This window comes from Lissotriton vulgaris, chromosome 9 (assembly GCF_964263255.1).
Source record: "Lissotriton vulgaris chromosome 9, aLisVul1.2, whole genome shotgun sequence".
Classification (NCBI taxonomy): domain Eukaryota; kingdom Metazoa; phylum Chordata; class Amphibia; order Caudata; family Salamandridae; genus Lissotriton; species Lissotriton vulgaris.
The window spans coordinates 1,003,563,833-1,003,635,921 of record NC_141697.1 but is presented as its reverse complement, the minus strand read 5'-3'; positions in this window follow the sequence as shown (position 1 = coordinate 1,003,635,921).

The following is a 72,089-nucleotide window of genomic DNA, read 5'->3' as shown; positions in this document are numbered from 1 at the left end:
AACTATTATGTGACCCTGCTCTGAACCTCAGAATAGTTACACATATGCCACAAAGGTCCTGAATTACAGCTAAGGGAGACAAGCAGGAGCCAGGCTGGAAGTTAAAATCCATTAATCAGCCCCTAATTCATTATTGTCAGTTGGGGAAGGGCAGGTGTTGTAACTAATTTTGCAACAATGAAAGCACTTAGCAAGTGCAAAAGATCACTAATCAGGGCGCACTAAGGAAGCAGGTGCCAGCTAAAAAAATATTCTGTGACACATTAATCAGCCCCAAATTAATTCAGGTCACTTGAGGCAGGGAAGGTGTGCTTTGGTTTGCTGAAAATAATGTACACTGGACAACCAGAGGGTGTGGTGATGAAACAGAGGGTGGCATGGGTGGGCCAGAGGGTGGCATGAGTAGTCAGAGAGTGGCAGTGGTGACAGAGAGTGGCAGTGATGACGAAGAGTGTCCCAAACAGGCTGGACACGTAGAAACAACAAGTTCGCAAAACTTGCGACCCGACAGGTAAGTTCGCAAATTGCGAAATTGTAAAAACCCTCGCGAACTGGCAGAAACACGGGCGAACACAAAAAAAAAAAAATCCGCAAATTCGCGGGAATTCGCGGATTTTGCGGATTGCGAATCCGCAAATCCGCAAAATTCGCGAACGCGAGATCCGCAAAATTCGCTCATGCTTAGCACTAGTGTGCCCGATCAAAAAAACGAGCCTGATCTACATTTGGGGCATATATACTACACAACACGATGTCCCTACCGTACAGCGTCCCTTCTACCTCTACATATCTGCCCTCTGGATCCAACACATGCTTTGTGGTCTGGAAAGGGAAACCAACTCTCAACCAAATAAGCACTCCCCTGGCAAACGCCGAGTATGATGTGCTGAACACCTGTCCCCTCCACCTACGCTGCAGCGCCTGACCCTCTGCTTTAGTAAGATGTGTCTCCTGCAATAGGGCTATGTGGACTCCCCTCCTCACCAGATACGCATGAACCTTGTGAACACCGCTGTGCCGGCTACGTCGCTCCCCAAGCCGACCTCAAGTCCTCCGGTCCGCTGTGTCACAGGCCTGCTCTACAGGGATTGGGCTGACCCCCGGGTGCCATCTTGGGACCAGGATCGCCCCTTAGCCCTCCAGACCTTCCGGGCTTCAAAAGCTCCGCTCGCCGGTCCCACAGTCTCAGCCGCGGGTGTGTCAGAGCTTACTGCGCAGTGCCCGAAGTCCCAATACATGAGCCCGCTGGTGCATTCAGTTGGTCCCCTGGCCCGGCGCGTCCTCAGCTGGCAGCCCCCTTCGCCATCTTGCAGGCTCTCCCCACGCCGCTCCAGCAGCACAACCCACGCCTGGGTCGCACAGGAGCCTCCTGTCGCTTCGGTGTCAGTCAGGTTCGTTCACCCCGCTGTTCCAATCCTCACTGCTCGAGTTTTGCAGACTTTCCTCGGTTTTATCAGGATATTGTAGGGGATTGGGCACAGAGCTACCAGCTCGCGCCGCCTCTCCCCTCGGCGCTCAAGCCATGCCCCCCACATTTTCACTAACATAACAATCCATACATTATAACTGGAAGAAGGGGCTATATCCAAAACAATAGGATAGAAAAGCCAAATGATCCTTGACTCATGTCATCAGCTAGAGCAAGATCTTCTGGCTCACATAAGGAATCTCACATCAATAACACCTATAGACAAAAACATGGCAGCACTACATTTTGGAGACAAATGATCATTCCAAACCACTGTTTCAGTAGCATGTGGAATGTCACCACAAAGTTTTAGTGATGTGCCACAAGACTTATGTCAGACAATTATGTGACACATCAACAGCTACATATACTGTACACACAATGAGAATTTTGTCAATATGAAGGGAGAATTGCATGATTTGGCTCCGCTACCACATGTGTTTTGAGCAAATGATGGCACACTTCTTGCTTTAGTGCCAACACATGACAGAGAATAAATCCAATGTAATCTTCAAATCTTTCATTTTATCTTGGTGCAAGTTGCCTTGTTGGCAGATTTGTACACTCAAAGTCTGTGTCTGTCTTTCCCAGGATCAAGCCATGTTCACTTTGAAGCATACAAGTACCCCAGCACTCAAAAGTGATACCCTTTTTTTATGTATAGCCTTTATAAGCAAAATTTATCCAATTATATCATTGTATCACTGGCGACAAACAAAGATGGATTTATGCAAAAGATGTTCTTTTTAAGTTATACAGACAATATAAAAGAATGACAATTTTTGAACAAGACCATAAAGACCCCTTTTCCTAAAAGAGCATAGTAATGGGGAAACTATTTATAGAGAGCATTCAAAGCTATACAGTCTTGATCCAGATGCGCAACAGCCGACACGTGTTTCGTCACATCCAGTGACTTCCTCAAGGCTGTGAAAACAATAACATGGTTTCATATATACTGTTCATGTTCGTATATGGAATAACCCCATTTTTAGAGGAACACTTCCACCATAGAGCTTACAAAAACTCTTTACATAGAAAAGTGTGCAAATCAGGAACAAGAAAGTGTACTCCAAAATCAAGAAAATGTGTTCCAGAAAGTGAACCGACATGTGCCAACCAATAATAAGTATGGGAGTAAAATCTGTTCCACTAGCGAAATTTGCAAATTTTCGGCAATTTTGCGATCCGCAAATCTAGCAAAATTGCCGAAAATTTAGCGAATTCGCGAACGGGCAGATTTTTCTTTGGACCCCAGGAAGCACAGTTAAGGCATGTGCTCAAGTTGAAGCTAACTTTGTAACCATTTTAGAATGGCGTCGGCAAGCTGCCAGAGTGCTTGCTGGCGCCATTCTAAATTGGTTACAAAGTTAGCTTCAACTCGGGCACCTGCCTTAACTCTGTAAGTGCTTTCTGTGGACCAAAAATTAAACCTCAACAGGAAGCACTTACAGATATAAATAAAGCAGCTGCCCGAGTTGAAGCTCAAATTCAGTAACGTTTTAATCAGCCCAAAACATTAGTGAGCACGGTCGAGGCTGGGCAAGTGTGCTTTAACCCCATGTCTGCCGTCGAAAATTAGCTGTAATACCCGAGGGAGGTCTTTGCATCTCTGAGTTTTTCGAGCGCAATCCCCGTTCCTTTGACCAGGAGGCTGCTTTCTCCTCACCTGCTGCCCTGCTCGCTCTCTGACCCTTTATACACGAGGCATGGTGACACGCATAGAAGCCCCGCACCACACACTAGCGGTATCAAACGTCTTCCCGCCCTTTCCCAACTATGATGGACAGCTCACTCAAGGGACCTCTGAGCCTTTTGGCACTGTGGCAAAGTTACAGGCACACATGGTCAGTGGAGACAAATCTTCTGGCCCTACGCAGCTGCAGTGTAGGAAAAGCACTATCATTTACCCAATGAGGGTGCACTTACTGGATTTGCCAGTAGTACTCCAGTTGAGTAGAGGTATTGCACAAAACGGTGGCATCTTCTTGGATAACTATGCAGGGCAGGGTTCATTCCGGCACGAGGATCCTGTCACAAAAATTAAACCTCAACAGGAAGCACTTACAGATATAAATAAAGCAGGTGCCCGAGTTAAAGCTCAAATTCAGTAATGTTTTAATCAGCCCAAAAGCATTAGTGAGCACGGTCAAGGCTGGGCAAGTGTGCTTTAACCCCATATCTGCAGTCGAAAATTAGCTGTAATACCCGAGGGAGGTCTTTGCATCCCTGAGTTTCTCGAGCGCAATCCCCGTTCCTGTGACCAGGAGGCTGCATTCTCCTCACCTGCTGCCCTGCTCGCTCTCTGACCCTTTATACACAAGAGACATGTGAACAAGCATAGAAGCCCCGCACCACACACTAGCGGTATCAAACGTCTTCCAGCCCTTTCCAAACTATGATGGACAGCTCACTCATGGGACCTCTGCTCCTTTTGTCGCTGTGGCAAAGTTACAGGCACACATGGTCAGTGGAGACAAATCTTCTGGCCCCACGCAGCTGCAATGTAGGAAAAGCACTATAATTTACCCAACGAGGTAGCACTTCCTGGATTAGCCAGTAGTACTCCAGTTGAGTAGAGGTATTGCACAAAACGGTGGCATCTACGTGGATAACTATGCAGGGCAGGATTCATTCTGGCAGAAGGCTCCGGTCACAAAAATTAAACCTCAACAGGAAGCACTTACAGATATAAATAAAGCAGGTGCCCGAGTTGAAGCTCAAATTCAGTAACGTTTTAATCAGCTCAAAAGCATTAGTGAGCACGGTCAAGGCTGGCCAAGTGTGCTTTAACCCCATATCTGCCGTCGAAAATTAGCTGTAATACCACAGGGAGGTCTTTGCATCCCTGAGTTTCTCAAGCGCAATCCCGGTTCCTGTGACCAGGAGGCTGCTTTCTCCTCACCTGCTGCCCTGCCCGCTCTCTGACCCTTTATAACCAAGAGGCATGTTGACATGCATAGAAGCCCAGCTCCACACACTAGCGGTATCATGTCTTCCCGCCCTTTCCCAACTATGAAGGACAGCTCACTCAAGGGACCTCGGCCCCTTTTGGCACACATGGTCAGTGGAGACAAATCTTCTGGCCCTTTACGCAGCTGCAGTGTAGGAAAAGCACTATACATTTACCCAACGAGGTAGCACTTACTGATTAGCCAGTAGAAAGTACTCCAGTTGAGTAGGTGGAAATCGCAAAAAAATCCGCAATTTCGTGGGAAAATCCGCGAATTTGCGGACTTTTTGCGATTTCGCGCAAATTTGCCGTCCGCAGATCCGCAAAATTCGCCCATACTTAACCAATATCAGAGTATGAAAGAAAGAAAGAGAAGAACAAAGACCCACCACCTGACTGCAACAAATCCAATGTGAACATTCCATGACAACCAATGTGATCTAAGTCACTAGTGAATGGAATTTTGAGTCACTAACCTTTCCAAAAAACGTTCCAGTGACAAACAAATTCTATTACTCAAAGTGATTAGCCGGACATGGCCACGGTACGACCGGTATTCTGGGAAATATAATCACAGCACACAATAGTTTTTATAAAAATCATGTGTGTCTACATTTATAATGTCATTATTTCACAATGGTGTCATATATATATACTCACTTCCTAGTTATAAAGGCAACATCAGTCTATCTCACAGGTTAGAATACCGGAAATCCACCTAACAAGTAGTCCTTAAAAGTTTATACCATGGATCCCTAGTGGGCAAAAAAAGAAGAGTGCAGTTTCGGTCAACCATCCCATCCCATATCCATGCATGTGGTGAAGATCCTTCCCCACAGACTTACTGGATATATTCTGTCAGGTTTTACGCCTATAGTATGTTTTCCAAAGCCCAAAGGACAAGTTCCAAAATATACTTTTCCCCTCTTAATATCTTGTAGTTCCTTAATCAGAGGTGCAGGTAACCCTACAGAATTTAGAAATATAAGGCAACATTACAAATACATGTCTAATATGACACTTTAGGCAATCCTCCCCAGTCCTGAATTAGACTTACTTTGGAGTCTCTTGTAGGAACCGCTAATATGTTTAAATTCAGACCGGGCTGTGACAGGCCCCTGTGGACAGAAATATGAAAAACAAGAATGCTGTGTGAAAATAAGGCCAGCCTCCTAAACATTGTAAGAGGATAAGCTGCAAAATATATGTACCCCGCTAATAACAAGTCGACTAAGGTGTATCTGTATTTCATGGTACCCATATCTCCCTTTTTGAGCTAAGGCAAAACCGCTTTTTGTCAAAGCCCCCGTGGGGCGGCAAACAGTGAAGATGGCCTCCCGTAAATGGATATATCAATCCGGCTCATATTCAGTCTATAAACATTTAACGTGTAACTAGTCCGCAATGCGATGATATAAACACGGTCGCATGTAGAGAATAAGCGCTGCTAAATTGTCCGTGCAACTCACTGCGTAACAAGTGCTAAAATCCAGAGGCGTGGGCTTTCAAGTTCGCGTCCGATAGGAAACGGTATGTAATTAGCTAGGCGCTACATCGGGAAAGCAGAAGTGATACCAGACGTCGACAAAGGGTGTTTGTTAGTCCCCCTCACCATTTCACTTTTCCCATGCAGTGTATCTAGGCTGTTGCAGTGGCCATATTTGAAGGGAGTTTTTCGACTCAAAATATAATTGAAGAAGCAACTAAAAATGAAAATCATCTAAATATTCCAGCGTCGTCATGTGCTTTGTGAGGTGGATTACCATTGTTAATAATCAATTCTATTTATACCACACAAAGCAGACATGTTTTGTATCTAACATATGAACGATTTTGGGATTGAGTAATGTTCGGTATATAAAATTACTACAATTCAGTGAGAATCGTTGTCAGATGGTTAGTGCAATGATAGCACATTGTATAACCTTCTTCCATAGGAGCCAGTACAAAAAGTGTGACATGGAAGACCATAAAAAACACCCAATGATTGAGCAGTCATTTAGAAGGACAGATTGTGCCAGAGTCAAAGTAGCTTCACCAATTCATAAGAAATAAAATAGATAGAGGGATCATGTGACAATCTATGGTCCATGTGTCATACTTCCCACCAAACATTTTTGGACCATAGTTTCAAGTAACTTCTATGAATCTCTTCAGTATAATTTTCTTTTTTCCTTAAATGAGGTAAAAAAGATATTACATTTCACGTTATTTCCTAGCGTTACAGTTACATTCCATTGGTCAGATGTCAGTACCAACATGGATTACAAATATAGTTTCCTTAAGTGTTTTAACAAGCTGATGGCAGACCTTTCATAATTTTATTTACACTTGAGAATACACATTAGATTCAGCAATTATATAGGAGTTCATAAGTTCCATTTTGATAGAAATACATGCAGTTCATTATCAAAATTGAGTTCCATCTCCACGCCCCACAATTTAATGATCCACTGTGTCTCCGCTCTTCTCAATGTAAGTGTTCTGTCTCCCCCTCTCAGGCCACTTAGTGTGTGTGCGATGCCATGAAACCTGATTTTTCTCATATCATTCAGAGTATGACTCTGGTTGAAATGGACCGGAAAGGGGTAACTGCAGTTATTATTGTGTACTGCCCTTACATGTTCCTGTATCCTCTCTCTTAGGGTCCGTCTAGTACTCCCCACATAAATAAGTCCATAACAACAGATGATACAGTAAACCACATGGTTGGTGTTGCAGTTCATAAATTGTTTAATGCGGTCTCTAATGACAGTATTGTACTGAAAATCAAAGGTCTTGTTTGCTGCGAACTGACAGATACTACACAATTGGTACACTTGAAGAAGCCCAATGGCTTAGACAGTAATCAAGTGCCCCCTTGTTTCTCAGGGGGCAGATAACTGGGACACAGAAGTTCTCTGAACATTGTGCCCCCTTTGTGTGACGCTGTGGGTTTATTGGCAATGTATTTCTATACTGATTTGTATAGCTTTAGGATGTGTCAATGTTTCTGCAAGATGTTGTTAATTTGGTGACTATGGGCAATATGTATGAAAGTTACATTTTGCGATTCTCAAATAGCGATTTTTAGAGAATCGCTATTTAAGAATCGCAAAATGCTATGTATGTAGGATTTGCAAATCATTTTGCGAATCCTACATATTCCTTAATTGCGAATCGCAAATTGCAATTCGCAATTAAGGAATACCTCCCCATTCATTCCTATGGGCCTATAGGCCCATAGGAATGAATGGGAAGACATTCTCAATTTGCGATTCTCAATTAGAGAATCGCAAATTGAGAATGCAATTTCAAGGGTGCCAGGGTGTCAAAAGGACACCCTGTTGCACCCCTGAAATGTGCATGAGTACCCATGTGGCACACATACGTGTCCTAAGGGCATGTATGTGTGCCACATGGCACTTTGAAAAATGCAAAAAAGTGCATTTTTCACAGAAATCGCAAATTACCACCAACTTGAAGTTGGTGGTACTTTGCGATTCCTTATGGCCAAATTGCACTTTTTCTGAGCCTCATACATTGCATTTAAGGAATCGCATTTTGCAATTCCTTAAATGCAATCGGAAAATAGGGAATCGCAAATTTACGATTTCTTATTTTGGAAGGTTGTTTTGCTTACATACATACCACTTAGCTATGTTGCGATCGCAAATGCCAAAATTCAGCGAATTTTGGCGTTTGCGCTCGCAAAATTGCCTTCATACATATGGCCCTATGTGTGTTAAAGTCCGTCACCAAAGCAATCTTGCGGTCCTTGTTTTTTAGCCTGCCTTTCTTTCCTGATTTTAGAAGGAAAGATCTTGTTTTCTTCTGTATTTTGTTTCTGGTACAATCCAATGTCACTTGTGAGTATCCTCTCCTCTGGAATCTTTCCTCCAATATTTGGAGTTCCATGTGGAAAACTGAGTCTTAACTGCAGTTCCTTTTGAGTCTCGTCATCTCCCCCAAAGGAATTGAATTTATTTTAGACTTTGGGTGAGCACTGCTTGCATGCAACACAGATTTGCAAGCTGTGGGCTTCCTAAATAGTTTGGATACGATCTTGTTTTCTTTTATGTACAGAACTACATCCAAAAATTCTATTTCCAGTTTACTGATCTTGTGTGTTAATCTTAAATTATATGTGTTGTTATTTAGATGTTCCAATAACTCTTGGAAACATGGGTCACTACCCGACCAGATAATAAAAATGTCATCGATGTAGCAACCCTAATACATTATATGTTCCGTAAGTTTGGTATTTGACATTTTCCACAGGTGTTGCTGTTCGAAAAAACCCATATACAGATTAGCATAGGAGGGCGAGACATTTGAACCCATAGCTACTCCTATGGCTTGTCTGTACCAAGTGTCTATTGGCCGGGCCAGTGGGAAAATGCTTGGTTTGTGTGTCTTAGGTAAGATATACAGACAGGGTGATCTAGGTGTTGGATTGTAAAGATACTTGAATTCAATCTCTGTAATTTGGCCCTGTTCTCTCCAACCTGTGAGCCTAGTGTGTACCAAAGACGAGATTTCCTATAGGGGGTTACCCTGTAGTCTAATGTAGGACTGTTCCCCGGTTAGTTGTCTCTCAATTTCTTTAATATAGTCAATATTTCGCATAATTACTATATTCCCCCCCTTATCTGCCTCCTTAAATAAATGTTCACTTTGTACTCCAAAACAGCACCAGATGCCTGCAAATTTCCCAATTCTGAAATGTCCTAATGAAGAGGATATGGTGAAGGATCCTAAAACACAAACCAAATAATTACCAATCAAACATAGCATAATTGACACATTACTAAGTTAACTTTTGGAGGACAGTTTCACAAAACAATCACAGATGAAAATGTAGACAAACACAGAAGTTAATGTGTCAAAACTTTGTTCAACAAACACATTTGACCTGAACTTCCCTAAAACGGTCCTTCCTAACAAACAACCACCACAAACTTCTCGCATCATCACATTAATAGTTGGTGTAACAGTGAAAGTCAGGACATGTAAAGATATACTTACAATCCTGAGGAGAGGTTGTCAATGTCATCTCCTTCCTCTTCACCACTATCATCTTTATTTGGCATTTCGGGATCCTCACTGGGTGGCGCTTCATGGTCTCTATCCTCTGCGATGTAAGGGATATTCTGTTGCAGGGCGATGTTGTCGAGCATGCAGCTGCCACAGGGATTTGGCACACCTTATCAGGTGAGATGGGGAGGGCTCTGCCAGTTTTTTCCACGCAACAAAATCTGGCCTTAGGAACCAGAAAGTCTGTTTCACTGGCCGCCATGTCCTTCAATGGGCCTCATTAAAGTGGACTTCCCGTGGCATTGTTCGATTCCTCAGTGGTGCCAACAACCATGGTTGGCTGGAATTAGCTGAGTCTCCTAGATGGAAGACAATAAAAGTGGCAAATAATGTGACACAATTTCAAATTATACAACTAGAAATTCCCAAAACAACAATATTAAAGTTTGTATTGACCAACAAGCCAGGCCATCGCAGGTCCAAGTTGTGACATTTAAAGGGGTATGTAGCTGTTCTGTATGACAAAGAAATCATAGGCAGAGTCAAGGAAACATGCACAAATGCTTGGGATGTACAAATACGCCAAGCAGCCACTAGCACGTTGATTGTATGGAAGTGTTTCCGATTCCAGTAGATCTGTTCTCTTGTGTGTGAAGGGCCCAAGGCAATATGTGTCCCATGAATTGCTCCAACCACATGTGGTAAATGACCAAAAACGTAAAAGTCCCCTTTCTCATTGGCTAAATCCTGCTGCCATGGAAACTGGATGTAGCTGTTGATGTGCCTCATCACTGAAGATAGAATTTTTTTGTGGCACACCACTGAAAGTTGGCTGTGACATTCTACCAGATACTGCCACAGTGCAATGACAGGATACTGTGGCCACAAAAGGAAGAAATGCAATGAGTTTGACAATTGGTGTAATAGATGTGGGATTTCTGTTGTGAGGCAGAAGATCTGACTACAGCTGATGACATAATCCAGTATAACTTGCCTATTCAATCTAAACTCCTTGATGATATCTCTTTCTTCCATGGTGGCATGGTCTGGAAATAGGCCGGCACACCTGAGGTTGTTGCTCTTCAGTCTGCATTGGCAAACATGTTTAACATTTTCCACAGTAACATGTTAGATAATTAACAAATAAGGCATGTAGTTCTACAAAATATACATGTTCCTAATACATATTTGAATGAAACATTGGCTTTTAGTCCTTTATTCCTTACAAATTACATGTATAGCCTTAAATATTGGAAAATTAGAAAAACGTGTAAATAATACACAATGTTTTATTTAATTTTTTTATTTTTCCTCTAAAAATACCATCAACTGAAGTGTGAACGACATCATGGTAATATTGCATTTCAGCACAGTAACGCACTACATGTAAATTTTTTATTTTAAAAGAATGAGTGTATATCCAAGCTTGATCATGTACACAAACTAGCCCCTATTTTGAGTGGTGGTGACACACACAACAGTCACAAACACACTATTTTGATCTTTTAAAATGGCAGATGCCTGACCACACCAATAGGACATTTGGGGCCAGATGTACGACCATTCACTTTTGCAAGTCACAAATTGATTTGTGACTCGCAATTTGCGACTTTCAAAAGTGAATTGTTAGACCCGCCACCTTGCCGAGGGTCTCCCTTCCATTTTTTGCTGTTGCCTCATGTGTTTTTGCTGGTTAGAGATGCTTTGGGCACTGTGTCACTGCTGTCCAGTGCCACAGTGCAAGTGCTCCCTATGGTAAATTGATGTATGGATTGGTGATTACATGATTGATTGGTTTGGTTTATGTGTCAGACCCTAGTACAGTGCACTGAGTGTGCCCAGGGCTTGTAAACCAAATGCTGCTGGTGAGTTTGCAGAACTGGTTGTGCCACCCACAGAAGCAGCCTGTAAAAGTGTGTCTCTGGTCTGCCATTGCAAAGCCTGTGTGCAGTCTGGTACCACCATGTTGACTGGGCAAGTGTACCCACTTGCCAATTCCTAAACCTTCCCTTTTCTGCATATAAGTTACCCCTATGGTAGGCCCAAGGGCAGGGTGCATTGTAAGTAAAAGGTATGACATGCCCTGAGGTGTGTGGCATGTCCTAATAGTGAATTACAACCAATTTCGTTTTTAACTATTGCAAGGCTACCTGTTCCCCATAGGCCAGAATGGGCAGTTTGATTATTACATCTTATAATCCTAACTGACCCAGGTAACTAGGTGGAAATTCGAGTTTAGTATGCCTGAACTCAGAATGATGAAATACATTGTTTAGTGAGGTTGGTTTTAACATTCTGTGTTTGAAAATTCCACTTTTAGAAAGTAGGTATTTTCTTGTCTAACCATCCAAGCCTGCCTCTGCTAGGTTGTGTGTTCCTTGTCTGGAGTTTGAGTGACAGGGGCTGGGGGACTCCAGGAGACAGGGTGAGTCAGCACAGGGCTAAATAGAGCGATCTGCATGCAGATGGGCGGGAAGAGTTGCACCTGGGACCTGAATAGGGCTGTGCCTTCCCTCCACAATGCTGGCTCCACCTCCTGTGGTGCGGCTGATGTCCCTGGCCTACACTGTGAAAGGAAAGAAGGAGTCTTGTCAACAAAGTGCTCCAGGACTGACCAGAACCAGGGCCTGTTGAGGCCCAGAAGAATCGTTGAGTCGCTGCATGCCCATTGGGCTTGCACGCATCATGTCGCATCAAGGAGAAGACGCCATTTTTGTTCATCGCATCACAGCGCTGCTGGTCGCATCATCACAGAAGCGCAGTAAGAAACCGACGCATCACCTCCCCACGCAGAGAAGAGCCGACTCATCTCCTACGCATCAGTAGGGACCCATCGCATCACCGTTCTTGCAACACTTTCATTGAATATCGTTATGCATCCAAAGGTACATTGAACTCAAAGAGAACTAAAGAGAACTAAGCTATTTCTGCAATTTTTAAAGTACAGAATTGTTGGATTTTTGTCGTTTGTGGTCTTATGTTAAGTCTATATAAATATTCTTATTTTCATACTACGACTTGTTTGGTGTCCTCCCACTTGTTCACCCCAAGTTGGCCAAACATACCCCCTTAAAGGGGTGGCATCTCCTTCAACACGAGCACCTCCACAGCACACACCCATAAGACAGAAACACCCACACGCACCCATACAACACACACCAACAAAGCAAGACTCATCTAAATGTTCATGACTTCCAGACCCACAGACACCTGTACTCTCAACAGAAACATGCTCGCTCCCTTTACCTTCCAACCCCCTCCCAAACATTCTACCCATTTTCCCTATGAGAGTCTTATTTTGCCCTTGCCCTGAAACCTGCCAATCGGAAACAGTTGTATCGTACCCTCTCCCCAAATGTCTTTGATTCCGGAGATTCCAATATGGTCCCATTTATCGAACCCTTTTGATTTTCAGAGGTCACCCAGTTTCTCTGAGCTCCACAGTGGCGTGGCAAGCGTGAGTTTATTCTCCCATTGCAGTTGTTTGGTGACTGCATGCCACACGTGTACAGCATGTGCTGTAGGTCCAGTCAGCGGGTACCTACGGGGCTTTGTGTACAGCGCTCTATTATAGTTCCCCCCTGGGAGCAGCCACCTGTCCATGGCATAACCGGGGTCATCTGGTTGCCCATAGATCCCCTGGTTGATCGCTGCTAACTGCGACACCCAGTAGTACTTCTGCAAGCCAGGCAGACTAATTCCCCCATCATACCAGTTTAGGGTCAATTTGGAGAATGCAATGCGTGGTCTGCCCTCCCATAAGAGCTGCCTCTGGAGACTCTCGATTTCTTTAAAGTAGGACGTGGGAATCGGATCCATCGTATTCTGAAGTGCATATAGGAAACGTGGGAGCGCCATTATTTTAAATAGGACAGCCCTGCTTAACATGGATAGAGGAAGAGATCTCCAGTGCATGACATCATTCTTGAGCCTTTGCAGTGGTGGATCCAGATTCCGGGCATGTTGGAGTTTCAAGTCTAGGGTCACATAGATTCCAAGGTAGCGAAATCCATTCAACACAATTTAAATCGGGCAACCACTCGGTATTATGAGCGGTTCTCCCTGTAGAACGAAGACCACCGATTTGAGCCAGTTTGCAGTAAATCCCGAGTATCTTCCAAAGAGTACCAGCACATCAAGGAGGCAAAATAATGAACCTCTAGGGTTTGTGAGGTATAGTAGTACATCGTCTGCATACAGCGATATCTTGCTCTCCCAACCAGGTGACCCCCGCAATCCGCCTAATCCAAGCCGCCAGTGGCTCCTCTGCTAATGCGAACAGAAGTGGAGACGGCGGGCACCCTTTCCGGGTACCTCTGCTGAGCTGAAAATCCAGGGATTTACTGTTATTGACCACCACCCGGGCCATTGGGCCGGAGTACAGGAGTCGAATCCAGATACTATATTCCTGCCCAAAACCTAACTTGTCTAAGACCGCAAATAAATAGGGCCACTCAACCATATCAAACGCCATAGTGGCATCCAACGAAACGATAACTGCTGGTTCCAATATAGTGGATGCTCTACTCAACATTCCCTGCAGCCGATGTAGGTGAAGGGCAGTATTGCGATGTAACATAAAACCCGATTGGTCTGGGTGTATCAGAGTGGTGATTACCTTGATCAAACGCATCGACAATAATTTCGCAAGGACTTTGGGCTCCACATTTAACAGTGATGATCGGCCGATAAGAGGCACTGCTAGTTCTTGGTTTACCATCCTTGTATATGACCACAATGTTTGCCACTCGTTGATTGTATGGCAGCAGTCCCATCTCCATTCTCTCCAGTAACATGGACCGGAAATACGGGGCCCGTTCGTTGGAGTTCAGTTTATACAAGTCAACAGGGATACCGTTGGGCCCTGTAGCTTTACCTGAGTTCACTCCCGGGATAGCCTGCGCCACTTCATCATCAGTATTAGGGGAATCCAGGTATTCTCTGTTTTCGTCAGAGAGGGTAGGGAGTCTTATATCTCGGAACAGTTCTGCATTTTCCTCTTCTGTCAATCTGCCGGCCGCAGTATAAACTTCCCGGTAGTGGGAGCAAATGCGTCTGCTATGGCATGTGGGTCTGTTATAGGAACGGAATCAAGACCCTCTATTTCAGGCACCACTCGAGATGCCCACTCCCGCTTATTCAGCCTCGCTATCAGCTTTCCTGCTTTGTCTCCAAGTTCATAGACTCTGCCGTGAACCTCCCTGCTTTGTGCCCTGTCTCTATTCCTAGCAATACTGTGAATCTTATCTTGCTTCAGTCTCAGGAGGTGAAGGCCCTATGGGGAAACCACCCGAGCCAATTCTGCCTCTGCTTTTACCACACCTCCTTCTGCTCTTTCGAGATCAGCCTGTCGCTCCCTCTTTTTCCCGGCTATCAGGGATAGCGTCTCTCCCCGGACCACCGTTTTGTAAGCCTCCCACAGTGTCTGGGCGGAACCCACTGACTCCTTGTTTTCTTGGAAGTAATGATCTGTGACTTTGACTAGGCTTCTGCTTGTGTGCGGATCTTTCCGATACCAAACGTTGATGGGTGCTACTCTACCAACATTCACACAGTCCCACTCTAATTGGAGCCACACGGGGGAGTGGTCCGAGATTCCCTGCCCCAGGTGGTGTACCTCTCGAATAGTAAGGCCTGCGCTGCCGGGACTAGGATATAGTCTGTTCTAGACAAACTGTGGTGTGCCCCTGACACATGCGTAAACTGTGCCCTATCAGGGTTATGCATCCTCCAGCCATCCACTGTGTCTAGAAATTCAGAGAGCCACTTCTGAGCTGGCCTGACCACCCGTGGGGGATGTCGATCCAGATGCCCGGACATAAAGCATTGAAATCTTCCCCAACACCAGGATACCTAGCGGGAGAGTAAGGAAAACTGCCCGAGGTCCTTAAATGTTTCCATCTGTAGGCTGGGGGGACATAAATTGAGACAAATGTGGCAACCTTCCCTTCCCAAAGGCACGAGACCCCTACATACCTCTCCCGTTTATCTGCCCAGGTGTGTTGTATCGTGAAGGGAAACACATTTTTAATCAGTATACCGACTCCCCTCGACCCTGAGGTGAACCCGGCATGTGCCACCAATCTGTACCCTCCCCTATGCAAAGACATACATTTGTTCCCAATCAGATGTGTTTCCTGCAAAAGGATCATGTCTGGGGCATGCCTTCTAATGAATTGGTTGACCATGCCCCGCTTTAGTTTGTCCCCCAGCCCATTCACATTCCAACTGGGCACTCTGACCCCTGATCTCTTCCTATCATTCGACATCTCGCCTCTTTAGAAGACTTCCCAGCTCTGCTCTGCTTTTCAAAGGCGTCGAAGTAAACAAACAGTCAAACAATACAAATTCCAACAATGAAAGTCAATACAACCCCTACCCCCCTCCCTCCCTGCACCCCTGGTGCATTTGCCCATCCCCAACTGGCAGAGTGCCTGTCGCCCTACACACTGAAAGTACAATATAACTAAAGATAGTAAAAAGGAAGGTGGCCGGCGTTCCATCCCCACTCCCCCCAACCAGTATTTAGTCAAATGAAATTGTACCTTGAAGCTCACATTTCGTGTTACGGTTCCATGCACCCTGGGGATAGGAAGATATCCTACCATTGGACCCATCCCCCAGTACCTGACAATGTACATTAAGTCCAAGAGTATAGGCGCCGGATCTCATTCTTGTTCCTGCGTTGCTTGCTCACCACCTCGGTCCCGAGACCCGGAGCCACCGGGGGGACGGCTGTCGATCCAGCCAGACGCAATTTCAGGGTTATCAAAAAAACATGCTCTTCCCTTGATCTCCACCTTTAGACGCGCTGGGAACATCATAGCGTACTTTATCCCCTTGTTCCTGGGTTTTTTCTTGTCTCCGAGGAAGTTCCGGCGTTGCTTCTGCACCACTTGTGTAAAATCAGGAAAGAAGGAGAGGGTGGCGTTCTCGTATCGTAGGGGGGCTCCCGACCGGGCAGCCTGTAGGATAGTGTCTCGGTCTCTAAAATTCAGGACCCTAGCAATTATAGGATGTGGGGGAGCGCCAGGCTTCAGTCTCCCTCCCGGTACCCTGTGTGCGCGCTCGATGGTGAAGAATTTACCAATCCCCTTGGGCTTGAGATGCGTTAGAATAAGGTCTTCAACGAACAGATTCGGGGCCAGGCCTTCAGATTTTTCAGGCACACCTAAGACGCGGATATTATTGTGCCGAGCTCTCCCTTCATATTTGTCCAACTTAGGCTCAGCTATTTCATGGGAAGATTTGAGTTTGCGCCCTTCCTGCTGGAGCTGTGCCACTTCATCTGTCAGGCTGGCTGTCTTTATGACCAGCGATTGACCTTTTCGTTAACTTTAGTGAGGTCGGCGCGTATGAGATTTACTTCTATGGAGACCGTGTCCAGCTTATTATCCAACAACTCCATATTTTGCCCTAGGGAGGATTTGACCCCATCTACAGCCACTATTACATCAAACAGTGTCAGATCCGCCGCGGGCCCGAAGAATCTCCTCCCGCCACAGTGGTATGTCTTGAATCTGTTGGAGAACCTTTGGGCAGTATATACCGATCCAACTTATTGGTCTGGACTTGCCTCATTCCTTTGGTTGTCCTGGAAGGAATCTTCTAGGTGTCCGGTTTGGTTGCCATTGGCGGATCAGCTCTCGGCGTGCACCAGTGGTAGTACCCCCAGGATTGATTTCCAGAATTTACCAATCGGTTTCCACATAGGGGGCCTTCTGCTTGACTGCCTGACCTCTGGGAATAACCTGTGCACTTTGCACCGGGGGTGCACAGGGTGCTCCTCCGTGTCAATGCAGAACCCCGACTCACTTAGTCTCCACAGTCAGTCTGACGCCTGTATGGGATCAGCGTCTCTGTTGACCCTCGAAGGCTCCCCACGCATGGGCTCTCCCTCACAGCAGCGGTCTTAGCCAGGGAGGAGGGGGCCTCCCTGGCTAAGACCCCCAGTGGCAAAAACCAGGGCTGAGTGTGTGACCTTATCTGAGCCGCCTCCTCCTGGATTGAGTACTATTGTCGTGGCCCTTCACGATTTCGAGAACCCCACCAGGGGGGATCCCCACTAACAACAAGGCTCCTCCAATTCCTCAGACCCCACCATGGTCCCACTGGAGTCCACACCGGCCAGTGTCTATGGCCTGCAGTATTCAGTCCCTCTCCATATTATGGGGGGTGAGGGGGGAAAAAGAGAGAGTGCGGTCACCCGCTCACCCCAGTCCCCCTTGGGGAGCAGCAATCGCCGGCACTCGCTAATGCCCCCAGGTCCACACCTAATCTTCAGCATCAAAAAACCTCTCATAGCCGCCCGGTCACTGCGTGGAGACAGCGCTATGGGAGGGGGCACTTTCTCAAGCACCACTGCCCGCCCCCTCTGCCTCTTACTTGTCGCTGCGGCAGGCCGCCATCCCAACTCCCGGCAAATGTACTTGACCGGCAACTTCCCATCCGAGTCCCCGCTGTTTGTTAACTCCGTGGCGGCCTCTCTTACATGCTAGTCCCCAGCTCCAAGAACGTCGTAGGCCACAAACTGCGGCGCTGGTATCTCCGGCTCCCGACTCCCCAAGAAGGTCGGAGTAGGTGCTGAGTGCTCCGCTTGCATTCAACCTGCGACAACTTGGCTTGAAGGGCAGGATAAGTGTCAGGATGTTGGGGCCGGGGGCCGGTCACGTCGGAGCCGAGAGCCTACGCAGCCATCTTGGACCGACGCGCAGCTCCTCCCTCTAGTTTGACAGTTTTGAATATAAATTTATATATTTTTTTATTATCTAGATTGGTGTTTGAATGTTTGTCATTAATGTTAATTTTTAGCAAGAAAATCGAGTGCCATTTGCCCCAAAAATCACAGCAGCTCTTTCACACTTCTTTGAGAAACAAAAACTTTGGATATAAATGTATGAAGCTGGGATGAAATGGTTTCCTTGGATGAAAGAAATGTACCGTCTTTTATCTCTGGTGAACTCAGGCGAAATGCCTGGTTGTGCCATGTTATATAGCCACCCAGTTAGTAACAGTTCGAGCTCCAACAAGGCAGACCTAGGAACCAAAATCAGTCCTAGCAAAATTGTTAAAACAAGCCCTGATCACTTCCTCCTCGCTCTCTCATCCCTCTCTCCTCTCTCTCAATCCTGAAGCCCACAAACCCCACCCACTGTGCCTGCTGTAATTACCTGGGGGAGTTTAAGAAAGTTTTAAAGGCACCAGCAGTGGCCCTCTATCCTAAAGACTGTCCATCAAAGGTTACAGCCCACCAGAAAAAGTCTGGGTGGAAAACATGAACAGTCTGGGCCTGACCTTCAACCCCTCACTCAGCCGTCCACCCAACTTTCCTCACAGAGCCTGATCTCCCATCAACTCTCAGGAGTCATTCCCAATACACTAGCTGCTTCTCAGTTGAATGATCTGATCATGAAATATCCTGCTATTACAGGTATATTTATTTTAAGAATGTTTCGTTCAAATGGATAGAGGCCAGAGGCAAATTGGGTTTGGTTGAAGATGAGGGAGCTTCACAAAAGCTGAGAATTAGATTACTTTGGAATATTGTAAAATCTGCATTACATTTCCATTGCCTGGACGTTTTTGACGGCAGCATAATTCTGCTGTTATGACATTCTGCATTCACAGCTGCTGCTGAAGATACAGTTTCTTCTCATTGATTTTTCAGCTCTAAAGAATCTGTCTTTGCATCCGCCTCGCATTCACCATCACCTGACTGCTTCCTCAGCATATTTCAGCACTTTATCTGCCTCTGTAACTTTTCCTGCTTGTTGCTTGTCTATTTTGAAGGTGGTGATTGTACTGACTGATCCCCTAAAAGTAACTTGGCAAACCCTGCAGAGATGACCCTCTTCTTTCAGGACATGAAACTATGAACATGGACGGTGCGAAGAATAAAATACGGACAAAGTTGTTTGAATTTCACAACTTTTACTCATTATGAAATTGTGAAGTTTGAATGTGTTACACAAATTCAACCACAAGTGAAGATGCCTTCAAACAATCTGCTGTCATGAGTTTAAAATTTGCATTATTTTTTTCCTGCCACAACTTACTTTTAGCAAAAGTTTTGACTTCTGGATATCTTTTTAAAAACGTCACAAAGCACTAATAGATGGAGTCTAACTACCTCATCGCTCCCTCTGTAAACTCATGGTCTAATTCACAAGAACTGGCACATCACTGCTTTGCGCCAGTGGTGCGTCAAAATTACTTGCAAATTGCTACATCATTTTTAAATGTAATGGATGCACCATATTTATGGTATGGATAAAGTATTGGTTACATCGAAAAAATGAGATGCTTCCATGGATGGGATGTCCTAGCAGAAACGGACACATCAGGAGCAAAAGTGACATAAGGCTGGTTAGTGTCACGTAAAAGGGACTCAAATTACCTCAGTGTCACTTTTCAGTGCATGAAGCATCAAAACACATATAAAAAATGAACATTTTTGTGAAAAAAATATTGGCACACTTCACAGAAGGATGCCATGGAGCAGGGATCGGAGAGCAGCAGCCCCGCCAACCACCCCAAAAACCCCACAACTGCTAGGATGTCCAGACAGACTCCTAGAGGAAGAAGAAGTGCAATTTCATTGAGGAAGAGAATTACATCTTGATCACTGAGGTGATACAAGCGCCAACATCAGCTCTTTGTCACCTCAAAATTGCTATTAGGGAAGAAAGAGGCCACTTAGCAGCCATAGTGGCCAAGATAAACAATGTGGGACAAGCGAAGAGAACAGTCACCGACTGTTAAAAACAATGACATGCCTCTAAGTGCAGGATGAAGAACAAATTGGCCATCAATCTAAATTCAGCCATCCAAACCGGAGGATTAAGCCCAGCACCCCAGTGGGAACTGGACGCCTTGGAGGAGAGAGTGACTGCTGTCATTCGAGAGGAGTTGGTGGCAGGAGTTCCGAGACAGGACAGTGCTGTCCACGATGAATGACAACACCTACAGGGTAAGTCGCAACAAGGGGCAATCTGGGCAAAAGAGTCATGTTTTGCTGTGCAGCTAGATATGTCCCAGTGCTCCACTGTGCTGTATGCAGGGCAAAGGGCAGGAATCTTGGTCAAGCAGCGTGAAACATCACATAAATATAAGTCACACTGCCCAGTTGCCTCTGACACAGCTAAGTTCAGCTCAGTCACATTTCCAAGTGTGAAGTGCAGCACCAGTCCAGGTTCACTTTTGTATACTGGCACGTGTAGTAGAATGTATAACATGAGTCACCAGAACTACAAGTTCCAGAATACAAAGCAAAAAACTTGGACTGGAACAACACATAATGCATGGACACATTGACCCCTGCCCAACCTGACTGTGACAAAGCAGACAACCTACCACCATGAGCCCACTTTGTCTCACTTGGGCCGATACACACAAATCTGGACTTTAAATGAATGGAATAGAATGGGCTTGTCAGAGGAGAAACTGCTCACCTGAGAGTGGGGTCAGGCATGGGGTATGTGAAGTATTGATACATAGGAAGATGCCAGGAGGTCAGTGTTTAGTAATCTGCATGAAACTACATAGCATGCAGCTGTCCCGACATGTGGGGTGAGAGCACGCAGGTGTCATCTGTCATGGTAGGGACTATCTGAACTCCTGCCATGTACTAAATCGTACTGGGTGTGGGGGTGAATGCAAGTGACGCACACCAGTGGACATGTGTGTTGAAAAGAAAGATTGTGTGTGGCCCTGGTGGGCCCTTGGTAGTGCAATAGCATTGTAGACACTGGCTGAACACTTTCAACTGCCATTGTGTCTGGAATCTGGATGGGCAACACTGCATAGCAAGGAGATGAGAAGGGATATGTGTACTGCAAGGGAGCATGACTAATGCACATGCGCTGCTGTGTCTGACAGTGTCACACGCGTCATAATTAGTAATGGATGACAGCAGGGCACAAGTCGGGGGTACACCCCAGGTACATGCCATCCACCCTCTCTTTTCACAGGGTGGATGACGTCCTCACTGCCAAGAAGTTAGGCCCAATAGAAATATGCTGAACTTGTCCCTGTGTAATTTTTAGATACTGGGAACTGTTTAGCAGTGCCTGCATGTTGTCTGCTCTCAATTCCCAGCAGCAATGTGCAAGCAGCGAGGGAGCTTTTTTTCAATTGCAGCTGGGCTGATGTTTAACTGGCCACCAGGCCTCCTTTTATTTAAACATCGTGACTGGAGGTGGCTTGAAACCTCACACTTAAATGTAAATCCCAAGGAGGGGAAATAAAGACACACAGCTTATTATCTCTTCACTAGTACTTAAGAGAGGCATGCTTTTGCCTCTGTTCAGTCCCTGTATATAAGAGATACATGCACTATAATGTTATGTATCATTTTAGGACCCTATTGTAAGTTTCCCGATTCATGCCCTTATATAGGTATAAATCACCATATTCTTATATAGGCATAGAAATCATAACCATATTTAGGCATAGCTCCTGCAGTCCAAATAATGCCGGGCTACTTCCACTAGTTCCAAAAATCCACAACGATTTCTTGGAAAACTCAGCTTCAGCAGCCGGTGACTTCCCCTTGCTTGAATATTGATTTGTCCAAGAACTCATGGAGTTTTCAAAGAACTGACACTCTATGATGACATTATTATGCCCAACTGTACGTCAAAGTCGGCACCTTCAAGGTATAAATATGCCCACACTCGCCCAAGCAAAGGCACAGTGGTTTGGAGCAGTTCGACTATCTACTTGCCCGACACGCCCTGCTACAGCAAGTGCCGAAGGAAGCCGACCCTCCAGCAGACGCACTTAGAGAGACGCTGTCTTTTCTCCTGACGAGAAATCCTGCTCCAGTGTTTCCAAGCTACCCTTGCGGGTTGTTGAGAAATCTAGTCCTGAGCCTGGCCTTCTCCATTCTAAACTAAGGTACGGAGCTGATTAGACCCTTAGAGAAATCTTGAGCAGATTCTTGGCAAAAGAATACTACCAATTCCAATTCCAAAAATTCTTTATTTCGGCCACATGGGCCATAAAAGATGCAATAAAATACATACATATATATAAAAGACAGTATTTACATATAAAAAAAATTTCTGCTGAACCCACATGGACTAAAAAGTACAAGGTAAAACCAGTTCAGGGGGACATTTTCTTCCTTATTATCCATGCTGCCATTAAGAATTTTGAGACAGCAAAGACAATGTGGCCCAAAGTGTTAGTTTTCATGACCCTGTAGGCCTGCAGGTATTTCCTGAAGCCCAGGTTCCGACACAACGGTGGTATCCAACGCTTCCTGGGACTCTGGTAAGCCTGGCAAACAAACATTATGTGAAGGTCGTCTTCATCCTGGGCTTTACAACATGGGCAAAGTTTGTCACCCCCTGGAGACCATTTGCTGGTAAATACTTTGGTGGGGAGTGTACCAAACCTCCATTGGAGGAACAATTTCCTTGCCAGAAGAGGAAAAATAAAATCCATAAAGGGTTCAAAAGCATAAGAATTTTTGGATACCATAAAAAGTCCCGTCAGGGTGCCGCTATTATGAGCATTGTCCATATCAGCAAGGTTTTTATTTTTATACAGCTGTGCGAGAGATTTACGCGTGATCCTTTGACATCCCTGGGCTGGGTCATCCCATAAGTCTGGCAAGTTCAGGCTGAACAGTTCCGCCTTGATAAAAGCCAGCCAGGGAATTTTGCTATTGGCATTCAGCCTCATTACATGCATAAGGTCTTGTCTGTAATGGTGCAGTTCCACGGTGGTCCATACCCGATGCCAGAACTTCACGGGTTTCGACAAAAGGTCTTCAGCAATAGAGGGAAGGCCCAAGTCGAGTCTTAAGGGGAGGAGTGGCGTACCTTGCGGGAGAGCAAGTAAGCGTCGCAGGAAACAGTTTTCCACACCTGCCAGGGCCTTCCCTGCTTTGTGTCCCCACAGCTCACTACCATACATGGCTGCTGACTTCGCTTGGGACCTGTATGTTTCCAGAGCCGGGCTTACAGGCTTAAAGGTGGACTTGTTAGCCACCTTCAGGAGTGCACCCGATAACTGGGAAAGTTTCAGCCTGGATCTCGCTATCTGGCAGTCCCATGAAAGATTTTCTTCGAGTGTTACCCCCAAATATATAAAGGTTGAAACCCTCTCAAGACTAACATCCTACAATTTAGGATTTGGTCTGGCCTTGGCAGGGGGGTTGAAGATCATGAACTTAGTTTTTTCCGTGTTCACCTCCAGCCCATGTTGGTGACAGAAAAGGCCAAAACCATCCACAATCCTCTGAATCCCCATGGGGAATTTGGAAAGCAGGAGGGTATCATCAGCAAACATTATTGCCGGAACCCTCCTTCCTGCCAAGAGTGGAGCATCATTGTCCTTAACAGTGTCAAGATGTTGGATGACACTGTTAATGAAAAGACAGAACAGGGTCGGCGCCAAGACACAGCCCTGTCTGACTCCTCGGCGGACCGGGAATTTGCCCGAGAGCTTACCATCCCTCCCACACCTCACTTGTGCATAGTTGTTCTCATGCAACCTGATGATAATATTAAGGAGGTGGGGGGGTACTCCTAGCTTTTGCAGAACCTCCCATAGTTTCCCTCTTGGGACAAGGTCAAAGGCTGACCTCAGATCCACGAAGACCATGTACAGCCTTCCTCCCTCTAACGTAACCGTCTTCCAATATAGGAGAAGGAGGCGGAAGATCTGGTCCATGGTCGACGTGTTCTTTCTGAAGCCAGCCTGGAGGGGGCTCATGATGTCATTGTCCTCCACCCAGTCCAGGAGATGGTTAAGAATGAGGCGCGCAAAAAGCTTTTGGGGCACATCTATTAGGCTAATAGGCCTGTAGTTGGCGGGGAGCAGAGTGGATCCTTTCTTGTGGATCGGAACAACCTCTGCCCCCAGCTAAGACCCGGAGATTGCCATACCTCCTAAAATGGCATTAAAAAGAATAAGGAGGTATGGGCCCCAGATGTCCGGGTGGTGCCTAAAAAGATCCCCAGGTAGCCTGTCCAGACCTGGCGCCTTCCCCAACGATAGGTGCTCTAGGGCCACCTCCACTTCCCCCAGGGATAGTTCCATACAAGAGTCTTGGGAGCCTGAGGGCGCCAAAAGAAATGTATCAGGGCAGGTGTTAGTGTCTTGATAGAGTGCCCCAAAGTGCGCCTCCCACACCACAGGGGCGATGTTGGGTTCAATTGCTTCTTTAAGTTCCCCTGTGCCATTGTTTACAAGTGCCCAGAATTTCCGGGAGTCCCTAACTTTTAGGGCATCATGAAGGTCCTGCCAGTGGTTCCAGTCCCACTCGGACCTAGCAGTCGCCATCACTGATTTATAACGCTTCCTAAGGTCACGTACCTTGGCGTTATTTGACCCCTCTTTTATTGCAGCAATAAGCTCAGATTTTGCTGCCCTACAAGAAGAGGTATACCAGCTGGGAACATGGGTCCTTTTCTTTCTGGTTGGCATCTCCGGGTGAAATAACTCGGCCAAGTCCCTCACTAAATCCTGATGTATGATGCCCAGTTTCTCATTGTATTCTGGGGTACATGGTACATTTAGAAGTGCGTCCACCTCCATGAACCTAGGGAGTGCCAACTCATAGAGCTTGCTGATGGCCTCTTCAGAGCTTGCAAGCTTCCCCCACTTAACCCGGCGCCTGTTGGTTGAAAGGAGCAGTTCCCCCATGTCTTCACCACCACTTTCTACTGATGTGCCCACTGGGGCCAGTGGCCACTGGATGTTTAAACAAAGGGCATTATGGTCACTATCAAACCTCTTTATTACCCTAAAGTCGAGGTCTTTTGGCCAGAGCGTAATATCTAGCATAATATAGTCTAGCCTCGACTCATGGCCCCTTCTGTTAAAAGTACACACTGAGGGGGTATCGGAAGGGGTGCGACCATTACAAGCCCTCAGTGCGTAATTCAGGGTGAGGGACATGAGTTGTATTGCTAGGGGGGACCAAGCTTTGGGGTGGGGGGAAGACGAGGGTGGGACCCCCCAGTAGTCATCCTCGGCCGTGAGGGCACCCTCCAGTAGGCCTTCCAGGGGTTCAAAGTGGCAATTGAAGTCTCCTCCAAGCACCACCTTGAAATCTCCCGGAAGTTGACTCAAAAAGGAGGATAGCTCGTTTAGGGTCGGTGATTCATTTGGCGCGGCAACTGGTCTCGAGTAGACATTCACAATGGCCCACGGTGGAACGCCAGGCCATGTGAGCCTGACACACTGGATGTCCTGTGAGAACGTAAGCACCTGTTCTGCCTGGCACCCAGTGTGACTCGCAATCCAGATTGCCAAGCCGCCTGACGGCCTCCCCTTCCTACTCCATTTGGCAGGGATTTCAAATATTTCAAACCCTCTCCTGGATTGAGTGCCCCTCGCCCATGTTTCCTGCAGAAGGAGGATGTCACTGCTACCTACTAGCTGATCCCACTCCGGTGAACCTTCCTTGTTAGCAATTCCTGCCACATTCCAGGAAAGAATTCTCAGCCCCGAATCTGATGGTAGGGTACCTTGACCTACAGTAGGAGGTTGCACAGCGGCTATTGGTGGGTGAGTGTCTGGGGGAACAGTGCTGCAAACCGCGGTGGCGGATGGCCCAACCAATTCCGCCACCCCAGGTTGCAGGATATGGTCAGACCCGGTGTTTGGTGGGGGCCCCAATTGACCCAGACTATCGTCCGTGTTAACCGTTCGATCTTTAACGGTATCCTGCGGGCCATGTTCCGTTGTGGGGGCTGAGCTCCAACCCCCGCAACTTTGCACCCCAGCCAGCATCTTCCCAGGGCTGAAAGAAGCCTCCCCGGTTTGTGGTCAGTCGACCTGATCTAAGCAGGAGAATCTATTATGATGAATAAAATTGGCCTGGCCAGGTGGTAAGTAATGCCTTGGTCTATAACGTGAGCCATCTACAGCAAAGTCTACTCTAGTCCACTCCTTCTCCCTCCCTCCCTCCGTGCTGTTAGCATTAGGGTAGAAGTATGATAGGGGTACTAATTCAATATTGGACTTGTCAGGCCTAACGAGCCAGTTACAAATGTAGTTGGCGACATGTGGGCTTTTAAAACTTACGATAATACAATCCCCTGCCCTGTTCTTTTGGGTAAGGCCAATCCAAGGGATCCTCCTAACCATCAAAACCTCACCTTTCAGGTTTGGTGGCAGCGGCCTGTTAATACTAAGCCAACTTATAACCTTATTTCGTAGTGAGTCTTGAGACTCCCCTTTATCGCCAGTTAACTCAGGTACTCCCACCATGATTGCCGTATATGGGACTGCTTCTGGGGGCAAATTGACCACCCTGCGCCTATCAAGGGGGGGAGTGGTACCACCAGTAGTGTCATTGGTAGAAATCACTGCCACCCCTGATTGTGGCGCAGGAAGTTGCTTAGATCTCCTAGGGGCCGGGACAGGGGGCCTAGGCGCTGGAGGTGGCACAGGGTGCGTCTGAGAAGCCGACGCACCAATTGTGCTCTGCGGTGCCATATGAGAGACCTGGGACAGTGCAGAGGACGGCGGTCTATTCCCAAAGCAGACCTGGGCAGCCACGGGGGCATCTGTAGCTGGCCCAGGGCTCTTCCTTGTATGAAGGTTTTCCAAGGCCTTGAGTCTGTTCTCTATGGCGTCCAATTTGGCTGAGATGGGGGTTAACAATTCCTTGATGGTTACTGTAAGTGAATTGATTAATGTCTCAGTACTGTTAGAAGTTACCCCACCAAAGATAAATGGGCCCGAGGTCAATAAGGGGGCCACAGCTGCTGGAGAGCCTGAGTGATCTGACCTAGACCCTGACAGAATAAGCTCAGGGGAAGCCGAAATGTCTGTACTGACATCATGGTTTGGCTCAATTGTATCAACTTTGGCCCTTTTTGCCTTCTTTAGTTTCCTGGACCTTTTCCTTTTTGGGGGTTGTACCATTCCACTGCCTGAAGGCTCTGTGCGCAGGGCAGCCTGCCCCGCTTCCTGCAAGTCTGTTCCCATAATCTCCGGAGTGGCAGAGAGATCAGAAGTCCCAGATGGACGGGAGGAGTTCCTATCCCTCTGCGTTAAGGGAGTTCTCAGCTGCTGAAGGACCGACTCTATAGTCTGATCAATGCTGTCCATTAGTGACATATGGGTGGCGTCCAGTGGAATGGGTGTGGTAACATCTGTTGTAGAGATATCCCCTTGCTCCAGGAACACGCTTTCGGGCCCCATCTCAAGGTGCGTTTCTGTAACTGATTGAGATTTACTAGCTTGGCTACTCGCCTTAGGGAAGAATTTTTCCAAAGTCCTTAATCCTTGTTGAGCAGACTTACTCCTTGAGGTTCTGGTCGCCATTGTGAGGAAGTATAAGGGGGCTGAGGGGCAAAGAGCGTCAGAGGGATGGCCCGGTCCGGTCTCTGCCGGCCTCTAACGGCCTAGAACGGCCCGCTCTTTGCCCGGTCTTCGCCCCGGTGACCGCCCCCCGCGCGTCCCGCGATGCGCGTACCTAGGAGCGCCTAAGTACGTCAGGGGGGTGTGGCACTGGGAGGGGGCGCGGCGCGGCGGGAAGAGGAACCAGCTGGCGATGTTACTAGGGATGCTGGACCTCGCAGTCCCGCTCGCCGCGCCTCTCACCTCCTCTGCAGCCGATTCCAGCAGGGAAAAGAAGTTAAAGAATGCCCCAAGCAGCGCGTTGGCTCCCAGCTACTCCTGTAGCGAGCGTGAGTCCCAGGTTACACTGACAATCTCGAGCGGCTCCCGCAAAGCGGGGGCCGCGAGAGGTGATGAGCTTTCCGGGCGGAGGGGCGTGGCACTGGGAGGGGGCGCGGCGCGGCGGGAAGAGGAACCAGCTGGCGATGTTACTAGGGATGCTGGACCTCGCAGTCCCGCTCGCCGCGCCTCTCACCTCCTCTGCAGCCGATTCCAGCAGGGAAAAGAAGTTAAAGAATGCCCCAAGCAGCGCGTTGGCTCCCAGCTACTCCTGTAGCGAGCGTGAGTCCCAGGTTACACTGACAATCTCGAGTACCTTTATGCTACACCTCACTTACTTCTTCCCTCGTACTAAACTTAGGTTAGGTACACCGGGGTAGGCGTATTTTAGAAGCACCAGTTGAGTACTTTTAGCCTCTGTTATTTATGTATGTATTTATATATGGTTTAATAATCATACAATGCTCTCACAGTATTATTTTATTCTACTATTTATACTGTATGCATTATATTTTACAAACAGTTTTACTGTTGTAGCAGTTCATTTCTTATGCTTGAGAACGAAGACTGTTCAATGAATCCTTTTATTGAAAACGCCCGTCTTTCTACTTTCTCTGCACCTCTAGTGAAACGAAGCATGCACGATTGACTGAGTGAAATATCTATCTATTATTTCCTTGACTCTGAAGATACGTTTTATCTTGGGCAAACAAAGTTGTCATGTTTATGCGGTTGTCAGTGACTGATCCCTTCTTGTGAATTCGATAAAGTTTCTATTGACCTCTGAGCTAGCTGGCCCATACAATTAAGTCTAGTATATTCTATAGAGACCTAGTGGACCTCTGTCCTACGTCTAATCTATATGATATAATATTCCAATGCGCAGAGCCTATTGGGAATATAGAAACTACACTACATGGTGCCCAACGTTTGGTAAGGCACTAATTAAACGCTAGATACTAGAGTAACTCAGTCATGCTTTTCACAGAGACCCCTTTATCCCATAAAATCTCCAATAGACGTCTACAGTGGGTTAAAGGATAACATATTCGGCTTTGAGTGAGTAGGACGAAAAATCCTATGTATTAGTTTTTAGTTTTGTTCAACGTTGAAGGATACAGCGTTCCAAAATATTGTGCACCTTTTCTTTGTTTCCTTGAAACTTTCTCTGCAAACCTTCTTAACAAAATGTCCGACGAGGATAATCCCGGGGGCAGTGGAGCTGCAAGAACTGCAGCCCAACCGGATTTAGACGAGACAGGTCTCCAACAAAATGACCCGGATGCTATATTCATCCCAGAAAACGTGAGAAAAACCATAGCTATAAAGCTTATAAAAAATGGCCTCTCACCGAGAGGTGGTACGGTTGTATTCGTCATAGAGGCACATGAATATCGGCAGACAGAGGTATTCTATTCATGGATTGCCTTTCCACAAGCAATTCCAACAACACATGTGTTCCACTTCTACAAGATGGAGGAACATGCAGCGGAATACGTTCCTTTCGAGGACGTTGATATTCCACTAATTTACCAAGAGCATCTGCTCTGGTTTAAAGGCACCCTACAACATCAAAATCACATTACCATGCTCGGTCCTCTAGGTAGACCAGGAGCTACATGGTCGGTACTAGCCAGATATACACAACATTCTAACATTTAAAGAATGTCAGATGTAGAATTGTTAGCTCAGCTAAAACAATTAATTAAAATACATAGACAATTGGCACAATGTGTCATGCGGACTTTAACAGTCCAACCTGCTATAAGTATTCAGGGGAACACAAACAAAATCACACCACAGACTATACAGTCAGTAATCGGTAAATTGCCGGCAAAAAGGGAACACATTTCATTCTGGTTAGCCCAGAAAATTACTCAAATAGAGGCAGTATTTCCCGATAGTACACCTCATGAGAAACACAGGATTCTAAGAATCTGTTTACTAATGGGGATTGCACCACACATAGAGCACTGTGACACTTGGGGTACAGTCTTTGCTTCAATCTACACAAAAATACATGGTGTCCTGTCTATGGCGGTAATACCAGATGTTCTGAGACAGATTCAAAATGAATACGGTCCAGAACCGGCCTTGAATCTAGGTATAAAATTACTGAAAGATTTCAAACAGGTCTCAGCTATCTTATTAGCTAACATTAAAGGTGAAGCAGCATCAGTGGGAAACTGCCAAAAATTAAAAGAACTTGATATTATTGAGTAACCGTATAAACTTGCCAGAATTATTGAAAAATCCTATGAAGAACTAGGAAGAGATAGTTTGGGAAGGAAACCTGTAAAACCTGAACTAACAGAAAATCCTGAAAAAGTTTTTATCAAAAACAATCTAACTACTCCTAAAAAGAAATGAGAAAATAGTAGACAGTCACTTCCTAAACAGAAGCTCTCTCAGGCCAGAGGTAAATCTCCTCAAAAGGAGCACTCTGAAAAGAGATATAACCTTAGAAATAGGGATAATATAAGAAAACCTCATAGATATCAAGGTACTGATACATGATCCTCTCGTACCTTTCAGACTTCCTCGGAGAAATCCAAAAGAAGAGGACGACAAAAAGAAGAATGCGTGAAGTCCAAAGACGACCAACACATTCCAAAAATAAGAAAACTCAATTCTCCAAAAAGAAGGTAGCAAGTATTAAAATCAGACATGCCGAGGATCTTTAGGACACAACTCAAGAACGGGGAGTGGGCCCAGACAATGCTAGACACCGCAGCAAAGGTCACCATAGCTCGCAGGATCCTGAAAGATCATCTGGAGACAGTGGATCTGAATGAATGCATTCAGGTTGAAACTGCCACCAACAGGGTTAGTGTACCCCATAAGTTATATGAAGTAACACTCCGAATAGAGGGGGATATAACTAGGAAGATAAAAGCACTCTTTTGGGAAAAATTATCTAAAGGTTATGACATCCTTCTAGCTGAAAAAGACTGGCCACCTGAATTTGGCAGAGAGTTCCCACATGGCGAATAGATCATTATGCCAGCCTTCTCTAATCATATTCCTATTCATAAAAAATATAACTATTCCAGGAAATGGGCTGTGGCTCAGGCTCCAGCATTATATAAAAAATTATGAGGGATGGGATGAGGATTCTCCTCACCATAAAATACAGTTAAAAAATCAACCTACTGCTCAGAGACAGTATACAGTAAAGCAGGAAGCTAAAAACAAGTCGGGGAGATCTTAGACAAACTTGAATACCAAGGGGTGATTGAAACATGCACCTCGTCAATGAACAATCCTTTGTTTCCTGTCTCCATACCAGACAAAACATATTGTCTAGTTTTGGATGAAAAATATTTAAACTCTTGTTGCAAAACTTTTGCAGTACAATATTCACACAGTGCAGCACTGATGAATAATATAGTTTGGGAGAAATATAAAACTACTTTAGATATTTCAAACGGTTTCTTCTGTTAAAACATTGTACCAGAAAGCAGGTACTTGACCGCTTTCTCAATAATGGGGATGCAACAACACTTCTGTCGTCTCCCCCAGGGATTCAAGAACAGTCCTGGATTATTTTCAGCCAGAGTGACAGAGTTACTACAAACGTATGATGATGAGGCATTATCTTATGTCGATGACATCTATCTTACAGATGATGATTTGGAAAGGCACTTGAACAGGGTGAACACCATAATATTTGGGTTCGCCTCAGAAGGTTATAAATTCAACTTTAAAAAATCAAGAATTGCCCACCTCAACGTCCTATTCTAGGGATACAAACTTTCGAGTGAAAGCAAAAGCCTGGCAGCAAACTTTTTAGAAAATTGTGCGCTGCTCCAAACTCCAAAAACGTTGAAAAACTTACAGTCAATTCTAGGATTCCTAAACTTTGGAAGAAATTACATTCTGAATTACGCAGAGAGGGTTAAACCTCTCTACGAATTAATCAAACCTGATTTCAAACCAACTAATTGGACTCAAAAACACACAGAAATTTTGCATTCAGTGCAAAGAGACATGTTGGCAACAACCCACTTACAAACACGCGACAATGTACGCAACCTTGTAATCCGAATCATCCCAGGGAGATGCGGATTCACGTACCTAACCTTTAATGAATGTGAAAAGGTACCAATAGCTTACAAATCACGCTTGTACACACAAAATGAAATGAAATGAAATTCAGTTCAACAGAAAAAATTCTGACAGCGGTTCAAACTGCCGTAGCAAAGGGGAGAACCCTAGCCCAGGGTAAACACATTAAAGTCGTTACACCTGTACCTGCCTTAGAGGCAGTAACGAAGGCAAGCATTCCAATTGCAAAAGCTCTACATCCGAGATGGATACAATGGGTTAATTCTCTTGCTGCAACAGACGTTGAATATGTTTTTGACCCTTACTTGAAGACACAAGAATTTCTCCAATACGAACAAGAACGTCCTCTGCCTACTGAAATTCTACCTCTAGAACATTACGACTGTATAATATATACAGACGGATCAGCACAGCCAGCAATTGAAGCAAACAAGCTCACAGTGCTGCGTGCGCGATTGTTATAGATCGCTGGCATGATGGTAAATTCAGACGTATGGTAACAAAAACTCAATCACTAGGAGACTGTACAGCTCAGCGAGCTGAACTCCTAGCATTCAAGATGGCGCTGGAAAATACCGATCGCGAATTCCCCGCACTCATAGTGTGCGATTCGTATTACTGCGTCCAGTCATACAATGAATATTTGCAGACCTGGGTTCAAAATGGTTTTAAAGACGCAAAAGGTGGCACAATAAAGCATAAAATGCTTTGTGAACAAGTAGTTCTTTTACAGAAAGAACTACAAAAGACTCACGTGATCCATACACTGAGTCATCTGCGTGATGGCATTCACGTTGCAGGGAATTCATTGGCTGATGAAGCTGCGAAGGCAGCTGTGCAAACGGCTTCCGTAGCTACAATCAATCGTTCGAAAACAACGATAGACGGTGAAACCATGCTCGCTGTCAATGCCACGAGCAAAGGCAGTGGAGCCGCGTTACCTCTGAATTATCCACTCAAATATAAATACATAATTAATGTAAACTCTGTTCCTTTTGCTCGAATCCCTGGAGTGGGGATAGGGTAATTCCAAACAGGAACAGGAGAGGTGCTCTCATTTTTGAAGCACATATGGGAGAGGGTCTGATACATCAAGGGATCTCTAAATCTCTTTTAGAATTAGAAGAGATATACTGGTGGCCAGGGATGAAAGCTCACGTATACGAATTCTGAATTAATTGCGATGACTGTTACAAATACCACAGCTTTGAACACCACCAGATTCCTGACTACAGGGTAGCCGGCCCAGTACAGACACCTTTGTTAGACAGCATTAGGCTTTCTACACGCAGACGTCACCATGGACAAATGCGGTCCCACAAATATTAAGACGAGATTCATTTGGATGTGGCCTCAGCGCTCAGCTGACGCCCGAACTGTTATAAAAGATTTGCGAGTATTTATCGGCACGCTACATTCTGACCAGGGTCCTGCGTTTAGCTCTAGGGCTTACAAGGAGGCCATGGCCAGTTTGGGCGTTGCATTGCGATTTTCGAGTCCATTCCATCCTGAGGGAAATTCGGTTGTGGAGAGAAAAAAAGTGACATAAAGCAATCTATAACAGCTAGGGTATTGTTACCTTTCACATCCACCTATCCCGGAGGCGACGATAATCCCGATCCTCTACCCGCACCCCTATTATGTGTACTGATCGTAAACACAGCACACAACCACTAGGGCGCAGGGAGAGGGAGGGAGGCAAAGAACAAAATAGTTAGACCACGCTGAGCTTCAATGGCTGGGACTTTTCTGTATGTGGATGGCTCTATCTCTTGGTAGGGATACCTGGAGCAAGAAGACACAAACAACAAAATTCCTCAACATAAAGGATTAACAGTTAGTGCAACAAGGATTTCCTAGACCATGTACAATACAGACACACCCGAAAACAAAGGAACCCTTCTTACCACAACTCGTCAGCAGGGATTTCACAAGAATTGTGTTCCAGGTTTATGTATCGAAATAGAATGAAGTGAATCTCCGATCTTGACAGTTCAAGCAATGATAATCCATGGTAAAGCATTCAGCGTGTATTCTTAGGATATGTAGAAACGGATTCAAGGGGAAAAAGTCCTGGGACATAAAAAACCCCTTCGGACTGGAATTAATCAATACTGACGTGCTGTACGCAGATATTGTTTCAATATCTGGAAAAAGCTAAACTAACTAAGACTAGGGAAATGTGAAACAGCAAAAAGCAAGAACGTTCGTGATTGCGCCTAAAGAAGCGCGCAACAAAGTCGAGCGGCAATAAAATTGCGAAGAACACCGCTCTCCAACCACTACGCAGCCGCGTAATGGCAATCCAATCCAATCGAAACTACCAGATTTCACACAATCAGGTAGGAATGATGCGCCGGCTTGCTCACAGCATACCAGCAATGCACTAGCAAGGCAAACAGAAAACGGGATACGGCGGCCGCCGGACCCTCGATAAACTGCAAATCAACGTCCCGCAAGGCTAAGGGCACCAAGTATCCCAGAGTGGATCCGCGGGGAATGGTCACATCCAGAACAAGGTCCGAGCAGGGCGAAAGGCAACAAGGGACAAAACCAAGCAACGAGGCACAGGTAGGGGATTCTATTTACACAGGCAAACACGCCCCCTAACCGTCAGGTGACCTGCATGTACATGGTAAAAGAAATGGGACTAAGATCTCAGCTAAACCCTAACTGGTATTAAGTTCGGGTGATGGGTGGGTCAAACATCTAATAAATGTCCAACGTAGTCTTAATAAGCTGACAAGAAATTCTCTGGGTGGAATCACTCCATTTGAAATCCTTTTTGGTACTAGAATGTTGGTTGAAGACCTCGATCGTCACACTTCAGTGGTGGAACAAAAAACCTTTGATATCAAAGATCATTTGGCTGTTTTACAGGACTTAAATGAAACAAGAAGAAGTCTAAGCAATGCCAGCGAAAAGCCAACGACCACTGAAGAAAAACCACCTGTCCTAGCAAGACCTGTCTGGATTCCAAAGATTGGGGATCTGGTCAGGGAGAAAATAGCGGACAAGAATTAATTTGGGCCTTCTTACAGAAAACCAGTACCTGTACTAGCAATCTACGGATCAAGAACAGTACTACTGTCGCCCCTTGCTGGAAAAAAAGAGAACCGGTCTGTGTCAATTGACCTGGTAAAACCACACCATGTGGCCGATAATAATTAGTAGGCCCAGTGGACTCCCAAGATGTAGCAGACAACCAAATCTTGCTACTATCCAAGAGGTTCAAACTGAAAAACTTATCCCCTTTGATAAACCTGCAGTTGACTATGCAACAAAGCCATGGAACTTGTGCCTCTTGAAACCTAAATAACAGTTCGTCAAGAACCTCCCATCTACAATAATGTAGCATCTGACTATACAAACATGTCAATGGAACAAGCAACTCCAGCGATTTCAAAAAATCCGGATGTGATACCAACAATTGACAGAACTGCCTCTGGCTATTTTATCAACTTCGATAACTTTTCTGAGGATCCAAGTGAACCTGAGACCATGCCAGCAAACAAATCTTTCAAGGAAAAAGTAAATGAACTTGGTCAAGAGCTTACAAATTCATATCTGGTTTCACCATGGGTTGAACTTTGGATTGTGTTACGTGTACTTTATCTCCTGCTATGGCTCATTCTTGTGTTAAGTTTGGGAAAGCCGATAGATGAAAGAAACACATTAAAATGGACACAGCAAGTAAGAACATTAACTTGCTCCTGAAGCCACACAAATCATCTCATTGTGAACAACGAGACCTGTCATCAGTGAACATCACAGCGGTTCCTCTACCTGGTGGAATAGCTTGGGAAAAACTGATTAGGACATTTATCGCCCTGTCGAGCTGCTGAAGATTCCTCGCCATGTTAAAGTTTCCTTGAGTGATTTCATTTCACCCAGCACATTTTCTGATGATTGGGACTTTGAGACTGGTATTTACATGATGGCAGACTTAGAAATGTCAGCAAAATTTACTCAACATGACTACTTAGAATGTTCATCAAATTATGAAGAAATGTATTGTTTTAATCATTTTAGCCATCATAACTTGCATAAATCTGCAACCCCTAGAAATGTTTTAACTTATAATCAATGGGAACATTGTCCAACACCTCCAAAAGGTAGTTCTAGAACGATTCTTAGAAAATTTCCATATTTCACAGGTTTTAATGTTACAAACCCAGAAAGTTTTTACTCTAAAAATGTGAATAAGACAGGCATGAAAAGCATGTTGACAAATACTAAAACAAATGTATTCTGCTGCCTTTTATGCTCAATTGTCCACCTTAGGCTTTGACTTTTGGAAAGACAACATTGAGACAAAAACTGGGGCACAAAAGACTGGCAGGTATAAGGTTTAGAAGCATTATTCAGAGCCTGCATCATCCCAGAACAAATGATGTTTTGAAATGACACTGTTCAACAGACATCGTGTCTTGGCATTGCTAAGATAAAAGATTTAAACAAACCGTCCATACCTAAACCCACATCTGATAGTAATTTAACTTCAGATGAGGAGGTAGACGTAAATTATATTTTACAACAGAACAGAACAAATCCTGAATGGAAAAAATGGTTAATCTGGCCCACAGACACAAATAACTGTCAAGATAGATTCCTGAACAAGATAAAAGGGTTCACAGTAACTCGGCCAGATCCAAGATATATCCAAAGACAACATCCAGGGATAACAACAACGTATAGTGTAGGAAAACTATGCCTTGAGTAGCTACAGGAATCCACACTTCCAGAAATAAAATAACACTTATCTTTGCTTAAAGATGGCGTTGATTTACGAGAATTCTTGATGGACCTCGTAATCCACGTCATAAATGTTTCATTTTCGCTGGTATATACGCTGCTTACAGTGAAGCTTGGAAATTCACGCAAATGGAAACAGCTGAAGGAATACAAGAAATTGATCATATTAATTTAGAGAAATCACTCTCTGTAGTTGACAATGAATTAACAACTCTGTCGTCCAGAATATATTCTTTGGACAGCATGGTATCATCTGCCAAAGACATAATGGAACAGGACTTGCTAATGCAAAAACATGGCCAGTCTCAATTACGTTCTATAATGCTATTAGGCTGTATGTTGCAAAACCCTCATTCTTGCTATGTGCCTTGGCGTTTAACCCCTCCCCTGCTGGGGACGGAAGCACTCCGTCATCAGCCGTGGTCGCGCTGTGCTGATGACGGAGCGGTTCCGTCACGGCCCGCTTGGAACGCGCGGCGCGGATTTCGCGCCTGCGCTGAACGTTCTATTGAGCGTGCGGGTCCGTGACGGAACCACTCTGTCATGAGCACAGGGCAACCGCGGCTGGTGACGGAGCGGTTCCATCACCAGCATTCACCCGCCGCGCGGCCGCCCTACCCCCTTAGCACTGCGGTGGAATAGCCGTCGCAGTGAAGGGGTTAATCAACACTACGTCATTGTTTACTGTGTTTAACCTAACAAATAAACAAATCTCTTTGGCACAGAAAGTAGCAGACTATATGGAGCTGCGCATAGAAAAACTGGAGAGATTACCATTGACCGTTTCAGAGAAACCATCAGTTGAATGGATAATACATGGCACCATCATGATACCAGTGATGACTTTCCAGTTTCAGTATTGCTTAAAACACATACCAGCAGGCCTGTATGAAAGTTTGGGTAAAGAATACATTAAGTTGACCTGAGATTTACCATACACACACAAATGTTGGAGTGGGGGAAAGGAAGTATTTCTTAGTGGTAAAAATTGTGAAAACTCACTAAGCAGTACACTATTGTGTCAAGGTATTAATTTACATGGAGTCTGCAAAGGTTCTTCCAATAACCTTTCTTGCCACCAGCAGGGTTCGCCCACAGTAGTGATAGATCCAATATTCAGGCAGCTTTCCAATGATAGCTACATTATGTTAAATGATCACAGCTGTTTTGGAATGATGCAGGAATAAGCTATCTTGTTACTGTGTCAGCCAGGGTCACTTGTTGTATGCAAGTATTATTTCCTAAAACCAAGACAGACGGGGAGTCGTCACTATGGCATTCACTGAACATCTCTTCTATACGAATGGATACTTTAAGCAGAATGAAAGCCATTCTTTTACAAAAAACGTTGCCACTGACCTCGTCCAAAGAGATGTATGGTCTGCAAGTTGCAAGGACTTCTGCAGAGACACATGCCTTATTATCAACAAACTGCCCAGTACATTTCACAGAAATGTTAGGTCTGATACCAGTGATATTGCACATGTATTGCACATGTATTTAAGACGATTTTTTCGGGACTTTTAGCACCCTTTGAAGCAGTCCCTGGGCTTTTTCCTAACTTCGTCCACTCTGTGTTCGGCGGACTGCCTCTCATTTTGGGACTCGTAGCAGGGATCCTATTTTTATTCCTCCTGCTCCATTATGGCACATCCGGCCACCAGCGGTTCCCAAGTCAGCATGGAAAATGCACTCCAGGCCATGAAGTATCGTGAGAGAATAACACAGATCCTTGGCTTGGCTCGTTTGAGAGATCTGAATACCACATGGTTCCTGTCATTCAGACCAATCTGGCAAGATTGCATCTTATCTGTTCTACTATGCCTGCCTTGTGGAGAGGAATGCGTGTTAGATGTCTGTCTAACACTACCATCGGTTATGCCAACAGATGCTGATGCATTACTGGGTCCGGTAAGGGCTCATGTGTTTTGTTGCCCCCAGCGGCTGCCAATCCTGAGGACGGTATTAATTGAGATCTCACCGGCGAATCCAACTGGAGGTGAGATACGCGGATCAACAGGCACACAGGTACCATCTGATATGAACATTGCTAACGCGGCTGACGCTGACGGCGATGCTTCGCATCTGTGCACAATTGACCTTCTTAATGAAGTAGTCAAACTTTCATCTACTGTGGTAGAAGATTTCTTTGCCAGCCTTGATGACTTAATGTTTTCTCCTGACAACGAGAATAACTATTAAATTTAGCACACAGCGTTCTTTCGAACTCTAAAATTCGACCTTCACTTTTTTCAAAACAAAGGCTACCAAGTGTGGAACTCTATTTTTTATGACAGATTTTTTTGACTTTTTCCAAAAAACAAAATGAACTTTGGCGCAAAAAGTAATCTTCTTAAAGTAGAACTATTCTTAGAGAACAGGAATTCCTTGAACACTTCCTAGAAACAATATTAGCCTAATCCACAAACCAAAACAGTTTGTATATTCTGTTATAGGATGGTCTCAACCATTTTCTTCTGTAACTAAGAGCCATTTCATAAATATAACTTTCCTGATTCATTCAGTTAGCATTGCTAATGTCATGTCATATGCATACAATGAAGTAATTATCCTTAAATGTGTACTATACAAAATGCTCATTTTTCGTGTGCAACCCTTTCAAATGCATTCTATATGATTTTTTGGGCTTTTAAACACATGCTCTAAATTATATGTTTTAGTGCTTGAATTTAGATGAACATGATAACGTGGAGTGGGTGTTATGTATCATTTTAGGACCCTATTGTAAGTTTTCCGATTCATGCCCTTATATAGGTATAAATCACCATATTCTTAAATAGGCATAGAAATCATAACCATATTTAGGCATAGCTCATGCAGTCCAAATACGGCAGAGCTACTTCCACTAGTTCCGAAAATCCACAACAATTTCTTGGAAATCTCAGCTTCAGCAGCCGGGGACTTCCCCTTGCTTGATTATTGATTTGTCCAAGAACTCATGGAGTTTTAAAAAACTGAGACTCTTTGATGACGTTATTATGTCCAACTGTATGTCAAAGTCAGCACCATCAAGGTATAAATATGCCCACACTCGCCCAAGCAAAGACACGGTGGTTTGGAGCAGTTCAACTATCTACTTGCCCGACGCGCCCTGCTACAGCAAGTGCCGAAGGAAGCCGACCCTCCAGCAGACGCACTGAGAGAGACGCTGTCTTTTCTCCTGCCGAGAAATCCAGCTCCAGTGTTTAGAAGCTACCCTTGCGGGTTTTTTTTTTTTTTTAAATGTGTTTTTATTGCAGAATTAGAAACAAGACCACATCATAGGCCAATCATTACACTTACAGCATCACAGCCTTAAAGATGACAGAGATACCATACACAGCCATTTAGCCCACAACCCGGAGGTTGGGCGGCGCTCCAGGGCTATCCTTCCCAGGAAGATGTTTCTGTGTACCCCGTCCCCTGGATCCGACCAGCATCACTTTTTAGTATCTGCTTTTACCCCCCTAAAACTCCCCCCCCCCCCCCCCCCCCATGCATCAACAAATGAACTCAAAATGCTCCAGGAAACACCGTCATCAGCCCATTCCTCGTCCAACATAGCTCAGACCACCCCGTACCACATTCCCCTTTCCAGGTCTCCCCAGTATGACTGCCAGAACGCCTACCCACCATCTCAGGAGCCCCCCGGTACCTGGGCTGACCCACACACTATCTACCGAGATTAATCCAGGCCGCTATGTCGAGCAACCCCCCTCAAGACCCCCATTCCCTCCCCTCCCCGCCCCCCCAACTACTACTACTGCTGCTGCTGCTAATGCGGGCCGTCCAAATCCGTACCATCTCAGGGGCTCGCCACATACCAGGAGCCGTTCGCAATCGCTAAGAGTGCATGGAATCCGCTTGGACTATCATTCCTCCTCATCCTCTCCCACCATGTAATCACGCAACGCTTGCACCACCAACTCCCAGGCTCTCGCCATGTCCAAACAGCTCTCCTTGCCAAGTCTAGTAGCCTGCCGCATTCTAATAATGCTTTCACAGCCCGCCCATTTCAATAGCTCGTTCATCCACCTCCTCACTGAAGGGCCCTCCCTAGACTTCCAATGCCAGGTTATCTCCCTCTGCGCCAACATAAGTCCCAAATCAATGAATTTACTCGTGATTCTCGTTTTTTTAGTATGCGGGAACCAAAGCAGGAGACACGCCGCCATATCAAAGTCCACTTCCCTATCTGTCACCGCATTCAAGAGTATCCCCACTTCCGGCCAATACGTCCCCAATTTCGGACACCCCCATAACAGGTGATCCAAGTCAACCTCGGGAGCCAAGCACCTCGGGCACACTGCGTCAAGCACTTGGAAGTACCGCCTTAACCTCTCCGGAGTCAGGTACGCCCTATGTAATATAAAGAAATGCACCTGCTGAAATCGTGCGTTCCTCGTGCCCTTCCACGTCCGCCTCAGGATCTGACTCCAGACCGTGTCCGGAATGGGCTTGCCTATGCTATCCTCCCATCGCGATTTCAATGCCAGCATCGGTGTCATCCCCTCGGTCAACATTCTCATGTGGAGACACGTCACCGCCTTAACAGTGCCCGCGGCCATCACCACATACTGACACGCCAAGGTCACCTCCGGCTCAGCGAGCCCCACCCCCCAATGCTTTTGCAGCGCCGCCACCACTGCCGCGTGCAATAGAAAGGTGCCGTCCGGCAAACCAAACTGCTCCTGGAGCACCTGATAGGGAACCAATGCTCCATCAATGTACAGGTCCCCCACCATCTGTAGCCCCAACTCCTCCCATTCCAGAAGCCTAGACCAGTCACCCCCATGCGGTAGCGCTGTTAACATCCCCAGCGGCATCTCCGGTGCATACGGCCGGACTTTCCTCGCCCGTTTCAAGCTCCTTTGCCAGCATAACCTAAGCGTCCTTTCCTCCACCGTAAGCTCCCTCAAATCTAGTTTCTGTTGCATGACTATATAAGAAAGGACGCACCTTGGAATACCAGCACCACGGTCAATCTCAGGACCCCTGAATTCTCGAGCAACATTCTGTGTTAGGATCTGCAGTTGTGCCGCCAAGTAATACAGTTCAAAATCGGGGACTGCCATTCCCCCCTCAGACTTAGGCCTGATCAGAGTTTCCAGCGCCACCCTCCGCCGGCCCTGGCCCCAAAGGAAGCCAGTCACCAGCGTCCTCAGTTCCTTAAAGACCCGCTGCGGAATCCATACCGGCAATGTTCGAAAATAATAAAGCAGCCTCGGGAGCGCCACCATCTTTAGCAGCGCTACTCGGCCCAGTACCGACAGGGGGAGCGAGGCCCAGAAAGTCATGCTGCCCCTTAGTGCACGTATGCAACGCCCTACATTCCCCTCCAGCAGGTCAGCCGCCTCGTGGAAAATGCGCACCCCGAGGTAGGTGAAGCCCAAGGGCTCCCATACCACCTCCCTTGCTAATAGGGGGCAGGGTGTGCCCGCCCGCAGTGGGAATATACAGGTCTTAGTCCAATTCACCCTAAGGCCTGACAACCGACCGAATCCATCCAGCATATCCACAGCCCCCTCCAAAGATCGCTCAGCGTCCGCCAAATACAGAAGCAAATCGTCAGCGTATAACGATATATAATGCGACTCCGGCCCTTGCACGACCCCTCCATACATGGCACCTGTCCGCGCCTGCGCCGCCAGCGGTTCCATCGCCAATGCGAACAGCAGGGGCGACAATGAGCAGCCCTGTCTCGTCCCTCTGCAAACAGGATAGGCCGAAGAAATCAACGGGCCCAGGCGCACCCTCGCCCTAGCCGACGTGTAAAGTACCCTCGTCCAACTCCGGAATCCCTCCCCAACTCCAAACTTCAGCAGTACCTCGTCTAAATACCTCCATTCCAGGCTATCAAAAGCTTTTTCGATATCAACCGCCAACACCACGGAATCAAGAGCCGAAGACCCAGCACTGTCCAAAATTCGGACCAGCCTTCGTATATTCATGGAGGTATTCCTAGTCGGAATAAACCCCGCCTGGTCCCTATGCACCAGTGTTGTCATGTGCGGCAGTAACCTGGTGGCCAGGATACGGCTCAGAATCTTGTAATCCACCGTCAACATCGATAACGGCCTGTAAGACGTCACACTCAACGCATCTTTGCCTGGCTTCAGCAGTGGCACCACTAGCGCCTCCCTCATTGACTCAGGCAGGCAACCTCGTTGCTTGGCCTCCGCATACACCACCACTAATTTTGGCGCTAGGGAATCAACAAATTTGGCATAGAATTCTATCGGCAGGCCATCCACCCCTGGGGTTTTATTCCGAGCCATCTGTTTAATAGCCACTCGCACCTCAGCCAATGTTATCGGACCTCCCAGTTCCTTGGCATCCTCACTGTCCAGCACTGGCAGTGGGAGCAAGGCCAAGTGGTCGCCTATCTCGTCCCTCTCCACCTCCAGGTGGCATTCATACAAACCCGTGTAGTACGACTGAAAGCGCGCCAGCACAGCTGATTGTGAGTAGACCACCTCCCCTCCCTCTGTTCTTATACTCATGACCGGGCACCCCCTAGGCTCTGGATCTGCAAGTTTGGCAAGGAGTGCACCCACTTTATCACGTTCCTCATGCACCTTAAGATTGTACAACTTATAGTCATAGCACCGCAGCCGTTCAGTCTCCGTCGCCACCACCTCCTTTGCCTCCGCCAATCTCTCCTGTAGATCTGGCTGGTCAGGCCTCTGTTGTTCCAGGCCACGCAACTCCCCTTCCGCTTTCGCCAAATCATTCAAGACCGCCGTCCGCGCATTCGAGAATCTACCCATGCACACACCTCTCACGACCACTTTCATCGCATCCCACTCCACCGATCGTGACGCGGCAGAGCCCTCATTCTCCACAAAGTAGCGGTCAATGCCCTGCTGAACCATGTCACTGAACACCAGATCCTCCAGTGTCTCAGGCCTCAGCCTCCAAGATGGGACCGCCGACCTAGCCCGCTGCCACTGCACTGTCACCAATAGGGGGTTATGATCCGATATGGTCCTAGCCAGGTACTCAGTATTGGACACCAGCGTCGCCAAAGTGCCACTACACAGCACTGCATCCAATCTAACATGCAGTTCGTGCACTGTAGAGAAGTAGGAGTAGTCCCTAATCTCCGGATGCTGCTCCCTCCACACATCAAGCAATCCCCACTTCTCCTGCCAATCCTTCCTATGAGCCGCCAGCCTGCGTACTGGGGAGTCGACCAACGGCGGATGTGACCTATCCAGTACCACATCAGTGATCGAGTTAAAGTCGCCCCCTAATAAGACCGGGCCAGCTAAAAAGTGAGCCAGCGAACTCGTTAGGCCATCAAAAAAACGGGCCTGATCAGAATTGGGGGCATACACACTGCACAGGACCACCTCTCTACCGTAAAGTCGTCCCTCCACCGCCACATACCTACCCTCGGGGTCCACCCGCTGTGTCGTGACCTGGAACGGAGTTCCCGCTCTCACCCATATTAGGGCCCCTCTGGCAAATGCTGAATAGGTTGTGCCAAACACTTGACCCCGCCACCTCCTTTGCAAGGCCCCACATTCTTTCTTAGTTAAGTGAGTCTCTTGAAGCATTGCTATCTGCACTCCCCGCCTCACCAAGTATGCATGCACCTTATGACGTTTCACCATTGTCTGAAGTCCTCGGACATTCCACGTAATACATTTCACATTAGGTAACGACCCCATAATAGACAGTTCTGCACAGTATCACCATTAAACAGTTGTATCCCGCATTGCAGCAGTTGCGCCCCCCTTCCCAAACCCCCCACAAAACACCCCAAACCCCACTCCCCAGGACAGGACCTAATAACCCAGCTTCAGTCCCGTTCCAAACCATCAAAACCACACACTCACACTAATCTGTGGTCGCCACCACAGAAGGCCTTAATGGCCAAAAGAGGGTGATAAGGCACCGAACCAGGGCAGACAGAGCTCCCACCCCGCGCCCCAGTCCCATGCTGTTTGCTCAGCCCCATATCTGCCCGCAAACCAAAAGTCTGGAGAGTCAGTCCCAGCAGGCACCCCAGGGTTACCAGAGTCACCGAAACATCACTCGTTAAACATTCCATCTGAAGTCTGTGGGGTAACCACCGGACCCCTGGCACTCCCCGTTTCCGATTCATCGCCTCCAGATTTCTCACCCTCCTCCTCCGAGGCCGACCCCTCCGACGTTCTTTCCTGCTGTGAACCCGTAATGCTTGCCGTTGCAGCCACAGCCCCCTTTCTGTCCTCCGCCATCTGGGCATCTCGCATGGCCCGCTGGAGTTTATTCCGTGAACGAATGCGCTGCGACTTCCTGATCCTGATCGGTTTTGGTCTTTCCCTTCCGCTCTTATTCGTGCGGTCCATTCCAGCACGGTATAGTTCTAGCCATGACCAGGCCTCGTCCGGAGTTTGGAAGAAGTGTGTCCTGCCATCGAGGATAATCCGTAATTTGGCAGGGAAGAGCAAGGAATACTGAATCCCCTCTTCCCTCAGCTCTTTCTTAACTGACAGAAAGGATGCCCTGTGTCTCTGCACTTCCTGCGTATAGTCCGGAAAGATGGTGACCTTGCTATTATCCACTTGGAAGGGACCCTGGGATCGCGCTCTTTGTATCAAAAGGTCGCGGTCTTTGTAGTGCAGCAGTTTCACCACCATCGGTCGGGGTGGACGGCCCTCCAGAGGTGGCCTAGCCGGGACCCTATGTGCCCTCTCCAGGGAGAAGAAAGGAGAAAGCCCCTCCGGCGCTACCACCGTCTTAAACCAGTCCTCCATGTACGCCACTGCGTCGTCCTGCTCGACCTTTTCCGGAAGGCCCACCACCCTCACGTTGTTCCTTCTGTTACGACTTTCCGCATCCTCCGCCCGTCGTTCCAGAATCGCCAAACGACCAAGAATATCCGTTAGTTTATGTTCCGCCGTCACCACAGCAGGTTTCAAGTCCAGGAGTAATTGTTCATGTTCCTTCACCTTATCCGAGAGCTTGGTGTGGTCAGCCCTCAGGAGACCTAGCCCCGTGGCAACCTGCGCAATATCATCGTGCAGCGTTTCCTTCGTCGTGGTGATCGCGGCCAGGATAGCGTCGAGACGCGAGTTCAGCCTCTGTTCCGGCGTAGTATCACCCTGTAGGGCCTGGGCACCTCCATGTGGAGTCGAAGTGGACGCGTCATCTTGGTCCGGCGGCGTGCCCAGAACCCCGCCTGCAGCGGCCATCTTGCGCTCGGAGGATGCCCCCTCCAGTCCACCAGTTGCGGCCCCTCCAACCACAGCACCCCTTCCTGTCACACCACCAGTTGCGCCTTCCCGGGGAAGATAGCGGTGACACACCACAGGGTACCCCACACCTCGGCAAAGTCAGTTCCGGCGTCCGCCCTATGCCAGCCGTGACCCCAGAACGCACCTTCAGGCTCCAGCCCCTACCAGCAATATATAGTCCGGTGCCACCATTAAGGCCCTGGGTCACCACCCAAATCCAGCCTCCCGGGCAGCAACGTTCCTCCAGGCAAGGAGGCGGGAGCCCCCCGGGGCCACTCACGCCGGCCACCTGACCAGGACTCTGCAGCAGGTCAACAAAGCATCCATAGACCCCGCTCCAGATGCGTCCCACCTCCGTAATCCTAGCAATACAGGCGGGCGAATCCCGCTAATAGAATAAGCCCCTGTGGTCCCGGGCCAAATGCAGGGCGCCTCCCGTTCTCAGGAGCTCACAGGCAATGCAACACCTCCCGAGCGCCCGGGTCCCCAGCTGCGTGACCTGCAACAGCTTGCAACCTGCAACCGCGGCTCCAGTGTCCGCTGCCCGCCTGCAACAGCTTGTCCTCAGGTGGTCGGGTCCGCCTGCCAGCGCGGGCCCCTCCAGGCGTCTCAGGCCAGCGCTCAATAAATGCGCCCTCCGCCCGCCACAGGCGCCGCAGTCCCAGGTCAGTCCGTCCTGCGCCAGCTTTCAGGACAGCAAGCGGGAGGGGGAGGGGGGAGGGCGCGAGGAGCACACGAACCGCAAGTCGGGAGGGACAACGCTCCGGCCCCTCACTCGGACCCGAAAGTGTCCTCAAGCGCTGCTCTGCACCCAAGCTCCACACGGCAGCCACCAGGTCACCAGCCACAAGCGCCCACAGTCCTCGGTCCACTCCGGCTCCTCACATCGCCATCTTGCCTTTGTACCCGGCCAGGCACCTCCGTGTCACGGATCGCCGTCTCCGCTCGGCCCCCGGGGCACCGCCAGCAGCCAGACTCTCAGCCCCGATCTGTATTCACCTTACAAGGCGAATTTTATGCGTCCAGAGGTCCCGCAGGCTGTATTCACAGGATAAATTACGGGACTCGGCGCGGAGCTACACGCTCACACGGCCATCCCAGTCGGCGCCAAACCACGCCCCCCTAGAAGCTACCCTTGCGGGTTGTTGGGAAATCGAGTCCTGAGCCTGACCTTCTCGAAACTAAGGTACAGAGCTGATTAGACCCTTAGAGAAATCTTGAGCAGATTCTTGGCAAAAGAATACTATCTTTATGCTACACCTCACTTACTTCTTTCCTCGTACTAAGCTTAGGTTAGGTGCACCGGGGTAGGCGTATTTTAGAAGCACCAGTTGAGTACTTTTAGCCTCTGTTATTTATGCATGTATTTATATATGGTTTAGGAACCATACAATGCTCTTACAGTATTATTTTATTCTACTATTTATACAGTATGCATTATATTTTACAAACAGTTTTACTATTGTAGCAGTTCATTTCTTATGCTTGAGAAAGAAGACTGTTCAATAAATCCTTTTATTGAAAACGCCCGTCTTTCTACTTTCTCTGCACCTCTAGTGAAATGAAGCATGCACGATTGACTGAGTGAAATATCTATCTATTGTTTCCACAACTCTGAAGATACGTTTTATCTTGGGGAAACAAAGTAGTCATGGTCATGCGGTTGTCAGAGACGAATCCCTTCTCGTGAATTTGAGAAAGTTTCTAGTGACCTCTGAACTAGCTGGCACACACAATTAAGTCTAGTATATTCAATGGAGACCTAGTCGACCTCAGTCCTACGTCTAATCTATAGGATATAATATTCCATTGCGCAGAGCCTATTGGGAATATAGGAACTACACTACAATAAGAATGCCAGGTGTTTTGGTCTGTCCCAGTATTTACATAAATAGCAATTTCAATAGCACTATTTTATTTATTTTCTAGCGCTATGCAACCCAAAGCAGGGTGTCAGAGCTCTTTACGTAACATACACATTATACATTGAGAATAAATCATGTACATGTGTAAATCAATGTCCAGGATGAGTTATATGAGACAGGGAGGGTCTCAAGGTGTAGGAGTAAAATGTCCTTCATACCTCACTGTGGTCTAATAGAAGGATTACAATCTATGAACTGCAGGTAACAAAAGGATCTCTGTGTTAAAAGCAGTAACCCAATTTACTATCTACATAAATTAAGAATTAAGAATCTGTCATCTGTGTGTTAGATGATGTGCTTTGCAGAAGACACATTTACCTTTTCTACTACTTTGATTCAAATCTGGGACTTCACAAAACACAGATCTCTCCAGTAAGTGCATTAACCACCAGAGTTATCTCACCATTATTTCTATTCCATGAAATTTACTTGGCACCTTCACAGCAGATGCCTAACCCAATCAAATATTTTAAAATGTAGACTTTGCATTTAGTTAAGCATAACCTTCTCCTTGTTGCCAATTTCTATGTGGCAGGGTTCAAAAAAATGTATTCGTTGAGGCCCAGATTTGACGTCAAGATTGTACAACTTTTTTGGCACAACCCCAATCTAATTTGTTAAATCTCATAATGTGCTTAAATATACTCCTTATATACCTGAGAAACATATGTGTGAGGTCTTAATATCGATGTCAATTCTTGTGATGTCACTTCCTGTGATGTTACATGCATTGTCACACGTCGTGACATCATGCGCTGTGATGGCACATGGCAGGATTTCACTTGCATACTGCCTAACCTTGTTTGTCCCTTCACTTCTTTTTTTAGGACTTGTGCCCTGGATGACAGAGGGTAGCCCATTGGGGTATTACATCCTACATGTGATATGGCCCTGGGTGAGGGTGGAGCACGTGGCAGGAGGGAGTCTGAAGGCAAATTGTCTCACCATGTCACATATGTCAAAGCCAAAGGGTGTGGAAAATTGATCTGTCAAGCTATAGGATGAACTAATTTGGCACCACAAAGGCCAGGAGTTAGGGCTGGTTGGAGGCAGAGGTGGATGAGCCCAGTTGTGTGGCAAACCAGGGTAGGTACATCACAATTTCTAGCAGTACTATCATGTGGAGTACAGCTTGACCCATAGCTCTTAAAAACAACCAGCCATGCCAGTCCATTGGATATGGTTACTCATATTATTGGTGTTGTAGACACATGAGAGTCAATGTATCATCTGAGTTCCATTGGTGTGTGGAAGTAATCTGAGTCCCTGGCCCAATATGAGGATTGCCTGGGGATGCATGTACATGTACAAGTGAGGGGGCATGAGTCAAAAGATGTGTGATACTCTGAAGATAACCAACTCTGGCAATTTTGAAATAGGATGAGCGCCAGTGCTAGCACTCTACCTAGATTGACTGGGCCCACCCCCTCAGAGTTGGTACACAGAGCCACTGTCCTCAAATATAGGGCCTTATCCTTTTATACAGTACTAGAAAATCTTCTATCCAATACAATCTAATCTATTTCATAATTCAAGGTTTCCAGATGTACAAGATCCTTCCTTTTAATCATATTTGAAACTTGGAGAATGTATTAACTTGTAATGCAGTAATTTGTTATATATTATCGGCCATTAAACTAAGAGGTAGAGATCTTGCTGTCAGTCGGCAGTCCGTGACACGAACGGAGAGACAGAGTTACTTTAACGGCGTCTCAAAGCCTCACCAAAAGAGGATCTGCGAGGTTGGGAGTGCAGGGGCAGGAATTTACGATCTTCCAACACAGTGTTACAAACTCAAGCCTACCACTCTCCAAACTCAGCCACTCACTGTGAGTGAGAAGAAAACATCCGGCTGTGTGGGAGCATTCGTCCACATTGAGAACCAACTACATGATGGGATCTGCAGTCCGCATAGCATGAACTGGCCGAGTGCTCCTTAACGAGATGTGGTGCAGGTGAGCCCCACGCTACTTTAGAAGGAGGGGCATAATCAATAAAAGAAAAAAGAAAAAACTTTGAGACTGCAACAACGGAAGCATCTGATGAGGCAACCGCCGAAACGCGTCATGCCAATACAAAATAAAGAATTCCTTTGAAACCCTGCCGTGTCCCCTCATCCTTTTCAACGGAGAAGGGTAGCTGTGGATATATATATATATATATATATATATATATATATATATATATATATATATATATATATATATATATATATATATATATATATATATATATATATATATATATATATATATATATATATATATATGTGTGTGTGTGGGTGTGTGTGTGTGTCTGTGTGTCTGTGTGTGCGTGTGTGTATATATATATATATATATATATATATATATATATATATATATATATCGCCAAGAGTGCCGCTTCGCTGCGCCAGCTATCAGTATTCAGCTAACCCCAACAAGGACACAGGAAGACCCAGAGTGCAGGTGAGTTTTTATTTCTTCGCACACCACGCCAAGATAACGTTTCGCCCTACACAGAGGGCTTGGTCATATATATATCCCACACTAGCAACATATAGATTAGATTGCTTACCCATGCTCAGTTGCTCAGTGTTCGCTATTCCATTTTTTTTCCAGAAGAACATAATCCGTCATAATTAATTGCCAGCATCGATTTGTCATCTTTCCAGCACGAAAGGTTACATTTGTTCACTTCATGGGTCGAGTAAACTTTAGTTTGCAACTTGTACTAGGCTATCCCTGCCACCATTATGTTTTATTTTATTTTAGCATTTCTTATCATCATCTTGGTTTTTTGTTTGCCAGTCTTCTTCTTGTGTACTGTACTTCTACTACTCGTTCCCTAGTCTCTCTCAGGTGACTGACTGTCTAATTTTCTTTTTTTGCAAATGCAACTGTCTACAACTGCTACCACCACCCACCATGGCATCTTGGGAAACCAAACCATCACCATGCAGCCATCGGAGTGTGGGGGAGGCAATAATGTACATACTATGGAAATTAATTAATTCAGAATCCACATCCTTCCTAGTACATACTACGCAGGGGTTTTAGTTGCAGACAGCATAGACTAGGAGGAGAGATTGACAGTAGAAGGACAAGTGAGGTTACCACATCTATCTGTTGGTGTGTGTTACGATATTGGCAGATTTCAAAAACTGGCTGCAGCTCTGCAGCAAAGGAGGAAAGAAGGTGACGTAAAAGAGTAACCCCCTCGAAAAGATTTACATCATATGCATTGCAAAACTATAAATATTTTTTTACCCTAACAAATAATCTAGAAGAAACCCACAACACCTGACCCACCCCTTTCCCTAACCCCAACCAATATCCAGTAAATGAAATGTTCATGATTGTCCACTCCAAAATGTCACTCCAAGAAGTCCAAATGTTTGGGAACAACACCCAAAGTTTCCCCAACTCCCAACATCCCACCCACCCAAAAAAAAATGTAAAAAGGGACAAGGGTCTGGAAGACTGAGGTCTAGTGGTGGGTGTGCTGGCAAGTGCGCTCTAGGACCTCCTCCAGCCTGGCCTCTAGGTGCTCCATCAGGAGTAGCATGCGGTGCCGAAAGTTCCTGCAAGAACAGCAGGGTTGGCCAGCAGTGGTTGATGATGAGTTGCGGCGAGTGGCTGCCGGAACACGGTGCTGTACCACCGGACGCACGGGGGGCTGGCTGGGGCCAGGGGCATTGAAGGAAGCTGCATCTGCTGCCTCCTCCTCCTCTTCTACCAGGAAAACCAGAAACTCCTGCTTGTTTAGTTGGGAAGGAGTAGCCATATCAAGAAAATAAAGACAATTGTAAGCAATAATCTTAGCAAAACAGTAACACAAAATTGTACACATAAAATGATAGTGGCACAGGAACAGTAGAACTACATAACATTTGTGGTATCCTCACTTCCTCGGCCCCTAAGATGTGAATGCGATGAATGATGATTAGATTTTCAAGCATGAGGCACTATGGAGTAGACAAGTATTCTTCTCTCTCTTGTTTAGCACAATTAATCTTGTAGACATGCCAGCTCAGTCAGCTTGTGCCTTAGACAGAGATACTCGTGTTGCAGACTCACGTTACTTTCCTACTGTCTGCAGGTGGTGCAGCTGTACTACACAATTATCTATTTTTCCATTACAACCATACTCTGTTAAACGAATGTCAAATGCTTAATTTCACTTTCACCTTGACTACTACAACAAAGCACATGGAATATGCTTAATATGAATAATGATGATGTGCGGCACAACGTCACGCCACTCACCTGATGATGACATACTACTATCGTTTGATTACAAGTAGTTAACCATGCAGCCGATAGGCCACCCATGGCTGACAAGGTCTAAATGACATGGGTAGGGAGCGGAAGTGGGTCTCGGAGTCGGAGAGAGGCGATTGATGATGGGTGTGTAGGGTGCATATGCATAGCCATGCACAATATATATATATTGTGCTTACAAACTGCTGTGAGTCAAGGGAGTATTCCATTCTGGAAAAAAAGTCCTTGTTTATTCTACCCAGATTTTTTTCATTTATCATTGTATTGGTCTTCTAGCATTATTGTATTCTTCACCTTTGGCTTTGGTACTCTGGCATGGTTTAATTTTCTTTTACATTCTCTTCATCCAGTCTGACTCTTCACCTACTATGATATCATTCAGATATCTATCCATCCAAACATGGCTATCATAAACCTTTCACCAACAACATAAATTTGTCATTTAACCACCACCCACGGGTCCTTGCTTGCCTTTGAGTTTGACCCATCCACCCCCCGGAGGATTCCTTTCACCCATACAGTTTCACCCACCCAGGCAGGCCTCCTTTCTGATTTCTTTCACCTTTAACCTATCCTTCAACCACCCATGCATTATACCAGCCACCTATATGCATCTGGGGCCCCTTCCTTCACCCACTCATCCTTCTCTGCCAGTCATATATTACATGTCTTCTGACTCTTTGTCTTTGTCATAAAACTTTCTCTGCTGAGTTTAAGATAGACTAGAATAGGCCATTAGTTACTCAACCCCAGCTAATGCTAATGTTAGGTAAAGGGTGTCTTCTTCAACAGTTCACTGTTCACAACAACTTAGATTCAGCAGCAGAACAGTGTACTGAGTGTACACCCTTTCAGCGAGTGTATTCATCATTCTCAATAAGTAAGTAATATGACTTACCACTGCCTGCCACTGCTGCTGGCTCACCCCCTGCAGCTGCGGCATTCGCTCCCTCCAGGATGGCATGGCCCTCGCTGCTGGCTCCGGCACTAGTGGTCAGTACTCCTGGAAAAAACTTTTCATATTTTTTAGATGCACTATATGCCTCTCCTATTAATTTTTGTCATTAGCAAGATTGAAAGTACATAATAATACATACACTACACACATCACTATCTATAATTCGGATACTAGATTAAAGTAGACAGTATGTCTGATCAAAAATAACAAAATATCCGGTTGGGCATTTTGTTGGTGGCACCTTTTGAAAAGCCTCTCAAGAAGTGGACAACCCAAAGGACTGGACTCTTTGGCTAGAGCAATTGGTGCATCTTGAAAAAGAAAAAGTGTGTCGTATCCTGCATATATATTGTAAGGTGTGTTACCAGCCCTGCTCAGCCAGTGCCTGTGCTCTGACTCATTAGAATGTTTGAGTATGATGATGCCTCAGAATGTTGGGACTGTGAGAGGCAGAGCGACAGTTGGTCATGTGCTGAGTAGCTGACAGGCAGCTCCTGGTGGGGCTCTGATCTACTACATATCGACTTAATGCCCTGAACCTTACTACTTGTTATCTTCCTGGAATAAAACATCTTGAAATACTACCTACTGCGTGGACCTTCATCACTACAGAGTGGCCAACTGGGCGGACATGAGGTCTCTCTTAGTTGAAAAATAACGGCGCCATCCTCCTCCTCCTTATACTTCCTTCCAGCCATGGTGCATGGTAATCAGTTGTTCAGTGTTCACCATCAATTGCTGCTAATAAAAAACCTTCTAGGCCTAGATTAGAAAAAGTAAAATGCACCACTTTGGGGTGTCCAACGTGAGTGAGTTTACTGATTGAGCATGACACAGTAAAAGAAAGCCTTCTCATCTCAACCAACCTGTGTAGAATACCTTACTTGGGCATGCAATCTGCACAGCAGATTAGTGCTACTAGTACTAGTAGTAGTAAGGAGATCCTACTACTACTAGTACTAGTAGTTGGATCAATTGGTTCTCTGAGTCTTACAGTACCACCACTAGGCAATCCACAAAATATATAAAGGGAGAGGGAAAGCTGAGTGGAAAATCAGAAGAAAGGAAGCTACAGACAGAGGGAGTTTGATTTGATGTAAAACAAAAACAGACACCAGAAACAATATTAGTAAATGGAAATAATAGAGCGGTAAAAGTTAGGAAAATATATATTAATATAACACCAGGAGGACTTACTGGGGCAAGCAGAGCCATCTGCGTCTGAGGCTGCTTCCTGCCCCTGGGAGGCCCCTTCAGCTCCTGCCTCAGCAGACCCCGTCTGCTTATTATTGCCCCTAGGATGCTGATCATGTAAGATATAATTAAAGAGACAAAAAATGATTGGTGTTAAATAAATAAATATTAAATAATCTCTCTGAAAAGATGTTTAGACAGAAAATTGCAATTGCAATAACATTGACCTATCCTAAATCAGATTGACTAATAGTAGACTAGTATCGCAGTCGCGGACCATCCTATTTTATTATACCACAGTTTCATTCCGATTCCTGAATCCTAAACCTACCTATCCGGCCTATTCCAAAGACTTTTCTGAATTGCAAAAAAATTGTATTTGTTTTTAAGTTCGGATCTCATTCGCAATCATCTTTCAGTCTCAACTCCAACCCATTTAGAAGGTCCAATTCACTAAGTTTGCATTTATTCTTCTTAACTGCATAGATGGACGCATGCATTTTGCATACTCCAAATTGGTTGGTTGCTGTTCACTCACTATACGAACTACAAAAGTGTCTACTAGGACTGAAGTCATGTGAGAGGATGCCTCATGCAGGCTGCTAAATTACCAAATAATACTAACTAACTACTACCACTATCTTAGTGACAGGACAGCTTGACAGGACAAAGGAAAGGACTGGAGTCTTTCCTATCTGCATCACTTAACTTAAATTCTCTAACCTCTCTTACATAACCACCCCAAGCAAGCCCAAAGTTGCAAACAAGTACGATTAGTAGCGATGAGCACCTGTCTGGAAGGATAACAATCACATAATATAAGATTTTTAAACATAAGTCACCTGCATGTAGGAAGCAGCAGCATTCTTGCTATTTGGGAAACAATTAATGATCGCAATAACACAGAACAGAGGAACACAACAGTAATATAATTAGTTAATCACCAAGCCCCAGGACCTCAACACCTAGCAGGTCCTAATCCCGGTCCAGGATGTCGGACCACCGGTGCGTCAGTTAGTTATGGGTGCGCCGAACCCCAGAGCAGCGAAACACTGCCTGGCACACCCTTGCCCACCGCCGGTGATGCTCCCGGAGCCCCTACCCAGACAGAGGCCTGCTGCCTTCTGCCAGGGTTAAGGGGAGGTGGCGCTTGACAAAAAATACTAGTGCGCCCACCTCCCCATCGGAAAACAAGGCCCAGGCCAGCACCCCTTCCAGGCGACGCCTTCTGCAAGGAAGGCGGCCGAGGATCTCGCTCCTCCTCTTCACCTGCTTACTACACTTCTTCACCATGGTTCTGGGGGGGCGGGCTGAAAAGAAAATGTAGGAAATTGTGGGGAGGTGCAGTCAGTGGACTCTTCGACGGAACACTTTTTGCCTCTTATCGCCCCCTCCCTTCTGTGTTTACAGCCCGAGGAGGGCTATGCCTTTAAATTTTCTGAGGTAGCCAGTCATGTGACGGAGTAACATGATAAACAGCCCTTCAAGACGGAAGACGCCAGGACTGGACGGCGTTCGTTAGGACTGTCTCGTGGATCCCGGGAGGATGAAGCGACACTCGTGGAGACCTTCTCCGTTCTACCGTGGGACGACCCCGGACCAGCGTATGCGGGGAAGGAGGAGTCACCCGAAGGATCGTTCCAGGAAGCGGAGTCGGAAGAAGGAACAGACGGGCGGCGAGACTCTAGCTGGCAACGCGACGACCCCGCCACGGCCCAGGAGGTCGTGGCTGGACAAGGTACGGGGCCGCCTTGGGTTGCTGGGGCTTAACAGTGGTATTCTTAAGGGTCGGGCGTAAAGGGAGAGCATCAATAAGTTACAGCACCTGCCTACTACTAAGCGGAGTAGAAAACGCTTGCGACACTGGTGATGGTGGTGTTATCTTTCCCCTTTCACTCCCCGAGCTACCCGCGCCACTCATAGGAGGGAGAAACCTTCCTTACCGTTTCTTTTTGTGTGTTCTTTGTTTTTCCGGTCCCTTGCACCCTTGAGACAACTACCCTCCCAAACCAGCTACAGAAAGGGGAGCAGCGACCGCCTTGGAAAAGAATGTGAAAAGCGGACTACACCTCCCACAATCCCTCGCTGGAAGGATAAGACTGACTGTATTTATTGTCCCTTTTCTTCCTTAGTCTTCTAACCTTTAGAACTGAACGATTTCCACGACGATACAGGCTTAATAGTTGTATACAATAAAGCCTTCACTTAGTTAACACTACTCCCTTGTCCGGGTCTGCTTCTCCACCACTCCATAGAAATAGAGAAAGGAATTTAAAAAAATCAAGTAATAGAAAAACAGTCAAAAACCCACTAAAAACACACCAAAAGTTGAAAGAAATGCAAAGTATACACTCAAGAATAGAGAGGGATAGATAATAAATAAAAAAGCTCATAATAAAGTTTTTAGAAACAAAGGATTGAAAAGATATAGGGAGGATAGAAAAAGAGGCCCAGAACCATAGCAAACATATTTCAAATTCAAATACTTTATTCGGTTTTCTTTGTTAGAAACCATCAAAGTCACACATTAAAAAAAAAAACAACACATGCACTTTAAAACCAGGATACAATAGCTAAAATCAATTATTGTATTTTAACGACAATATTGACGCACAAGGCAGGGAGGGCTAAAAACAACATCAGTGGGCCCAAGTAAAATGCCATGATATTAAAAGTCCAAACATTTTCTATATTTCATTGCGCATTTAAGAAACCCGGCCACAAATGGAATACAATCAAAGTTAAGCAGTAGCAAATATAAAAGAGCGGGGCATACTTTGACAAAATTAAGGGGTCGATTAGGATCGCGGACGGACTTGAGTCCGTCCGCGACCCCAGAGTATGAGGGAACGTCCGCATGGGCTGCGGCGTTCCCTCATGTGCGATTAGGATGTGACCGCCACCCTGGCGGTCACATCCTGGATATTTAACATTGCGGCGGGTGCTGCTTCAAGCAGCACCCGCCACAATGTTAAAAGTGCATGTGTAACATTTACATGCACAAAGCGGCAGGCACCGCGCGGTGCCTGCCGCATTGTGCATGTAAATGCTGGGGGGTACCATAGGTACCCCCCATGTGCACCCCCCACCCACCAACACCCTGGGGGCCCGCAACGGGCCCCCAAAAGCAAAAGTACACATGCTTTTCCACGGCGGAAAAACCGCCGCGGAAAAGCATGTTTTCAAATGCATCCTAATTTGGCCGGCGGTGTCTGATAGACACTGCCAGCCAAATGAGAGCTTTTCCGCCGCGGTTGTAATCCGACCGCGGCGGAAAAGCAGCGGACAGAAACCAAGACCCACCAGCCATCGTAATGTGGCGGTGGGTCTTTGGTGAGTTCGCAGAGGATTTTCCGCCTCCTCCGGGCCGGTGGTGGCTTCCGCCGGCCCGGAGGAGGCGGAAAATCCTCCATCCTAATCGGCCCCTAGGTCTTTTTAAAAGAGGAAATAAATAAATAGTCCTGGGCGTTGTATAATATTTACAGAAGAATAGAAAGTGGAGCAGGTCCTGTGGAGACAAATTGTCGCAGCCACAGGGTGCTAACACCGTCCCACTGTTACTGCCCCTTGGAACTGCCAGTAAAAAGTTAAAAAGGTTAAATCTGAACCTTGTTAATAAGAAGCGCTCATATGCTGGCAATGGGCAGGATAAGTACTGCTCTATAGCCGTGGAGGTTTTAAGCATCAAATGTTTCCTCACACTGGGTTTCAGCAGCTCTCTCTCCTCTCTATCCATTTCTTTTATTGTATAAAGGAGTGCTTTATAAACATGACATCCTGCCTGGTGATACAGTCTGGATTAAAAAACAGATTGGGACGTCCCAACTCTTTAAAATTTGCTTTGAGGTATTTTAACCAGGGGATCTTGATCTTATTGTCAAGGCTCAAGGCTTCTCTTAGTATGCTGTGTGTGAGGCCTATGTTCTTGTTGAGCCAACATCGTAGCCAAAAGGTTAAGGGGCGAAGGGACAATGTATCACTTATATATGGCATACCTGTTTCCTCATGGACTGACAAATTTGCTGTTCCTTTTGGGACAGTCAAGAGCTGCTTCAGGAAGTTATTTTCTGTCACCTGAAGCCCCTGCAGCCCGCAATATCCCCATAGGTCACTCCCATAACTTGCTATAGACACACTCTTAGCCCTATAGATTTTGAGCATGGCTGCAACCGGGCGGGTACCCATTCTAGCTGCAAATCTGAACAGTGCTGCGTTTGCCCTGATAACCTCGCCCCTTTTTTTGTTTAAAAATGCCGCCCAGTTGAGCCGATTGTCTAGCAGGACAACCAAATAGGAGAATGTTTTACAGTGTGGCACCCTCGTACCATTCACCTCAAACGGGTACTGTTTTTTTAAGCAAGACCCCACATGCATCACATAAGATTTAGTATTATTTATGGACAAATCACGTTTGTCCATAAATTCATGAAATGCATCTAAAATGGTTTGAAGCCCCTTGGGGGTGCGTGCCAGGAGAACAGCATCCTCCGCATACAAGAGGACGGGCAAACCTCTCCTTCCCACGTACGGATAATCAGCCCCTGTTTCCAGCAATACACCTTCCAGGTCATTTATGTATAAGTTAAAAAGAAACGGGGCTAATATGCACCCCTGCCTGACCCCCCGTTCGATTTCAAAGTTCTTGATACCTTTAAGTCTTTAGAGTACCTGACATTTGCCTTGGTATCCCTGTGAAGATCCCTCAGGAAGTCCACCAGGCTACGCTTCACCCCCATGGCCTCCATGGACCCCCACAACCCACCCCAATTTACACAATCAAAGGCGGATGAGAGGTCCATGGAGGCCATAAAAACGGATCCTGAGCGAGCCTTGGTGTACTTCCCTATGATGATACAGAGATTTAAACACTGGGCCGTGGTGGAATGACCTGGGCGAAATCCGTACTGTATGTCAGAGATAATCTGGTTCTCCTCAGCCCAGGTACACAGTCTCCTAAGAATACCTCCACAATGACCTTGACAACGGAATCAATCAGTGAGATTGGTCTGTAGTTCTTTGTATAGCACTAATAAAAGAGAGAAGGACGCCACAACCAAAGGGATGGGGTACCAGGTAGACTCTTAGGTCAAGCAAAAAGTCCCTTTGGGGCACCTTCTTAAAGTAACAGATGTTTGACAAACCATTCAAGGCAACAACACATAAACAAAAAACATACTATACTTATGAGGCAAAACACAAGTGAAATTACGAAAAAATGTCCTGGACAATTTATTATACAATGCATGTTTTAAAAAACAATAATTCAACAATGGTTAAAAAATATTTTAAAAAGGGGGGAAGAACATTAAAAGTAAGGAAACAATTAATTCCTATTGGTAAAAAGGAGGTAGAGACAGAAAAATAAATTCAGCAAACAATTTCGGAATTATTTTCTAATCAGTTAGTACACAATCCTCCTTATTTTTTATGCGCGACGCATTTCGGTGGAGTATAAGGTCAAACCACCTTCTTCAGGCTTATATGAAATGTCTTCCCAACAATTTCTGAAAATTTAAGAAAAATTATCTTTGAAAACAAGCAACTTTTGTATTTCTAACAATTTATAACTCGTTAATCCATACAACATCTCACAATGACAATGACAATGACCCTTGTAATAATACCTCAAATATTGTACGACAGTAGTGAAAAAAACATTTATAAAACACATAAATTTACATACAATTCATAAACTATAATTACATTACACATATGCATATATAACAGACATTAAATAGATTCCATGGCAGTAAGTTCCATGGCAGTAAACCCATCTCCATCAAGTTTTTAAGTATGGGCCATGTGTTAAGAACTGAACATTTGGAACTGAACGTTTTGCCAAAAATAATGAATCTCTTTGTATGTGTATGTATGTATAGGCATTTATATAGCGCACTACTTACCCGTAGGGTCCCAAGGCGCTTCGACCGCTGCGAAACCCTTCCTGGCTTCCCTGAGAGATGGTCCCTTAATGGGTATCTCCAGGGTGAGACCAGGCATCCCCGGCGGTCTGGTGGGACCGTTAGAGAAGATAAGGCAAGCTAATGCCCAGAGTTGCCGAGTGTGATCGCTGATCAGAGTGGGCACCGAGGCAAGAGAATTATCGAGTCCACTGACCCTGGTCCAGAAACCTGCCGCGCCGGGAATCGAACCCTGGTCCCGGGCCGTCCTCTGCTCTCGGGTCTGCCGCCTCTAACCAGTGAGCCACACTACTTCACTTCTTCTTCTTCTTCTTTCCGCAACAGATCTTACTACACTGGAGTGGATTTGAGAAAAGGTATATAAGTGTTAAAATATTTCACTTCATTATGTTCCACTCTTAGTTCATAATTACATAGTTTATATAGGCAGTTACCAGCTAGTAAAAATTCACAGTCATAAATATCGGCCTACCTCCAAATGGAGTGACCCATAAATGAATACAGTATATCCTGGACAGGGATATGGTAAGAGAGGCAACAAAACGATCGCGAGAAAGTCTTGATATTTATGAGAGAACAACATGTAAACATACCTTCATACTATGGATTAAAGCAAAACTGCTCCGGGTAAGTACCTCATATGTTTAGCAATCACCAGTAATCCAATGAGTTAACCAACTAATCAGGATCTGATTTCTATATATAAAAAACATAAGGGTTGCAATGTATCTATCCTAATCAACTACATTTGCGCCTCAATAGTGTCCCTATGCATTATAGGCTGAGTGGAAAACCCACCTTGCTAGGTGTTAGAAGAGATGCAACAACGCGGGTTCGACAAGCGCAATCACCGCAGTCCGACTGCTTGGCTCTCACGAGGGTGTATGTTTAAACTGGATATGAAAAAAACAGACCAGTCAATATTAAGTTCTCCATATGTCGACACGCATAAATAAAGAAATAGCGACGTCTTGACCCCTACTTACATTGATTAAAAAAGTATCTCCAAGTACACACGGTAAGCGTAATGCGTATGTGTAACGCTACTGGATCGAGGCAGGAATACACCTCTAAATCCACATGGTTCCGCAATCACTTAGTTAAGGATACCACCTGCAGACAAACGAAAAATAAAGCACAAAGTGTGATATGTGCTGTGCTAGAATTCGCCCAATAACACATAACAAGATTTCCTACATCTCGTCCGACATGGTTTATATACAAGCCATTCGTAAGAGTTCCCTTAATCATATAGAAAGTGAACCCATAATCTCTCAAAGAGATGTAAGCGTATCTTTGTCATAGATAGTCAAAGCCGCGACTCACCAGATAAGTCATAAAAACAGCGTCCCGTGTGTCGGACCCGAGCCTGGAAGCTTGAAACGCGGAGACTGTTACAATGGTGATTTAAATACTTAAAGGAGCGCGGGAATCCGCTAGTTGGAGGCTCCTGTCGAACTATGAAGAGCGAGAGCGGACTATTAACGCCTCAAATGTGTATATAGTTTCTGATCACTAATCCAATCTAAGATGGCTGAACAGTTATATAAAAATATAGTCTTATACGGCGGCCAAAATATCCGTATTTATGGAGAGAGACTGATATTGTTGATATGTACCCTTCCATGAAATTAAAGTCATACTAAGTTAAAAATTGTATTTGTGAAAAATACCAAATGCTGACACACGAACGATATTATTATTACATAGGGACAACAAGATACGTGTATCATCACTCGTATCCTAACGGATATCAGTGTATGTACAATTGCATCAATGTTCCAAAAGCCATTTGCCTACAAGATGGCTGAGATAGATAGAAACAGATATAGAACCAGGTTCAGATATCACTACTCATAGTCAGAGCGTGTCTGCCATCACGGCCCAATGGTAATGCTCGATTCAGCCCATACGGCCTACAGATGTCCCAAATCAATAGAGCTCAAACTTATCATTGTTGTCATTGGATCTTTGACCGTGCTCACACCTCAAGAGCACCCATTTATAAATACCTTATTGTAACAGATTCCAAAAATCTATAAAACGGATGATTGATAGGCCATCATAAGGTTTACAGATGGCAATGAGGTAAGTGGCTAATAGCCCAATATATAAAGTCCTAAGCTAACAATTGAAAAGCTAATAACAAAATATATAAAAGACTGCAATACTATACTAATTCTCAGTAATATGTCACTGAAAAGATGCAACACATTGATAGATATAGTCAACAGCTATATCAAGGAAGGCGGATCACAAGTCCAAATACAGACAGAGCCAAAAGATACAGAAGGGAGGGAGTGCTAATAGGACAGAATATCTAGACAGCGCCAATAATCCTATCCCACTCTTCCCTAGAGTTCAGGCCTTTTCTTACGGTGTTGAAAAGGGAGATGTACCATTGTTTTCTCTGTTTCCGCACGGTGGTAATGTTGCCTCCCCTCTTACCAATTTTGATCCTCTTCAGAATGAACTACCAAAAGTCATTTTCTCCATGATTTTTCTCTAAGAAATGTGTCACAATAGGAGCTGTGATTTTTTTAGTTTTGATGGCAGATCTGTGTTCCTGGAAGCAAGTGCGCGCTTCTCTCCCTGTTTCTCCAATGTAACACAGCCCGCAAGGACACAGAAGAAGGTAGATAATGTTTTTACTTCTGCAATTATTATGTGTTCTACATTTCATGGTGATTCCATTGTTAGAAAATTCTGAGGCAACTATGCATTGGGGGCACATATTGCAGGAGCCACATCTCGAGTTCCCTACCACTTTAGAGTTGTCTAATGTTCTTTGTGTGTCCATTGTATTGTCCCTATACGTATGGACTAACAGGTCACGTAGGTTCTTGTTTTTTTTAAGGCATATAAAGGTCTTTCGAGGGTAACTTCCTCATCATGGTTCAGGATGTGCTAGTTCTTATTAACTACATTTTTTATCTGGTTTCTAAGATCAGAGAATTTGCACACAAACACAATCTTGTTTATGGGACCCTTGTCTTTTTTTGTTTTATGGATCAATGCCTCTCGATGGTAGAATCTCGCCCTTTTTAATGAGTGTGATAACAATTTTTTCGGGTATCCACGGTCTTTGAACTTGCTCTTAAACACTTCTGCATGTCTATAAAAATCAGTAATATCAGAACAGTTTCTTCGCAAGCGAAGAAACTGGCTGAAGGGAATACTCTCCTTCTGGGACCTTGGATGGAAACTTGAATAATGAAGGAGAGTATTTTTGGCCATAGGTTTAGTGAATAATTCCACTGTTAAACGGCCATTAGAATTTATGATTGAAATATCCAAAAAAATCAACCTTGTTGGTACTATATGTCGAAGTGAATCTTAAGTTTGGGTCTCCTAGATTTAGCCAGCTCAGAAATTCCTCAAGAAGCTCCATGGTCCCTTCCCAGATAAAAAAGATATCGTCAATGTAGCAGTACCAGCCCGCTACATTTTCGAAAAAAGGAGCCATGTCATTATATATGTGTTTAGCCTCAAAATGTCCTACATAAAGACAGGCCAGACTGGGGGCACAAGTGGCCCCCATGCTGGTCCCTTTCAGTTGTTTGAAATACTCTGTTTTAAATAAGAAAACATTGTTGGTGAGAATTAGTCTCAGACAGTCAACAATAAAATCCTTATTTGCGCCACCAAGGTCAAAGTTGGTTAGGAGCGTGTCAATAACCTCCACAGTGGCAGATTGTGGAATGTTAGTTTAAAGAGACTCTAAGTCCAGTGGAACTAGACACTGAGTCTCTTCACAGAACGGCAAGCCCTCAACAAGTGAAATAATATGTGCAGAATATCTCACATATGATTTACGACTGCATACTAGTGGTCTTAAAAAATGGTCCACATACTTGCTGACAGGCTCCAACAAGGAGTCAATGCTGCTGACAATAGGTCTCATCTGTGGGTTGAGTTTATGTTTGTGTACTTTTGGGAGGCCGTAAATAGCAGGAGTCCTTGGTTCTAGATTATTGAGAAATTTAAATTCTTGCTCACAGATATAGCCTGCATCTTTAGCTTCAGTGAGAAGATCTAGGCAATCTTTTGATATTTTAGTGAGGCAGGTAGCACTAACACGCATATAGTGTTCTTCAACATTAAGTAATTTATACATTCTCTCTTCATAATCGATAGTATCAAAAACAACAACACCACTGCCTTTATCAGCGGGCTTAATTGTTAGTGAGGTGTCATTGCGAAGTTTATTGAGGGCTATTCTTTCATCTTTCCCAATGTTGAAGCTAAAGGATGTTTTCTTGTTATCAAGGAGTTTATGTATCCCGCTCTCTACTGCTAGTTCAAAGGCCTCCACGTTCTTACCCACCATCCCTAGTGTGGGTGTGAAGGTAGATTTTGGTTTCAAACCTGAAACGTTCTCAAGTTCCCTGCTCTCTCTATTTTCAAAAAACCTGCGAAGTCTAATCTTTCTGAAAAAGGAACGCAGATCCTTCTCTAATTGAAATTTATCCATATTGGTAGATGGAACAAAACTGAAGCCTCTACTAAGAATCCCCAGTTCTCCCTCACTCAGATCTTTGGTGGATAGATTGATCACTGGTAGTCGGCTGGACGCCAATATCGTTTGCTCCGGGTGCTGATATATTCCTGCTGAGGAGGTGCCCGGTTGTATTGTTGTTGATGGCCACGATTGTATTGACCCATCCCTTGGTGTACATTGAACCCTCGGGTCCTCCTCGGGCGTGACTCTAAAAAATGTCCTTGGTCACGTGTGTTACGACCAGAGTTCTCACTACTCTGTCCACCCTCATCTTCGCTGCTAGAGCCGGATGACTCAGAGAAAGTGACCTGTTTCTTTCCTCCCCTTGAATAGATCTGTCTATTTTGAGGTCTATCCCAATTGCCCTCATTTCTTGAGTGATAGTAATTCTCTTTCAGATAGGGATAAACCCATTCTTCAGAATATTGTTCAATGTCCCTTTTTCAGTTTATTAGTTTTTTTATTTAATAGATAGTCACTATAACCTTCAACGTCTTTATTGATATCTTCCAGTTTTCTCTTCGCCTCTTCTAATGCCGGGCAGTTTTTCAATTCTGTCTCTAGTTGGTCGATAGCATCTCTTCCTATTATGATTAGATGTTGGGCAGTTTCAATTGTTAAAAGCATCCACTCTCTACTACAACGGTGAGAGATCAGTGCCCATGTTTCCAAGAATTTTTTATTGTCAACAGGTGGTATCCTTAACTAAGTGATTGCGGAACCATGTGGATTTAGAGGTGTATTCCTGCCTCGATCCAGTTGCGTTACACAAACGCATTACGCTTACTGTGTATATTTGGAGATACTTTTTTAATCAATGTAAGTAGGGGTCAAGACATCGCTATTTCTTTATTTATGCGTGTCCGACACATGGAGAACTTAATATTGACTGGTCTGTTTTTTTCATATCCAGTTTAAACATACACCCTCGTGAGAGCCAAGCAGTTGGACTGCGGTGTTTGTGCTTGTCGAACCCGCGTTGTTGCATCTCTTCTAACACCTAGCAAGGTGGGTTTTCCACTCAACCTATAATGCATAGGGACACTATTGAGGCGCAAATGTAGTCGATTAGGATAGATACATTGCAACCCTTATGTTTTTTATATATAGAAATCAGATCCTGAGAAGTTGGTTAACTCATTGGATTACTGGTGATTGCTAAACATATGAGGTACTTACCCAGAGCAGTTTTGCTTTAATCCATAGTATGAAGGTATGTTTACATGTTGTTCTCTCATAAATATCAAGATTTTCTCGCGATTGTTTTGTTGCCTCTCTTACCATATCCCTATCCAGGATGTACAGTGTTCATTTATGGGTCACTCCATTTGGAGGTAGGCCGATATTTATGACTGTCAATTTTTACTAGCTGGTAACTGCCTATATAAACTATGTAATTATGAACTAAGAGTGGAACATAATGAAGTGAAATATTGTAACACTTATATACCTTTTCTCAAAACCACTCCTGTGTAGTAAGATCTGTTGCGGAAAGAGATTCATTAGTTTTGGCAAAACGTTCAGTTCCAAATGTTCAGTTCTTAACACATGGCCCATACTTAAAAACTTGATGGAGATGGGCTTACTGCCATGGAACTTACTGCCATGGAATCTATTTAATGTCTGTTATATATGCATATGTGTAATGTAATTATTGTTTATGAATTGTATGTACATTTATGCGTTTTATAAATGTTTTTGTTACTACTGTCGTACAATATTTGAGGTAATATTACAAGGGTCATTGTGAGATGTTGTGTACAATATTCTTTATGTTGTATGGATTAACTTGAGTTATAAATTGTTAGAAATACAAAAATTGCTTGTTTTTAAAGATAATTTTTCTTAAATTTTCAGAAATTGTTGGGAAGACATTTCATGTAAGCCTGATGAAGGTGGTTTGACCTTATACTCCACCGAAACGCGTCGCGCATAAAAAATAAGGAGGATTGTGTACTAACTAATTAGAAAATAATTCCGACATTGTTTGCTGAATTTAATTTTCTGTCTCTACCTCCTTTTTACCAATAGGAATTAATTGTTTCCTTACTTTTAATGTTCTTCCCCCTTTTAAAAATATTTTTTAACCATTGTTGAATTATTGTTTTTTAAAACATTGCATTGTATAATAAATTGTCCAGGACTTTTTTCATAATTTCACTTGTGTTTTGCCTCATAAGTATAGTATGTTTTTTCTTTATGTGTTGTTGCCTTGAATGGTTTGTCAAACGTCTGTTATTTTAAGAAGGTGCCCCAAAGGGACTTTTTGCTTGACCTAAGGTTCTTTGTATAGCAAACATGAAAAACAAGATGGCCACGCCCGTGGGCGACCGCGTTGTGAAATTTGCACTATATTCCCCCCCCCTCCCCCAGCGCACAATACATTTTCCCGAAAGTCAAAAACGCATTGCGAATGGGCACAACATTCCACTCCGCTGACTCGTGGAACTTTGTGTAGCTAGCTGAGTTTGTATACAATTTTGCGGAATTCCGCATAGCACAGCTTCTCGAACTCCGCCCAGGCTTAGCTCCCACACAACACCCATGGAATCTGAAGAATTCCCAGATTTACGATTAATCGTACATCTGGGAATGCATCAGATTCTAACACCACCCCAGAGGGTGGCATTAGGGAGGTGCAAAAAGGAGACATATTTTCATTTCTCCTTGTTTTTTCCTCTTTTTATATGTGCCGCATTGTGCAGCACACAGAGAAAGAGGCAATCGCCTTAATTGATTGATTTTGTGCAGAAAGGTGTCCCTTCCTGCACAAAATTAATCAGCCCAGCAACGCAGGCACCCTTGCACCATTGTATAAGGGTGCCTGTGTTGGTATATGGCAGCCAATTGTGCTCCAGCACAGGGGAAATGGACAGGAATGTGCAGTATCTCATAGATACATACAGCGCATTCCTGCTATTTTCTTTTGACAAAAGGCAGCACAGCAAGATTCCTTGCGGCGCTGCCCTGCAGCAAAACCTTGTAAATGAGGCCCCCAGATTTATGAGGAATCGGAAATCTGGGAATGAACCAGATTATAACGCCACCCCAGGGGTGGTGTTAGGGACGCACAACGAGGAGAAATGTTTTCATTTCTCCTTATTTTTCCTCTTTTTATGTATGATGCATTTTGCAGCACACATAGAATGAGGAAATCGCCTCAACTGATTAATTTTGTGCAGAAAGGTGTCCCTTTCTGCCCAAAAAAAATCAGACCCGCGAAGCAGGCACCCTACATTGGCGCATGGCAGCCCAATGTGTGCCAGCACAGGGGAAAAAGACAGGAATGCACTGTATATCACAGATATGCCGCATTCTTTCACTTTTCTCTTGACACAGGGGAGTGCCGCAACATTCCTTCCAGTGCAGCCCTGCACCAAGACCTCATAAATGAGGCCCTAAAATTCCTGCCCAAACTATCTTGGCAGAGCTGACAGGTCTCAATTATACGGACTCTTTCCAGGGGCTGTAAAGTTCCTGACCTCACTGATTGGATCGTTCTGGGGCCTTAGTTGGAAATAACAGCATATTCTTCTATAAAAATTATATTTTACTTCTGACTTCCAACTTTTTCTTGGCAAATGTTGCGGATGCAGTGGAGCTGTTCGGGGCCATCAAGCACATGCAGAATACAGTTAATCAGGGCAAATTCTGCTCCTCCTACATAATTCTGCAGCATTTGGTGGAGCTTTTCGGTAACTCCGCAGAATCCCACGGAGTGGAACTCCACAAGCTCCAGCCAGGCCTAGTCTTGACTCTCAGGTCAGGAAAGGTCTGTCCATTGTCCTGGATGAGATCTCGAACCCTTAGGGTCTAGTTATGAGTGACTAGTTCTATTCTGTCCAGTGTGTAAACTATCACCAGGCCATAAATTCATCTGTGGGGTTGTTCAGGCTCCTCTGTTTTGCTAATTGTTCTGGAGCATTTTTACAAGCCTAGCCTCAAGTTGTATTAAGGCAGTGGATGGACTTCATAAGTCTCTTACTCATACACTCAAATGGAATTCTCTAGTTTGAGCAGCAATTTTACAAAATGGCTGTGTCTCAGCCTGCCGGCTAATGAAGCAGATCAGAATTAAAGAGGGTGCCATTAAAACGAAAACTAAATGGGGTTTGTTCACTTAAACTCATACACTAGGCGTAGATGCCCAGGAGTGGAATAGCGAGACCTGTGAAAAAATCAAGGCTGAACACCAATTTAATACTTAGGATTTTAGAAAGAATAATTTAGTTAGAAGGATGACGTTCTCTGTGGAAGGAAAAGTCAGCAGACATGCGTGAGCTGCTTTTCTTTATTATTTCTGTTTTTTTGCCCACAGCCTGGGATTAAGCAGTACAAGAATGAAAAAGGTGGCAGCTCTTTTTTGTTCCCCTGCTATAATTTAAGAAGCTCTGGGGAGATAACGGCAGGGAATATCCTGTAAATCAATTCTGATGAACAGCGGGACAGAACATTCAGAACAGTGGTATTCTGCTTCTTCAAATCATCCGCAAGTTCCAACCAAGTGAAAGAATCTTCTACTTTGTCTTAGAACTTTCAATGCGAGTAGAGCAAAGGTGCGTTAACAGATAAAATATATCCATGACCGAATTACATGACAGAGATCTGAGGACTCACAAAATCCCTGTAGTTACTGTGTTACAATCGACAACACCTTTTGTCATCTTGGGAGACAGTAGGACTTTTACACTTTTAGAAGTCCTAATAAAAAAATTAAAATTATATATATATATAAATAAATATATATATATATATATATATCTCCAAAAGTCGTCGTTTTTGCTTCTGCTTCCCCCACAGAACAACGAAAGGAGCGAGACCACAAAGTAGGTGCAGTTTCTTCAGTGCATTTATTTTGTGCGTAGAGTTACAGCCTGCAATCCACCATGACGCGTTTCACCTTAAGAGAGGCTTGATCACATAGCGTGCCATGGACCCATGGACACAAACAAGGGAATTTAAAGTGCTAGTGCTTAACTGGATACAGTTGTGCTAGTTACATTTAGTAAACAGTGAAAACATACTACATTGAGTTAACGAAGGGTAAAGGGCATGGTGCCCTACGGGTTCTAAAGCACGTAGATGTTAGAATGAAGGATGTATTAACTTTAAAAACACGCATATAAATAAATAAATTCATATATATACAAAGTTTAAAATTTCTATTCCTACTTCAAAGATTTTTACTTTCATATATATACACGTTGATTTAAAGAGAAATTCTTTCACCATGTGCATATATGTTAATACATTTCATGTACAACATATTATTTTCATAAGTGCTATAAGAACCCAGAGTTATCCCTTCCATTCAATGCTAGAGTACTGTGTAGGTTACACTGTTAAGAAAATCACGCCCAAGTGGGCATACCCCAACACTGCACAAGCTCATAAATCCAATATAATGACGCACTGATAAATTACCCTTTTAAGGTTACTGCAGATCAAAAAATTGTAATAGAGTGAAAAGTGGTAATGCTAATATTAAAAACATACTACAGTTCACAGCAGGCTGCAGAGTCAAATGTAAACAAATCGAGATCCTTTCTGGGGGAACTATTCAGAAACCCACAATTTATCAAATACGAAATTTATGTGCATTAAATGCAATGTATCTATCAGCAGGTTAACATTGACTAGAGGCAGGTGTATAAATCCTCGCTAGCGTTCAAACCTCCAGGATTCTTCGTGTTGAACTCAAGAATAAATCTGGTTTCCAACAGGCGCAATTTAGCGTCCCGATTTCCCCCTCTTTTCAGAGGCAGAACTGAGTCAACAAGAAAGTACTGTAGGCCACTGGGGTCACTATTATGTGCTGTTTCGAAGTGCCTGGCCACTGGGTAGGCTTGGTCCTTTCCAGAAATTGCCCTGAGGTGCTGTAAGATGCGCTTGTGTGCGGGTGGGCGGGTGCTGCCCACATACTGTAATCCACAAGGGCATTGCAAGACATAGACAACGTATTCTGTCTTGCAAGTGAGTCTCTTGTTAATCACAAAAGGCTTTTCTGAAAAAGGACGTGAAACCTGTGTCTTGTTAATCCCGTGGCGACAGGCTTTGCACGTTAGGCACTTCTTGAAACCTGTAATGTGATCCATCCAGGATTTTGTGGGCTCTAATGTATTGCTGACTAGTGCACTGGCCAAACTAGAGGATCTCCGGAAAGTGAGATTGGGTTTATCCGGTACCAGGCTTCCTATGATTGGGTCACCTTTAACCAGATTCCAGTTTTTACTCAGAATTTTCCTAATTTGGGAATGTTGGTTACTGTAAGTAACAATGGCTCTAGATTGACTTAGCTCATTGTTGGCATTCTCTGCACTCGGTCTGACTTTAGGCACCAGGGCTTCCTCCCTTGTCGTTTTTTTAGTACGTCTAATCGCACCATCTATTAGAGTACTACTGTATCCCCTCTTTAGAAACCTGGCTTTGCTGGCTTGTTGAGACAGATCACATACATACATATTGTACATATTCCTTTCCATTTATTTTCCTGAACTTTGACATTATAGATTTGATGGCTCCCTCTTTGGAAGTGAGATCTATATTGTTGCTCCTCCTGGATTTTAGGTCCTTGTTTAGTAGATTTTTCAGTAATTTAATTTCCTTAGCACAGTCCTCTGATTGTTCTTTCCTCAAGGTGTCCAACAGAGGTGCAGGCGATATCTGGGCTGCACCATGTATGATTGCTACCAACAGGGGTGGCTCCTCCATGTGGGCGGGGGAGCGTTGCCTCACTGCTTTCTCGCAGTGCGAGAAGCAGAAACATAAAACAGTATTTAGAGCAAGGCATGCAGCTGCTCAAGCTCTATGTACCTGGCATCTCACTTTTGCTCTTCCTGCTGGGACTACTTCTTCATCCAGGTGCAGATGGTGACATTGTGAGGTCAGGTGTGGTGTTTCATGTGGGGGGATCTGATGATAAAGCTGAAGCCAGTGGTGGGATTCAAGATTATTTTCACCAGCATTGTCTGGAACAGATGGCTGTCAGGGAGAAAGCTCACACCTGGGTAAATATTAAAGGAGTTGCTGAGTTGATTCCACATTGTCTTCTGGGATGCTTGCCAACGATCTAGGGTGTATCTTCAACTCTTGATTTTTTTCCCCTTCACAGTGTAAAAAAACATTAAATACAAATATTTCAAGCTACAAAAAGTGTGAAGTCGAAAATGTTTCAAGCTAAAAGGAAATGTGAAGTT